The sequence below is a fragment of the Amblyomma mixtum genome, chromosome 8 (genome assembly GCF_055824585.1).
Source record: "Amblyomma mixtum isolate Tamu chromosome 8, ASM5582458v1, whole genome shotgun sequence".
Lineage (NCBI taxonomy): Eukaryota > Metazoa > Arthropoda > Arachnida > Ixodida > Ixodidae > Amblyomma > Amblyomma mixtum.
The window spans coordinates 77,856,665-77,928,753 of record NC_143019.1 but is presented as its reverse complement, the minus strand read 5'-3'; the positions used below and the strand labels follow the sequence as shown (position 1 = coordinate 77,928,753).

The following is a 72,089-nucleotide window of genomic DNA, read 5'->3' as shown; positions in this document are numbered from 1 at the left end:
GTAAGCACCGATAGATATGGATAGGACAATAACGTTGACTGCGAAGTAGCTGCGAGCCTCCATTTCAGCCTCATCTAGTTCTGTATTGAGTCATCACTTCGCTATCAATGTGTTCCTACCGTCCATATCTAGCGGTGCCTACGTATACGCTATGTTTTGTTTTTCCTTTTCCTTGAAGGCAAGAATAATTTTTGGATTAATATTTGCTAGCGCTTAGTTAACACACGGGACAAGAACACAAATACACAGGACAGACGCTAGTCTAACGTCTGTCCTGTGTATTCGTGTTCTTGTCCCGTGTGTTAACTAAGCGCTAGCAAATATGAATCCAAACGCTTTCCAACTAGCCCAAGTTTACGGCTCAATGCGAAGAATAAACCTGCAGTTGGTTGGCAAACAGACCTAAATGTGTTGCTCGTTCTTGTTCCTTCTTAACCTGGGTCTTCTCGTCACAATGCAGGCCCGTAAAGCCTTCCAATCATAAACAAATTTGCTCGAACACATGATACCGTTTTTTGAGACGCGCACGTTGCTTGCATGCACACCAGAGCTGCTGCCGGAGACAGTCTATGAATGCCAGCGACAAGATGCGTCTGCACGCCCGTACGCAGCACTCAGATGTGCACGTGACAGACATTGGCGTACGCTCCAGAAGTGGACAATAAGTAATATCTGCGAGGAAACAGGCAATAAGCGTAAAAAAGAAGTGCGAGGACATAGGACCATGCTAGTTGCGAGTTGGTTTCTTTGCCGCAGCGCCCAGTAGTGTTTTCCAGCTACATTCAGGAAATAGTCCTAAGCCTAGAGAAGGAGGAGGGACATCAGAGATTTGCCGGTCATGGCGCGGTGCTTTTTTTGTTAGGCAGCACATCACCTGTAGCAGTGCAGCGTCAGACTTGTGCAGCAGTTCACCTCAGTATTGCAGAGCTTTACTTCTTGGAGAAGTGCTAATTAATTTCTTTCCAGCTACCAGCCAGCACGAGCGCAAATGCCTCTCCAGACCTGAGAGTGGACCATGCATGGGAAAAGCCCTCATGTGGGCCTACAACGCCACACTCGGCGAATGCGAAATGTTTACGTACGGAGGCTGCGACGGCAGCGATAACAAGTACGAAACCAAGACCATGTGCGAAATAGTTTGCAAGAGTGAACTACCAGGTAAAGTACGGTCCTCATATTTCATTCGAAGATTCTTAATTCAATAAGATGCCATTGGCTGACGACACCGAGACTCGAGATAGGCTTACGGGCAGAGACAAGACACGGGATCAGCCCTAATGTCGTAGTATTAGGAATGCTGTAGTACCTCTACAACTGAAATAGGAAAGATACTGCAGATAAATAGTACAGAGGCTAAACTTTACGTACTGTCATGGCGTGTTGTCACAGAGAAAAAATATTTGGCCGAACTGTCATTTTTACAACGTGGTTGCCTAATTTTTCATTTTAGCGATATAAACCATTATAAACACGATGAAGGCGAAATTGCAGAGGCCCGTGTACTGTGCGATGCCAGTGCACGTTAAAGAACCCCAGGTGGTCGAAATTTCCGGAGCCCTTCACTACGGCGTCTCTCATAGCCTGAGCTGCTTGGGGACGTTAAACCCAAATAAACCAAACCAAACAAACACAAGCACGTGTAAATCCCGCTGGTACTGAGTAGTCTAACATTAAACCGACCACATAAAGAGGTTTTCAGACCGAACTTTCGCAGCAGCGGGTTAATTTTTTCCCAGAAAAAAAAAATTGCAGCGTTCTGCTTCTTTTCTTGCGCCACATGGTGGCGAAAGAAGTGCAGTAGAGGCTGTCCCTTATTGCCGGTAACGTGTACCTCTACAACACTTGTATAGGGGCGAGATGGAGCATAATTGTTTGTAACAAATAATAGCGAAGAATGCGCGGTCACGGAAACGCCGAGCTCGTGTTCCTTAGCTCGTGTTTTTTTGTCTTTCTCGGCGTTTTCGCCGGTGTGTCTTTCTGCGCTGTTATTTCGTTGAAAAGGATGTGCAACTCTACCGCCATTATAAATGCACACTGAAGAGACTGACAGCTTGCTTACTGTAGTGATGCTACGAGGGTGGACTGAAATTTCACACTTGTTTCGGAGTGCACCTACTTTCTTGAACGACCTCGTCCGATTAGGTTCATGAGAGGAAGGAGGAGGAGAAAACAGCTTACTTCCTAAAAAAAAAAAAAGAAAAGTGGAACCCAGGTATAATCTAGGCGATCAGAAAACGCTGCTTCTTGATAATGTCGTCCATGAAAATTTTCTTTTTCGCGCCAGCCATAACTTGAGCATTTTTTGACAGTAAACGTAAAGCGTTGGTGACACTGTGAGTTTACGATGCAGGCCATTCTTCAAACCGAGGCGACTTAATGTTTATTTTTACTAATGTGTCTTTTACTCGTACCAAACGCCAACGCGAACACTACATCGCACGCAATCTAGTTGGAGCCGGATTTGCTTCGCTGGTATGCTTGCGTTTCACACCTAGAACGGAACTGCCTGCAGTGTATTTCTGTTTTGGCCGTATTTTTCACACGTCACTTCCTTGAATGCCTTTCGCTGCGCGCATTACGCGGAAGCAACGGTCTTCTACAGGATCTAAATATCAGTTGCCCACCCTGCTGCTGGTTTAGATTACACGCATACCATTGGGTCACGGAAATGGCCAGCAAGCAGGCTCCGCCACATTGGACATGCTCAGAAACTTTTGTAGAATCTATCAATTGCAGTAGTTTGTTTTTGAGGAGTCAAAAATGCACACGGTGCGCTGTCCTTTCATTAAAATGAAGAATACCGAGATGTCCAACTTGCGCTCTGCTACACGGAATAAATCTATATTTAACTTGATTCCTCCAGGGGGGAGTGTGCGGCAGCTGCATATTGCTGCCGTGGTTTCCATGTGTTTGAAAACATGGCATCGACTTTTCCGCATGGTGTGCTACCTACACCTCTCGGATCATTGACTGTCGGATGGACAAAATGGTTTTGTAGCTTTTTTGGTCTTCTATAGGCTACCTGGGGGACCATTGAGAAAATTTTTGAAAACCGGTCACTCTCTTCTATGATATCAAAGTGTTTTTTTTTAGGATTTCCTTAATGTTCGGGGGGTTGCTTGTGAAGGTTAGTATGAGATACTAACCTTCTCAAACTAACCCGCCCGACATAGCGCTGTCAGCGGTCTAGTACATCAGAATGAGGCTACGACGTGCTACTTATCAAGCTGGTATAACTAATAATGCATAGTTAAATTTTTAACTATTACTGTTCGGCTTCTTAATTTCTAGCAAACGTGTAGCCCACTGTAATTAATACACACATCAGTTCTTAGAATTTTAGAATGCGGTCATGCTAGGCTCTGCGGCCCTACCAATTTTTACTGTTTCGACGAGTTACGTGCACTGGAGAGGTTGGTTTGCCTGCAAGCTTCTCGAAAACGCATGTATTTTGGCGCGAAGTAGCCAAAATATTTTTTGGCCAGAGCGCGGAGGGAAACGGCGTTTTCTTAAGTGTAAACACTGATGTGGATATTAATTACGGTGGGCTACATGCCTCTTAATAAATAAGGAGTCCAACAGTAATAGTTATCAAGTTAATTATTCGATATTAGTCAACTAGTGTGCTAGTTAGCACGTCTTACCTGTACTCTGGTGTACTGCACCGCTGACAATGCTATGCCGAAAAAATCGCTCTTATAAATCCATTTTTTATGTATAAAGTCTTAGGTGAAACATCCTGCATATTTAACGTCTGAGCAGCGGGAAGTAAGCGTCATTTTGCCCGTTTTTACGAAGCTCTCAGTAATGAACGTCCCAGGATTTCGCAAACAGCAGCGCTAGTGTGTATAAAGCGCCTAAGCATATAGCGCGTTTTTCTTTGTCGCATTGCTTGGTCGGTGCAAGAGCACATGCCTACAGTTCTCTTCAGGTTCCGCTGAAACGTGGCACCCTCTCAGCTGCCACACTTCATAAAAAGCTCTCCGTGTGACAGTTGCTTAAATTGATTACCTGCAATAATCTGTACTCACTATGTTCTTTTCAGAATACAGCTACAGAATAGTCTCAAAAGATTGCTATCGGCTTTTAGTCTATGCTCCCAATATGAATGCGATGTTGAATGCAAATGTATAATTGTATTTTTTTATTGTATTCCAAATGACATTTCTCTTTAATTTCTGCTGGCCTGAAAGATTTGCCGAGCCGCAGCCCCGTCCTTGACAGGAGAGATGGTATGTGCAACTGTTTTGGTAACTGTATCACTACGTATTAAAAATGTCGTATTAGGAGAAACAATGCCATCTTTCACATTCCATACCAATGGATTAATTTTGTCATGTGATTATAATCTGTTCAATCTTCTAGAGGGTGTCAGGATCGCAAAAATTCAAAATGAAGAAACCTGTGAACATTCAGCAGTAGGCAAAGAAGTGTTTCTAGGGAGCAGTTTTCTTCAAAAACTGACATAGGCTGTTATTTCCTACGTTACACCTTGTACTAATTTGGCAAGGACACGAAAATGCGTAGCACTAATCAGTGTGCAGTAGTAGGCGCCGAGATAAAAGGAGAAAGGGATAATCACTTTTTTGCTGCTTTATCATAAATTACGATTATGTCTTAGCATTCGACAGCTTGAATAGTTGGAAGCAGCTTGGTTCATAGCGTGTGCTGCTGCCACCGCTATCAAGGTACCATCATTCCACTGGAAACTGAATCTACAGAGAAAAAATTCGAGCCCGATTTATTTAATTTAACTTCGGCATGCGCTCCCCGTGCAGACTCAAACAAGGTCTCAAACACAGTTTATTTTTTAAGGAGACCGTTGTATTTGCATGCACTCTCATTCCCTCCAGTTGGAATATTTGTTTAGCGAACGTTTATTCACAGTTTCGACCTAGGCTTCTGACCACAACCGTGAAAATCACAACGCCAGGTGGAAAAATGCAGTGGCGCAGACGATGGCTGAAAAAAAAAATTTAACGAACGCTTGCGTATTTCACACCCGCAGCGCAGCCTGACCCCGTTTGCCTAAAGCCGAAGTACACCGGCCCCTGCCACGGATACTTCCCTCGTTACTACTATAACAACACCTTGAAGACTTGCGAGCAATTCATCTACGGTGGTTGTCAGTCCAACGGAAACAACTTCGTGACAGTCGAGGAGTGCAAGAATAAGTGCTGGGGTAAGAATGTGAATAACTGTGGTTGGGTTATAAAAGCATTGCCAGACTTGTCCCTCGTTATCGTAATTACCGACTCACGTCCTTAATCACTGTCAACTACGGCTCTGTCCATAACTGCAAAGGGTATTGAGAAAGTACAGCGTGTACTTTTCGCACACCAACAACATGCATGTTAGCCATGTATGAGCCATGCCTTTACATTTGGGCCAACTAATGGGCTTCCCAACCTGTGAGAAGTTTATGCGGGTGTGCCCGGATATAGATGCACTGCAGGAGTAGCCGTATATAGTAATGCGTTAGTGGCTAGTCTGAGGCACGGAACCATGCTCTCTTAGAACCGTTCCCTCCTATTCAGTTAATATCACAGATTGAAGACATGTTTACTGGACCCATTATTCATACAAAGGGACCACAGTCCGTCACAAAAACCAAGGCACAGAGTAGCAGATATGTCAGCTTCTCAACGTGCCCCAGCAGTCCGAGGCTTGACATAAGTTGTAGTAGTCGCCCTGCTCCTATACTAGACTACTTTAGAGTGCGGAGTACCTGTATTTCATTTCGATAAAATTATCGCTGCTGTATTGCATAGAGCTAGATGAAGTTGCAAATTAGTTTTTCTGCATAAGACTCTGCATAACTGACTACTTGTCTCACTTGCTGCGGGCTTTTCTTGAAATCAAATCTTAGGCCACCATTACGGGGACAAGTTCTGTCATCATTACAAAAGAAAACAAAGGCTTTCATTATTACATGTCATCCGGTCGTCTTGTCCTTGCTTCTATTTGACTTCCACTTCACACTGTCCGTGATAAAAAAGTGTTTTAATAGTATAACGGGCTATTGCAATGCACTGTCCGCAATGCGTATACCTCGGTCATATTCTCATAAAGGCATTCTTCGCGTTCATAGTTTTCATTCACGAACATCGCCTCTGCATAATGACTAATCCCGCGCATTAATGAATACTACTGGGCACTTATTGGAACCAGCCGCAAGAGAACGGCTGGGGGTAAACCATAAGGAGCGCCCAACACAACTGTTTACTCTGTCTTGCAGTATCCCTGGACCAAGAATCCGTAGAGGTCACTGACGCCTTTGACGTCCCACTCTGGCCTTGTAAGTACGCTTTTCTCGGCAACATTTTTCTCAGAATGATGTCTTTTAGACCGCCAAGGGGGAGTTGGACTGAGTGTTTAGAAGTCTTGTGCCTAGGGCCCGGGTGCAATATCGTGATAGATGCCTTCACTCCAAGGCGTATTAAGCGTTCCTAAATCACTTGTGAAACTTCGTTCGCATTCCATGGACAAGTTATTTGTCATGCATGACGCTTGTCGTGTATCCGGAGAGGCTGCAGCCAAGAAAGAAAGGCACCAAGTTCTTATGAAACAAATGTCGTTAAAGACACTGTCCCCAATATTGTACCCTACGTTCAGCCCTCCGAAACTTAGATGTATTAAGCAATTGTTCTCTACTGTTTGTTCCTTATCTGTGAACAGATACTCGCCTGCGGTTCGTTGTGTCGTTTTGTATTTAAATGAGACGTGCAACATTCTACACGGCGCTAAGTAGATAGCAGGCAGCTTTCGGGGAAAAATAACTTCCGTGTGCACTCCGACCAGACTGATGAAATTTTAGAAGGCTGCGCCACACCCGTCGTCTGGTACTCCTGCGCCATTTTCAGGATACTCGCTACCGATGTGTGTTGATCCTACGAAACGCCAATCGTAATGCGGCTCGTCGCTAGGCAGCGACACCTTCATTATATCTTTTATTCCGCACGCGACAGTGTGCTCCCCTCCCCCTTTCAGTGCAAGCTCCAAGTAAAACAGAAGGAGCCACTTCCATAGTTGTCAGAAATACTCCTCAGCTTGCAACAGCTAGAGTTAGTACATATGAGTCGAGTCGTCGGGTTCAAAAGCCTCTCCTTTTTGTTGTATTCGCAATTACCCTGAGAAAGATAGAATACGTCGAAATCATTTTCTGAAATCGAAGCAAAACAAACGCTAATGACCTAAACAAACCTAGTCAGCTTTTTGATAGCATCGTCTTGTAGACTTGGCATATTTATAATGACAAAAAGTGTAAAAGATGCGAACTTGACATTCGGAGTGTGCCTTTTCATTATCACAGGAGAGCAACGCGGAGGTTCTTTAGAAAGCAGCATTTTGAATAACACAGATCTAGAAAGCATTAAAAGTTGCTTTTCGAGTACCAGAAAGGTAGCGTTCAATATTCGCAGCCAATTAGCGACAACCATGCGTATACGACTTTTTCTACGCGCTGTCTCGAAGTAAAGCGCCTCCATTGCTTTCTTCTTTATACCGGATGAAGTAGCCCCAACCTCCCTCTCACCATCCAGCACCGCGCTTCTTCCTGACAAAGCTTTCCAGCCTTTGGTCTTAAACGGAAGCGCTGCCATTTTATATTCTCGGTGCGGGTCCGTCTGCGGCAGCGCTGCTCTGCTAAGGTTTTCGACTATCGCCTACCGAGCGCGAACCACGTCTGTTAAACAGCAAGACACCGAGAAGCAGCGCACCAGTGCAATAATGTAAAGTCTTCTCGAAGGTCGAAGTAAGCTGCGCCGAAGCGAGCCGAGGCGCGAATGCCAGCGGATACAAAATGGACAACTAGCGGCGGGAGGTGGAAACCGAAACCGGAAAAGCCATACTCGGATACGGAAAAGAAAATACCGGCGCTCGGCTAGTGACCTGGTGTTCCAGGGTTCTTACTCGGTTGTACTGTACTGTGCGAGGCGGGTGCATGTTAAAGATAGCTAGGCGGTCGAAATTATTCCGCAGTCCTCCAGTGTGGCACCTATTTCTTCGTTTCTTCTAGGACTCCCTCCTTTATCCCTTCCCTCACGGCGCAGTTCGGGTGTCCATCGATATGTGAGACAGATACTGCGCCATACGCTGTCCTTAATAACACTACTTTGTATTCAGAAAAAAGGCAGCGGAGCTTCTCAAAAATTGCCGGTAGTCAAAAAAGTGTCAGCGACTATAGAAGGGATTTACCGCTAACTAGCAAAGCTTATGAAATCCTGGATTCGATGGAATCCCGTCTGGCGAGGGTTAATGATAGAAGTATCACAAAAACATACACTTGCCAAAGGTTGTAGAAAAAAGAAACAAGATTTTTGCTCCTTTTCTTTTTTTTTTCAAGCTTCTTGGAGTGTACGTTTTTGTCATGTCGCCAGGAACATTTATGAAATGAATTAGTGAATACATGAATTCCTCCTTTTACAGTCTCGCCACCTGATGTGTGCTACTATCGGCTCGATTCGGGGCCATGCCTAGCTGACATAGTGCGTTTCTTCTACAACACCGCGACAAAGGCCTGCGAACAGTTCGTGTACAGTGGATGCGGAGGGAACGAAAACAACTTCCCCACCTACGCCGCCTGCGTGAAGAAATGCAAGAAGTTCATGGGCGTGATCCCTCGTGCCTGAAGCGAAAGCGCCTTGCTCACTTTGAGTGAAACCAAGAGACAATGATTGAGGATAGATTACTTGTAGCAACATAGCACTTGATTACTCTATAGCACCAAACTCGTACTTTAGCAACATCAATACGTCCTGCTACGAGGAGTTGCACTCGTCTTGAAGAAATTCAAAAACAATAAATTTAAACGTCCAAAATATGCCAAATATTTTTATGAATCACTGTCACTTCTGGCCTCACTATCTTGCAGCGCACTGCGATTTGGGTAAAACAATAAAATTGTCTGCTTTGAATTTGCGTCTCTTTTCTTTTATGATATCATGCGAGACGTACAGTGTTCTGAGAACTGTCTCCTTCTTACTAGCCCACACGCCTTAACGCGTTCATTAACATACTGGTGGATTTGTGTTTTCAGAATTGCGGAGTCCAAACTTGGGGGTCGACCTATAAGCGCTTCAGTGCCAGAACAAGGCGGAAATCAGGCTACAAACATGAGCCTGATGAGCCTGGAGAGAATGACGCCGATCATCACAGAGCGGAAAGTCTTGACCTCTGGCCGCATTTCAGCATTCATAGTGGATGCCATTTGCTGCCACCATAACAACGCAGAGGTTTTGTGAGCCACTTTATCTTCGAAACCGCGACACAAAGAGCTATGAGAAAAAGTCGATACGACTTTAAACAGGGCGACCTGCAAGGCCGTCCCCACGCCAACTGCAGCGTTACACCGTTTCACTACTTCCAGTGGCTTATATGCGCAATCTAACTTCTTCTTGAACAAAACTTGGGTAGGGCCTAGTTGGTACATGATGTTGTGAAGGTAAAGGATGCGCAATCAAAGGACGAACCACGAAGAAAGACACAGGGACACACACAAGCGCTTGTGTGTGTCCCTGTGTCTTTCTTCGTGGTTCGTCCTTTGATTGCGCATCCTTTACCTTCACAACATAACTTCTTCTTGGTTCTCAGCCGCACCTGAGCCATGTTCCTCAAACGGAGGAGATCGCTCTGTATTGAATTTCCGAACGCCATGACGGAGTTAAGACCCCGCCATTACGAATCGGCACAAACTCGCTCATACTTCTGACTGATTAGAGGTCACTGAGATGTCTTAACTATAGAGCCAACAAAAGAAAGAGCCGGATCATTGCGCTGCTCTTGGGTGAACTTGTACTGCGCTGGGTTGACACGTGTTGCTTCAAAGGGCGACATTCTCAGTGTATAGGCCAAGAAATAGGTGAGTAGTACTACGATATGGAAACAGAATGAGTCAAAAAGTCTGCATAAATTGTATTGGCGAGACAATAAATCTCCTGGAAACACCTCGAATAGGAGTCCATGGCGGTTAGCGGTCGTCTTTCAATCGATTAAAATGAAGACTGATTGAGAGCAAAGTACAGGCTGCTGCAATGAAGCACTGCAGTAATTTCTATAAACAATATTTTCAGTTGTAAAATGGCTGGACTAGCACGGGCACACAGCCGTTCCTCAATACCGGATCTCCTACTAAGTAACAAAATAGATTCGAAGGGAAGGATTGATAAGCGTATGAGGAGGTGGTAGTGCTCAGGAGAGGTGGGAGGGTCATGGGTTTCAGATGTTTACGGAGTTATGATGTTGGTCACAGCCTGAGAAACGCCGTTCTGAATTACAGATAAAAGCCAAATGCCTTTCAATGTGAACAAACAATGAGCTTCGTAGTGAACTCTCAAATACGCTTTGTGTATGTTTCAAGAAACGCAATATATTGGCATATCTAAGCAACTGCGCCGCTGGGAATAGCACAGTATTAATGAGCCCCGTCAGACACTGCCTTTGTCTCTCCATGAACGTTTGTACACTGTCCGCTTCATAAATAATATATTAAAATTGCCGCCCACGAACAAACCAAACTGTGAACTACAGATAGGCACCATTTCACTCTGCAGATGTAGGCCCAGCAATTCTCTTTGCTCTGGTCCTCACGACATGTACGCTGTGCTAAGGAGCCTGAAGCACCGCGAATAAAACATGAAAATTGTCTAATTTATTGCCTTCGGTCACAATCGGTTCGGAGCAATGGGTTCTTCATTCGCGTGCCAAAGTTACAAGGCTCTGTGCCGGAGGCGATGAATTAGGCGGAATGTATTAGTTTAGGCCACAAAAAAATAATTTAAAATAAAACTACACCCTGCCCGCATCTCTGCACATGAAGAATGCGCATGAAAACAAATAAAATGAATATTCGACAACATATTTTTTTCAGATTACTAGAAATTCATATGCTTAGTATTCCCGGCCGGCTTAGTGTCTAAATACAATTGGGCGCATAAATGCATTAGAGAAAAAGTTAACTGAAGAATCTAGGAAACACGTTTACTACTCTACACTATTTACCTGCTTTAGAAGAACCGCCGCTACTGGCGTTTCTATAAAGCAAAAGGCGTCTATGTTAAATCCGACCATTTTTGATAGTTTGCTACAAAAAAGCAACCTCAAAGCCTCGTCAATTGCTCAGTGACATACAAATCCTGTCTGTTTCGCTCTGGGCATGAACAGTGCTCTTGTAATCACTTGAATCTCGATACGTTTCGAAATAATGACCCAATCCTTTCTGGAACCATAACGGATGAAGGTCATTGACCTCGTCTTAATGCTTCACACTGCGCACATGCGCAGGTGACACGGGGTACACCTCGAAAAGCCTGAAACGTCTGTCGAAAGAGGGTTCAGAGGGTGAGCTGTGAGCACCTAGTACGGATCATCGGCATCTGTGCTTTCGAAAAAAGCATCCTCAGCTGTCAGGATACCTTGGAGGGCAAAAAGATAGCGAAACCACGAGCAGCAGCGCTTGTCAGTGGTTCTGAGAGCCCGAAAAGATAAGAAGCCGCCACTCAAGGCAGCCGTTCGCGGCTCCGAAGAGTTGTGTTTGATAGTGAGAACACCGCAACATTCTGCATCTGCTTCCAGCTTCTTCCTTGAATCTAGAAGAGTGCGGTGAGGGGCTAGTTGGTATGGCATTATGAGAACAAAAATTACTGCGCAAAAGGGCGGGACAAGAGAAAGAGAACCACACGGGACAAACGCAGACTGACAACTGATTTATTTCACCAACTCCTCTTTCCATCAGCAGCAAACCGCATGCGCACCAACCACAAAAACAAACACAAAAGCCACACTCATCTCGTGGAATCAAGGAACTCTAACTCCTTGCGGTACAGGTGTACTGAAGCATCGCTCACACACTTATCAGGCCCTACCCTCGCGATTTCCAAGGCCTCGATAATTTCGCGTTCTTTCTTATCCCTCGCGCGTCCGATAATCTTAGTCCTATCGAAAAGCGGCTTACAATCTTTGTCATCATGCTTGCAAGTGTGACAATGCTTAGGCAGATGCTGCCCCCTTGAATCATCTAAGGAATTTGCATGCTATAATAATCTAATGTTGACGCAGCGGCCAGTTTGCCCTATGTAGACCCTACCACAACTCAGGGGAATCTGATAAATTACATTGCATGTACACTGTACGAACTTATTCCTGTGGTTAATGCCACACACAACCTTCTTTTTCTTATATTTTCTCGCCAAATTGCACTTCTTCCTTGAACCTCCTTGTCAATTAGTGCTTGCAAGCGTGTGCACTAACCTTGTCGGAACTGGTTAACTGTGGAAATATAAGACTTAAGCCTGTGGATTGATATAAAAAGCTCTAAGTTTTTCAGTTCCAGCTGCAGTTGATGTCCCGTTTTATCGGAAAAAATTATTCGGAGAGCCTAATCGTACACTTCGTCCCCGACATAATCGGCTTGGACGTGGCCATGAGTCAATCATTCGCTGAAAATTTGACTTGTTTTTCCGCTGGAAGACGTAAACCACTGTTAGCCGAGCAATGCGTCTGTCGGCCTCTCTGAGCGAATCGCTGAAGTGAAAAAAGTGAAAACAGAGAATAAATGGTTTGGTTAATGGTTTGGTTTGGTTAATGGGGTTTAACGTCCCAAAGCGACTCAGGCTATGAGAGACGCCGTAGTGAAGGGCTCCGGAAATTTCGACCACCTGGGGTTCTTTAACGTGCACTGACATCGCACAGTACACGGACCTCTAGAATTTCTCCTCCAAAGAAATTCTGCCGCCGCGGCCGGGATCGAACCCGCGTCTTTTGGGTCAGCAGCCGAGCACCATAACCACTGAGCCACCGCGGCGGCCTTTAAAGCTGCGGGCTATGGGTTCAGAGAATAAATATTAAAGCGAGGAGCAAGGCGGGAACATCTAAGAGCGGCGGTAGCTAAATGACATAGAGGGTCCTTACTCACAAGTGGACACACTTAACAGCCGAAGATAATTTTGGCGTATGTTGTTTAGGCATACATGTGACGGAAGCATACAGTCACCGATATCACACCGGTATGTAGGGTTGAACGTCCCGAAACAACACGTCGGTTAAGTTAGATGCCTGGGAGAATGGTGGGGAGTGGGGGGATGTAAGGGAGAGATATAGAGATTAAGTCTGATTCCCTCGAGATGACATAGAAACTAACATCGCACAGCGCTCCGCCGACTCCGGGCTTCCTGTCTTGCGGGGCCAGGATTCGAGCGCACGACCTTTGGATCAGCAGACAGAAGCCACATCCGGTAAGCCAATGTGGTAGGTTTCTTTCACCACAGCCCCACCACTACGACACAAGCATGAAGCGCTTAAAATTATTTCTGCACCACAAAGAAAATATTAGGGATTTCCAAGCGCTAAGGAGAAATACTCTGGTGTGTAAGGTTGAAGGTCCGAAAGGTGCACACTGGTTATATGAGGCTCCATGCTAATTTTCAAAGCCTGAGATTCTTTAACATGCGCTCTCGAAATTCAGCGCAAAAGTTATCACTTTAGCTGCATCGAAATGCGGCCACCCCAGCCGCGATTCGATCCAATATTCTTGGTCTCAGCAGCTGAGCGCCATACCCAATAAGCCAATAAGTTCCAAATTAGAGGGATTTGAATGAGAAAGCACTAAGAAGGGTATTTTCTTAATAAGCATCATCGGTTGCAGTAAAACACAACAAGTTATTGCCGCGCAAACTTGCTTACTCATTAAAATTTTTCCGAGGGGAGCTGGTGCGGGCGTGAATAACTGACAATACAGGAGTGACCATACCTGCCATGTCACTGCAACATGGGCGCAAGCTCATTCTTTCCTAAAACTGGCAAGTACAGGAGCAGCTTTAACCCTTTCATTTACAAGTATAATTTATCCACTAATGTGTAGAAATGGAATTGAAAATGAACTTTTGTGATCTATTCAAAATTTGCTTTGCTACGTGTACATACTGTCCTCTATTTCAGTGTTTTTGTCGTTTTCACTTTCAAAATGTTAATAATGAATTTCGAATATCTCGAGCACTATTTCTTGTCGAATACCTATTTTACATCGTGATCATTACATTTGTATTTGTATCTTGTGTACTTTTGTGTTTGTCATCAATAGATGTCAACTCCTCCAAATGGGTAAATCCTTCTGTTATGTTTTTTTTGTGCGAGATTTTCCTGATGTTTACCTTGCAACTCTTGGCCGATCGTTCTATAGCGCATTGAGTACCTTGAGGGTAAAATTAAAGAAATGATATGAATGGCTGTTTATAACTTGAATGTGGAGCTATATAAACAGTGTGGTTTCCATATTGCTCAGAATTTTCAGCAGGTTTCAAAGGTGGTCTGTTTGTCCTTAATGGAGGCCATTTAGTTTCCTGGTACATTTCTCACCGGAGGAATGGTGTAGGATATTATGATTTTTACTTTATTTTTAACTGGGAATATAGTTAATTATTATTCGGAGTTTTCTCATTACTTGTAGGATGTGCAGCATTACTATAGTTGTATGACTAGTATAATCTGTTTGCAAACATCCCAGTGTAATTTATTTAGGGTGCGTAGGTTTACCTCTGTACAAATCTCCACAAGATGTAATGTAAACGTGAATTCTATCGGAAGATACAATTAACTTTGGATTCGGGGGCTGCAAATAACATTTTGCCCCAGCTGTTGCAGCCGTGAGAAAATGGCACCTGAGATTGCGGTTGTTCCAATAAAGGAATTAACTCTGCCTAAAACTGCAGCCAAGTTTCGCGCCATGAGGCAAAACGCGCTAACCTCACCGAAAGCAGTGGCCGTGCCTGTTTTGCCTGTTTTGCTGATCGTAATTTGAAGTTTTGTTTTTGCTACTAAGTTCTAACTTCCTTTGTTGTGTTTGCTGATTTGTGATGCATTGAATGGCATTCCTGAATACCTGAGTAATTTGCGATTCGCTGATGACATTGCCTTAGTAAGCCACTCACGACAAGAACTGCAAAGCATGATCAATCAGTTAGACAGGCAGAGCAGAACGGTGGGGCGAAGAATTAACATGCAGAAAACCAAAGTAATGTTCAACAGCCTAGCAAAGGAACAGCAGTTCGCAATTGGTAGCGAGGTGCTGGAAGTAGTAAGCGAATATGTCTACTTAGGGCAGGTAGTGACCGCAAATCCGGATCATGAGAGGGAATTAACTAGAAGAATAAGAATGGCGTGGAGCGCATATGGCAGGTTCTCTCAGATCATGAATGGTAGCTTACCAATATTCCTGAAGAGTAAAGTATACAACAGCTGTATCCTACCGGTACTCACCTATGGGGCAGAAACATGGAGGCTAACAAAGAGGGTTCAGATTAAGTTAAGAACAACGCAGCGAGCTGTGGAAAGGAAAATGATAGGTGTAACGCTAAGAGATCGGAAGAGGGCGGAGTGGGTGAGGGAACAAACGTGGGTTAATGACATCTTAGTTGAAATCAAGAGGAAGAAATGGGCCTGGGCAGGACATGTAATGCGAAGGCAAGATAACCGCTGGTCCTTAAGGGTAACGGAGTGGATTCCAAGAGAAAGCAAACGTAGCAGGGTACGGCAGAAAGTTAGGTGGGCGGATGAGATTAAGAAGTTTGCGGGATACACTAGCGGCAACTGACCAAGGACAGGGTTAATTGGAGAGACATGGGAGAGGCCTTTGCCCTGCAGTGGATGTAGTCAGGCTGATGATGATGATGATGATGAATGGCTTTTTACGTTTGTTAGGCGCCTTTCCATCGGTTTCGGTGGTAGATCCGTACGACAAAGCCTCAACCCGCTTTCGCTTGCGGTAATCACGGACTCTACCGGCGTTGATCTGGTTGCAACGCTCAGCATGACACCGGCATCAATCGGCTGCACGCTCGCACATCAGGCTCTTACGCGCTCTGACTTCGTTCCCACGAAGTCATGCGCCACCAAACGGCGTATGACTTTGAACATTGTAAAAAGTGTGTTCACATCATCTGTCACATAAGAAAGGAAGAGAATGACAGAGTGCCTCCGCCTGAAGCGCTCTAGGTGGCTAGGCTTAGCAGCACTGGCTCGGCTGTGTTTCGAATTCCTGGTAATGCGACTGTCTCGACCTTGAGCCAACTGTGGGCGAGACATTCCTCGCACGGTTCCGACTGCTTTTGCAGTGGCTTCTCTTCAACCACTACGCTTTCTACGAGTCCATTGAGTTTATCAGCGTCCCGCATGAATAAAGTGGACGTGGAGGCTGTCACCACGCTTAATACTGTGGGAATCCTGGCTTCCCGCCGCGCCGCGCGGCCGCCCAAAGCGGGGTCCAGCGAGAGAGAGATCCCCCCGAGACAGCGTAAGGTGCGTACGTTACTGTTTGTCCGTGCCGGCCTTTGCCGTTCGGACCAGTGCTTACTCGAGCTCGCCCGCACGTGTCCTCTGACCTGCAGCGGCTCGAGCCTGTCCAGCGGGGTCCAGCGACCTCTGACAGGCGTACCTTGCGTTGAATGCCCACTCTCTCTCGCAACCGGCCCAACGGTCGACACGATAGAGAGATCACAGCACTGCCGCGGGGACATTCTCCTGCAGCGGTGTGCTAGCGGTGCGCATTACTCGAGTCGCTTCGTGCGCGCAGCGGAGCCTTGCTCCTCGCGCGCCCCCGGGACGGGGTGACTATTGAGTGTGTGTGTATCAGCTGGAGGACGATGTGAATAAACGTCTCCTTTGTGAACTTGGAGGCCTATTTCTTTGCAGCGAATCGCTCTCCTCCCAGCGGAGGCTGAGTGCACTGCATCGGTGTCCCAGTGTGTGTGTGGTGACGGCTGATCGGGGCCCTTGGCTCGCGCGAAGCTCGAACCCGCGGTGGGTGGTGGCCTGTGTCCACTTAGAAACCCACAATATTTACCTCCCTAATACTGCATACTTAAAAATAATGTATAAGAATTCATTAAACGTTATAAGGCGATAGCGTTAAAGAGCTTATGTTCAAGAATAGCAGGCGTCGGCGCTTTCTACCGTGGGCAAAAAATGCACGAAACATAATCGACACCAGCCCACCTTATTGGGAGCAAACTGCCCACCGTGGCAGGTGGCAGTTCAATTGACTGGTCGCCAGAGGTTGCTTGTGAATAGCAACCTGGCTCAAACGAGGCCCATCGCTGGGAGCACCTGCAATAGCAGGCCAGTGGCGCATCGCTTAACCACTGCACCACTGCGCCAAAAAAGGGTACGAACCTCCCAGCGATCTATGATTGTAAAGTCGAGAGTTACCAATTCCGCATATATGGCATTAACCAGGTAACCCTATCGCGTAATACAATTAAGGCAGAGATTAAGTGCACCATCATCAGTGCACCATCAAATCAAGCAACACTACTCTTATGAACGACCTTTCGAGTAGCGGCGGCTGGTAGCCACGTTTGACCTTTAGAATGACCTCTGACATCATACCAGGGTGAGAGATCGGCTACCAAGTCGAGTCATCGCGCAGCGGCGGCCGGTAGCCACGCGTGACATTTAGAATGACCCCTGACGTCATACCATACCTAGTGAAGTCATAGAGTGATGTTATACCAGGAGCGAGAGACGGTCTACCAACTCGGCTCGTCGCGCAGCGGCGGCCGGTAGCCATGGCACGCCGCGCTCCTCCCGCTAGAGGCGCTAGTGACGTTATCGCGTGACGTCATACCAGGAGCGAGAGACGGGCTACCAACTCGGCTCGTCGGGTAACGGCGGCCGCTTGCCACGGCGCGCCGCGCTCTTCCCACTAGACGCGCTTCTTCTGCAATATAAAACACCTGCTTTCGCAACCTACCAGGCTTAACCAAAGCTAAGCCCCCTCCAATTTTTTTTTAAAATTCAAGTGCTATTGAATTATATGCTATACAAATTTTGAAGTCTAAATTTTCATCTTTAGGTACTATAGTGCTTTTAAAGGGATACTGAATTGAAAAATAAAGAGAGCATGTATCGCTAGGGTAGCGCGCTCTGATTTCAGAGGCCTCTCACTAAAAATGAACCTCTTATAAGCTAGGGAAACCAAAACGAATACAAATTGAAGCATAGCTACCAGGGGCCAATTTTTCAGACAAAATGCATGCGACATAGGAATTTTTTCGCGGATCTCAAAGGGCATGCTGCACCGACTTTCACATCAAAACGATCGACCGATTCTTTTCTGGAAGAACGTGGGGAGTTTTAATGGGCTAAGAGAAAATATAAAATCGAATAATATTTTCTCCATTATAAATGCGTTCTTTGCTACCGGAAATGCGGGAATTCAACCAAAACGTCCCAGAGAATAAGTTACAAATGAGAGAACAAAAATTGGGCGGAGTTTTCCACACTATGCCTATACGCTACCAATCCGCAACCGTTCTTCACTATTGCCTGCAGCAGTTACATTCATATTACCTCCCTTATGAATGAACTGTAGGACCTCGGGAATGGTTACTCTGCATGCGTCGAAATTCGAATTGATACTCATACATTGTAGGAAATTATGCTCAGTTATTTCTAAAGTTTACCAGATGCAGGAGTCGTGTAATCATACTTTCATCATCCTTCCTACACATCCTGGTCTCGCCCCAAGAAGCTAAGCGCCGCCTGAATTATCTTAACACGATTCCTTTATGATTTGCTTTTTGTATTTCCTCTAATGGTCCATAAAGCGCTGTTTTCCGTTGATATAATTAAGATTTTGATTCTATCTCTTACAACCTGAGTTCAAGGGTATTTAGTTCCAGTTTCTGGTTTCAAGCTACTCTTTCAGTAACAGGAGCGCACACTCCGTGGCCGCAATCGGTTTTATGCTTCGCTGTGTCGTCGCAGCGACTGGTCGGTCGTCCCTTGTACTGCGCACTAAGCAGGTGCTGACGCGACGCCCTCCCATGTGCGGTGTGCTAAGAAGCTGCGCTACAACGGCCACGTGTATATACGCAGGGCGGTGGCGCTCCACCGCGTTGATCTCTAAATTTGAGGCTTCGCAGTATAAACACCTGAGCGCTAGTGTCTAGTATGCCACAACCACGGAAGATATGTTTTAACTGCAAGAAAGCATGGGCGCCCCCGCAGAGCTGTGGCTGAAGGAAGGAAACGTTGGGTTAAGCCGAGGTCTAACCTAATCCTGCAAGCTACGTACAAAGGCTGCCGCATAACAGTTTTGAAAGTATAGCCGGAAAGGGATTACATAAAATGTGTTTCTAAGCTAGAACATTGTGAGCTGAACGGCGGTGAGCTTTACTGATACGTAGTGGCCATAATTTGCTCATTTTTCTATCTAGGACGAGATTAAAGGTAGCAATAACTGTGTTAAATGTACTTGGAAACAGATCGATAGTGTGTGTTACCCAATAAGGTTTGCATTGTGTTATCTTTCTTCTCTTTATTCGGGCAAAGATATTTATCCGATATTTTTTTAAGTTTGGTTAATTTAAACCGCACTATTAGCCAAGTGTCGGAAAGCACAGAAATTTGTTCCGAATGTCGACTTTCTCACTGTGAGCCGAGTGGTGGTGTTCAGTGTTTGTGGTCCTATGGCAGCAGACAATTACCTGATTTAAAGGCCGGCACTTAGGCGTTGTAAGCGCTATTGACGGGAAAAAATGTGGAAATAGCCGCAAAAATCTCGTAGGACGCATCGTTAGCGAAATATCACTGACGCATGGGTCAATATGTTTGCTATTTTATCGATAACTAAAAAGGGGTCTCACCGTCGTGGTCCATGAAACTTCGGGTCCTCTTTGCGTTGGCTCTAGGGAGTGACAATGAAAGAAGTACCGTGCAAATTCACCCTCCCCAAAAAGAGGGGCGTATACTCTAAAGTCTACAATGAGATAGGATCACATCCCGCGGTCAGGGCACATTATATAGAGCACCATCCTGGAACTCTAAATTTTCCAGCTGTATAGACTAATACAACGCTTAACGTGATGACGACCCCGCTAAAGCGTAGACTACCCCCACGAAAGCTCGTGCTGTAATAATCGGACCACCAGAGTCAATAGCATCCCCGCCAGCCTAACTTCCTCGACTATGGGACAGAGTCCTTTCCCACTCACATACAATTAACCAGGTCCCGATTCACTGGCACCGATCTGATGCTCGCAAACTCGCTAATCTCACCAAACCTACTAGCCCTCTCTCTGGCATGCCTACATTTGTCTTTTATTGAAGTGCGTTCCTTTACCATAAGGGAACGTCGGTAATTTGCTGTCAGCACAGCACACTGTCCCTACGCTAATATTCCTCTCCTTGGTTTAAGCTAAGGTATTGAGACACCCCATTTACTCTCTAACGCGCCCTTTTACCTTGCTGCCTCTTGACGTTAGCCAATAATCTCGCTCTCCATAGCTCCTTGCTTTGCTCTTAGCGTGATAAACTTTTCCTTTAGTGCCCCAAATTCTGGCCCAGAGGTTAGCACCTGCAAGATAAAGCTATATATTGTCCTTCTATGAGAAATAATGGGAATGTTCTTTTTGTCGCGTAAAAGAATAGGCCAAATTCACTAAACCCTGTTATTATCTTTCATATTCTTCGCTATTTCACTCTCATGATTCCGCTCTGCCGTGAACATTTTCCCAAGACCCATTTCCTTACAAAATTCAATACTTGGCCGCGTATCGTTAAGTCTAGGACTGTTTGGAGGGCTTAAATTTTCTGCCATACGCTGCTGTTCATCCCCTTAGTCACGTATCTAATCAATGTCATCCTCGAGTCGCAGATCGCTACTATGTTCTCTATTAATTTTTACGCCCAGTTGTTACTTTCGAGCGGCCCGCAACGTGATGAACTCCACTACAGAAATTGTCTCATTGCGCGACATTATCTAATTTGTAGTTAGCAGAAAACTAGTGCTACTGCAAAAAGAACAAGATTGCAAAAAGTGTTTCACGGGAAACGGTGAGAGAAGAAAGTTTTCTAAGATAGATCTTGGGCAAGCTACAGACGTGCTGAGATGGAACGCGCTCTGAAACCGTTTGCACTGTGCGAAAACTCGCAGCTGGTTTACAACGTCAAGTCACAGCGCAACCTCTGACAGCACGTGTCAGGCTTGTACAGCGTAGAAAGGCTTGTACAGCGTAGAAAGGCTTGTACAGCGCTTGTGGAGCGCGGTCGTGGTAAACATCACTCTTGTATGCCTCTGTAGGCAGCAACTGATAGCCGACTCTTCCGAGTGTGGCGCTTTACCGGCTAAGAAAGGCGGTCCACCAAGCTGTTTTTATCTTCGCTGCGGAACAGCGCCTCGGAAGGGTACCCTGTTCCTATAAGAAGTCGGTGAGTTCGGTGGGTCAGTGTCAGTCGAATTTGGACAACGTAGACGCAGCATGAATTCCCTCGTGCTGCTGGCGCTGTGCTGCAGCGCAGTGGGTGAGTGAGTTTGCTGAACCACTTTCCGGAGGCTCCACTTCTGTTAGATGTTTAAGAAGTGGACCTAACTCGCGTTGGTATTCTCTAACTCCGATGAGTTTAGAAAAGAACACGATGGATGCTTGACGAAACCTCTGACGCACTGCGCTCACCATAAAATTAAAGATATAGAGGGGCGGATGGAGCAAGCTATAAATTTCATAAACTGATAATAGGGTCGAGTAGAAAATGCGACTTAAAAGGCTTCTTTGTCATGATGGCCACAAAGTTAGCATTGGTGCATATTGAAGAAACATGAACCTAATCAACGAGTGGGAGCCACCGCATTTTAGGCAGAAATTTAGTATCGGAATTCTGCTGAATGCTTGATGAAAGCAGTGCCCCACCAAACCCAGGAAGTTAAAAAAAAACGTCAATGTTTCAGATCACTTGCAGGTGTGCGCACGTGTTCCTCGGCGGATATTTAAGTAGTGGTCATGTCGACGGGAAATTCTCATGGCTGAACGGTGTATGACACCCCTTCAGTAGTGTTGAAAAAAAAGTAAAAAAAGATGATTTCGAGACCCTAGCATGCGACACCTCCACCTGAGGGCCGCCCGATAGGCCTAAAGAATTCACTCTATGAAGATCTGCCCACTTAGTCCGTTGAGTTCGGAATATTTTGGTCGCACAAGAAGAGGTATCCCTAAAGACAGAAAAATGCACTTAGGCTGCTATGAAGACATCTTTGTTATGCGACAATTTCTTACTTGCTGGAGGCATTCTAGAGCAGACGTACGAGACGATATCGCATGTGCAGTGTGTTTAAGCCACGTATATAAAGCAGAAGGCTAAAGTAGTGTGCCAAATCTAAAGCTATAATATATCATTTATATTGTATACCAAAGATCACTTTGAAAGACAGCGTGTTCAAAGAACGAAATGATTTAAGTGTTTACGGAGAAAAGCCAATACAGAAGCAAATGAAAGCAAGTTTTTGCGGAAAACAGGGCTGATTTTTCCCGAAATATTTTTTTGAATAAACCAACGTGGTGTCTATTGGCTGAGCCCGCGCCTCGCATTCGTGATGCGCTGGTTTGATCCCCAGTGCCACAGAGTGCCGGCGGGTTTTCTAAGCGGGTACAAGATTTCCCCCGGCATGGTGCTCGTCTCTTCTTGGGTGAAATGCTTGGAAAAAAGACGTAGATTACCCTGCCCTCATTCGATGAAAAATCTATCCATGAGCTACCGAAATCAGCCGTACGAGGTAAAGATCATTGCGGCCTTTATTTCTTACACTGCCGGTAGCGTGACAGACCTATTTCCCAAGCACATCGCCCTAAATAGGTCGAGGACCAGGCCAGGGGAGAGCTCCTACAGATTGTATTCCCGGTGGGTACGCGGCGCCTCTGGGGATCGAACACATCACCACCTGCATTGGTGGCGGACGCTTTAACGATTCAGATTTTTTAAATAGTCCTATATGATTCTAAAATTCACCCTGGCTGCTTTTCTCTTGGTGTAGAATTCTGAATTTAATGATTATTTGGTATTCTCGAAAGGCAGTAGACCGGCCATAACTCTGCCGCCCTAGAAAAAGGTTATTTCGTCCTTTGGAGCGCGACCTTGTTTAATGCTTTTATTGCTGCTTCGATTGGGCAGTATAGTTTAGCATCCATACTGCTCCCACGGTCACAGAGCGACACCGAAATTTCCTTTGACTACGATTGGACATCGTCAAGCATGTAATAAAAATTTCTTTCTGAGCGCTGTTTCAGCACAAATTTACCGTGCCTACTGTTTATGATTCCTTCCTCGAGCTCGGGATGTTCATGATAGTTCGCAGAAAGAAATAATGAGATTGGCAGAAGGAAAAGGAAGACCAAAGGCGGGTAGTGCAGCAATACGCGAAAGGGCAAGGCGCGGTCCATTGGTATGCACCAGGCGACTTAGTGCGCCGGAGGCGAAGGCTAGGAATCACGACCGGACTACACGATAGCGCGGGACGCCGTTCCTTACATTCGGGCTGTGTCGTGATGTGAGGAATGGCTGTCCTCTCCACACCAACCAACAATGCAAAATGGCGCCGTGCATTGCGCAGTGTGCGCGCTGCTGCTGTTCTCGCTAAAATTCGCGCTACGTACGGTCATGGCATCTTTTATGTGTGGAATTCAGGTCACAATTCGCGGCAGTGCTGTGTTACCTGGACACAGGTGTTCCATCTTTGGTCTTATACCGACTTCTTGAGATTATGAAGCAGTCTTCTATTCCTATTGTCATAGGGTCTGCAGTATTATGTAAATAAATAAATAAAATAAATAAAAAATGAGCAATTCTTTGTGCAAGACCTCGTGCACTCTGGCAGTTAAGGTGCCACCAGGAACATGCATCTCGAGGGAACGTGACTGGCTGCTCATATATAGCTGCTATAAAGAATTCTTCTTCAGCATCAAAGTGATTGCATCAAGTCTACATCCGGAGCATGCTTTGTACTTAATGTAGGTCTGCTGATCTTTTATTCATTCGACCAAAAATAACAAGCCTTTTCTGTTGGTAAACAATAAACTTCATGCTTAGTGGTACGACATTCTGCGCAATTGGTATTTCCTTCCCGATATTCTTAGTTATCGATACTAACGGCTCTGGAAAGCCGCAAGAATAGGATGGCCCTCACAATTTACTCTTCCTTTAAAGGGATTTTCAGAAAACAGTTGCCATATGAGAAGCAGCGAATTAACACTTCTTTGATCCGTTCGCAAACAATGATAGCAGCTTATCTGTTTCTAGCAGTATCACAGAGGGCTTTAGTACTGTTCCAGGACACGGGTCGTTTCAGAAATTAAAAGTAAAGAGAAGTTGAAGCAGGCGAACATGGCCGAGCGCCAGTGCATGGCTTGATGACCCGACGACTACTATTCGGGCTTAGCTTAACGAGAGAGCGAAACTAACAGCTCGGTTGATATTTCACTTGGTCTGGAAAAATAGCTACCCTTTTCATGATACCTAGCTTGTAGTATTCCCTAAAGCGCTTTTTTTCAGGAGCGTCTATGAGCATAGTGCTGTACACAGCCCCCAGAAATTCTCAGATATGCTGGCTGTCACATTATGTCACGTATAGAAACAAGATACAATCCACAAAGTTACTTAATTGAAAGTAATATGCATGTGTACAAATGCAGAGAAAGTGGCCGAAAGGATGATTTTGCTGCCAGGAATAAGTGATAAATTTTTCTTCGCCAATGCAGCAGCGAGGTTCTAAGCTGTAGACGGCAGTAAGCTATATTTGGTGTTTGGATATCTATAGAAAAAAGAAATGTATTAGACTTTTGCTCAGGCAACGACTAAATATTATGTGTTGTCTTTTTCACAGCCATCTCCGGAGCCGAAAGTGCAGTCCGTGAATGGGTGACTAGACGCCCACAGGTACGTAGACTGTCTAGTCACTCCGTTGAATGACATTGCGCTTCACATCGGTGAAGCAAACCATTGAAAACTTTGTTGTCCTTTTTTGCGTTATGCTTAGTGTTGTAAGAGGTTACTATTCCCTGGATTGCAAGTATGAATATTTCCAATTCGAATTCCTGCACAGAGAAGGAATTGTTTTTTTTTTTCAGCGAACAGCAGTAATCAGCAGCTATAAAAACATGTTGACGAGGCGACTCCCCTCTTAGTTCAACAAAGCGTGTTGTATGGAATGACTTCCATCCTTCCAAGGAATGACGTCTAAAACCTGCACAGATTAATTAAATGCCACAGATAGTCGCAAAATGCATGGACGATACCATGTAAGTTTACACGTAATGAAACACTATCCAAGACGGAAATACCGATGAGAATGAAAACCGAGCAACAACTGAAGGGAAAAAGCCGGCGCGCGTGGAATCACATAAAAGAATATTCATAGGATCTGATATGTCTCTCGTTTGAAACCATATGCGCTACGTGAGAGTGATGCGTGTCACAAACATAAGTAATCAATTCCTGTGTGTGCTACATACGAGTTCTAATGTGTCACAAATGTATCTGCTTTGAATTTCAAGCGTATCATACAATTTCGTACGAGTCACAGATTTCCTCGTCAGAATTCCTACTTGCATTCGAGTGCCTACGTACCACATCGTGCCTGTTATACTGACTCGTTTTAGATCCGAGTTCATAGGTGTCAAAAATATATCTCGTTTAAAATCACCTGTGCCGGGTACGCTTTCAAACATGTCACAGTGTGTCCCATATGAGCTCACGTGTGACGCTCAACTACCAATAAGAGACACCCAAACACAATAAAATCCCTTGTGGCTCGTTTAAACTCGTTTTGCCTCGTATCAATGAACACATATTGGCTAATTTGTATTTCGTGTTAGTTGGAGCCTGTTCCCTGAAACCCAAAAAAGAGCGACTAACAAGCTTCAAACCAATGTGCGAGAAGAAAAAAAAGAGGCCCTTTTTCTCATATTATTGTCATTGTTTGTCTGCTTTCTACCACTTTATTGCCTTAAATATAAACTACGTTAGTTCGAAATGTGGCTGTCTCTATAAATCTTGATACCGCAGTACGTAAAAGAAGTGATGTCGTGGGGGAGGCAGTGCCAGTCAGTAGCTGTTCTGCAAAAAAGATGAGCCATTCAGTGAACAAGTTCTAGTTACCGGCAGGGAAGTATGAAAACGATACAAGAAAATGTTGCTCTCACGTTACAAGCGCCAATATTTAATTGTTAGCGCTGAAGAATTTATACTGTAACACTGCTAATGAATGACGAATCTGAACGAGAGCTCGATTCCCAGAGAGCTAGATTATTTAATGCTTCAAGCGTGTTAGCATGATGATTCTCTGCCGGTGTAACATTGCAGATCCATATTAGAGTCTGGACGTGCTGACAGATTTGTATGCTATAATGTTTACGTGCTGTGGGGCATGCCGCGGTAAATGATGATGACGTGATCTCAAAAATATGATTGCGCTAGGTAAAATGAGTGCTTGTGTTTAGACCCAATTATTTATAATATTGTAAAGATTTGCAGCTCATTTGGCCAAATACAGCCAAATACAGTTTAGCCAAATACAAGGGGTCACGGCAACGGTGAAGGGGCAAAAACTTTAATTTGTTGGAAAATCTTCCGGTCACTCTAGTCGGATATTTCGTTTTGCGAGCTGATATCTCGATAATTAAATTGCCTGAAATAAATAAAGCCAGTCTTCGGGCACGGAAATCAAAATCTACAGTAACGATTTTAAGCTCTCTAGGGACGTGAGGGCTATTTTATAGAGGCGTTCAGGATACGCCTAGAAAGACAGTTTTTGATGCGGCTAGCAAAACAACCGCAGAGTTTCCAGCATTAATTGGATGCATATATGAAAGTATCTTAGTTGATTCACGGCCATGGCAACACCCCATACACAATATATTGCTGGCTATACAAAAAGCGACTGCTGCCGACGGCATATATTGTGTTCATAAGCAGAGAGGAAGCAAGGTGACCATCAAATAAGCTCTGCCATTTAGAATTGGTCGTTAGATTGTTTTCGAAATAAATAAGTCCAGTATGTCGAGATTACTACAAATCGCCCACTTGTCTCGGGAATTTACCTTGGGGAGCACTTTAGAATACAGATATGAGTAAGATGACTGCTTTCGAGCGATTTTTCTGGTGACAGGCATTGACTGCACAATAATATAGCGCTGTTTTTCTCAGCGAAAGTGCGTTTCTTTTACAGTGCGTTTCGTAATTATGAAATTTTGTTATTACTAACGTCATCTGAAAAATTCTCAACGTGCAACATATGTGATGTCTGTGTGGTTTTTGATTGCGCTAGCCTGGGCCACCATTGTAAGATATCTGAGAAATAGTAGCTCTATGGGCCGCTATGCACAGAACATAGTACATAGCGAACGCGCTTTTTTTTTTGTAATAGTCTGTTGCTATTTGCGGAGATTCATTCTCCTATTTTAAAGCACTTAATATTATAATAGGCCATTATTTAGGCCACACTTGACTCAGTAACATGCCCACAACGATTGTAAAAGCAGTAACAAAAGAAGTAAAAACCAGTAACGAAATAATTTATTTTATTTATAACCAGCATCATCTGCAAGTTGTCAATGGTAATAGATACCATACCGTCCGTTCGGGCGTTTCTAAGAGAAGTTCCGGAATTTCTAAGTTAAAATTTCTAGCTACTTTGCCCTTTAAAATAAAATTTTGTACCTTTTTTTTTTAAAAGCAACCATTGGAGGGTTTCGTCGAAAATTTTCATCAATCAGCTTTCTTAAGCGCTGAGGATGCTATTTACCGTATGAATGTTTGCTTTTAATCAGAATTACCAGCACCGTCTGAAAATATTTATTTCTTCAACTTCTCATAAGCAATCACAGCCTGACAATGAACAAGCACGAATGAGCGTTAATTCTCCTTTATACCGAGAAATTAGTGTGATGAAGGCTAAATATTTTTTGCGATTTCTTGGTCTGTGGCAAAGGAACTCAGGAACACTGCCATCACCGTTGACAGAGTTTTGAAATTATAAAAAAATTCCCGCACTTACACTTACCTTCCTCTTCCCCATTTCCTTGAAGAATTGCAAGGATGCTGACAACTTGTGTAATATCTCCCATACAGTTTCGGGATGAGTCGTTCACTGCCTTCCCTGAAATGTGGGAGGGTTCCACTGAAACTCCTTTCTTCGAAGGTGAGTCGGGTTGATATGTCAAGTTTCGCAACCTCTAGTTGCAAAGCGGCCATCCCAACAATTCGTAAAAGATATAGCCACCTGGGCAATTTTGCCCCTTCGATTGTTGTTCCCCTACTTCCTGCAGTTAGCTCGTGGCGTCGTAGTGGTTTTCCGTATTCCTTTTCTTTTTTCGGGAGGGGGAATAATGCCACCAGGTGGCCCCAGGTGGCATCAGAAGACAAAGAGGTGAGAGTTGGCTCACGCGCCATGAGGGCTGATTCTGTTAGCGCTGCTGGCGAACGGCGTCTCCTGCCTTGGTTCCGTGACAATATGCAGAGATCAATATTGGTCGACGGAAACGAGAGAAAACATGATCAATATTTAACACGGTGAGCAAAGGCATCGGCTAGAAGCTGTGAGATTTACAGAGTGAGAAGGTGTGCATTTCTGTGGTAGGCACTCTGGGTGTCACAGAGCCGAGGTCGCCTTATAGAAACATTTAAATGTCCCTCGTGAATGGATATGTAATCAGACGTACTGACCGATAGGGAGTCAATTTTTGTATCATGGAAGTAAAACAATGAGCAAAAAAGTTTGGCAGAATTCTCCACCTGGGTTTTTAGGTAGATGGTTCCTTAGAGCGAGGTTTAGCATCTATCAAGAGGCAATGTGTTAGTACTTTTGATTTCCGCAATCTATCAGAAATCAGCCGGAACCAAGATCTTACAAATGCAGAATACAAGGCGAAGAAAATAATATTTACGTTTTTTGTAACAAATACTAATCAAATCATGTTTGACTGAATCTGATATCACGCATTGATGCCCCCTGTCACTAGCCAAACATCCCAATTTTCTAAAAAATGCCGGGGTCGATTAGATTTTAAATGATTAGATTTACAAAAGCAATACGCCGATAATTCAAGAGAGCATGTCTGCATGACCAAGCGACACCTAAATCTAGAAAATCGCAGTTATTTTACAGCCGTGTGCTTTGAAATCTGGCTTGAAAGTGTGATAGATTCGGTTAGGAATTACGCGTGGCCAAGGAAAAAGAAGTAGCTCAAAAACGAAACCAACACAACAGAAATAAGGCACAGAAAACTAAGCCAACTGCAAGTAATTATTTTTTTTTTGGTAAAAATGTCTCACAGAGGCTGAAAGGAAGGGTGGGTACCAATAATATCAGGAGTCCACACAACGGCTGCATTTGCGTTACACCAAGCGACGGTAGGCTAGGTACGACACACCTCGAGGCACTGTGTGTGGTGTTCATTTTATCTCAACATGTAATTTATCTCAAGTGTAAATTTTTGAAACATTTCTAACAGAATTATGCGCTTCTATAAAATAAGTTTCGTTTTCATAGCTAGCCAAAAAAAACGCGCGAAATGTACGACATTCAGGAGAGTGGCCGTGCGCATTACAGTGCTGGGAGAAGACAAATGTGAAAAAAGCTCTGGCGCTTGCGGTGCACCCAGTTTGCAATTGATTGGCCTTCTTGTCGCAGCCGTTCGGAGTCTCTAAAGGTCATTGCGCCTTGCATAGAGAAATCACGATTACTTGAAGCAAACTCGAGTCTGCGCTGGTCTTACTGTAGTTGCGGGCTCTCTATATTCCTAGTGAATTAGATTTTATTCCCTGATATATTCGTTTACATAAATCAGAGTATTGTTTATGATATGCTCTGTTGATTTTTGTCTTTCCTAATACAAGAGATGACATCTAACACCGCTAAAACACTGTTGTGCCTAATAAGGGAGTAATTAATCATTGGCATCCACCCGAGCGCAGCCATACGGCTACAAAGGAAAGCCCTATCAAGAACTTGCCGTCTCGGTTAGCTCAGTTGGTAGAGCGACTGCTCCGGTGAAGCGGTGGTCCCTGGTTCGAACCCCGGACCAGGACGAATTTTCTTTAACTACGAAGTTTCTGAGAAAGCTGTATAGCTTTCCTCTGTAGCCGTATAGCTGCGGTCGGGTGGACGCCAATGAGTAATTACTCCCTTATTATAAATCTACTCCACCTTGGGGGTTTCCCCTAAACATTTGACCAACACTGTTGTGCCTACCTGGGTCACCGACAGCACCGAAAATGCGCCTGTTCGGACGGTGCCTTCCGTGCAACCAAAGAATTTACACCACACTGTTTAGAACAGTTCAAATTTGCAAATTACAAGCGAATTGTATCCGTTTTCAGAAATCAATCAAAAGTAAGGAGAAATTCACACAAAACCATACGCTGCATACCGTGAAGAGGTGCAAGAAGTTTATACTAATTTGAGGGAACATATTAATAATTCGTTTAACCTTATTATACAAGCAAGGTTGACACTTTAATCTGATGATTTGTTAAATAATGTAGCAACATAGCAAAGTCTGCAGCTTTTTACTTGAAGTGTTTTCTTTGAAGGCACACAAGCGTTCTATTTTTCTGAAAATAAAGTTACTTTCAGGCTTCGCGGACATAACCAAAGATTTTATTAGTGGATTGTATGTTCCATGCAGTTACACAACTGGTAACAGGCCGTTTCTTTAAATAAGACTTTTGCCCCTTATCCACTATGAATGTACCGTACAGGAGAATTCGAACACATTTGCAAATTGTACGGTTAATTCGGTTTTCCAGGGTTTCTGAACACATCCAAAGAATGTGACGCCGAACTGTAACTCTCAATCACCAATCCTGGTATAGCATTTTTCGGTGACTGATAGGTTTGCAGCATTTGGTACAGGAAATGTCTGTAGCTACAACTCACACCAAGATACAAATAAAGTACACACGATCATTCCAGGACAAAATGGAACTCAGTTGAGTGCATAAATACTTGATATTAGCTCTGCACAAAGGTTTAGCACATGAGCAGTTATAACATGTCTGCGTTTGAAAAATGGCCTCCGTACACACCCATCTATTTAGGAGTTTTTTTTCGAGGGCACCAGCTTTGTTTTTAAGCTACTGAACCTTTCACCTTGGCTCTATAGAAGAATAGTGCCAAACAGAACGCTCTGATGACAAGTGCAGAGATGGCGATTGGAGCGATTTCTGCATATAACGGGAGACTAATTAATAACCACTTGCTGAAACGACCGTCGCAGCACGCATCGACGTCGCCTGTCTGGAGCCGAAGAAGCCTGGTCCTTGCTACGGCTACTTCCCCCGCTACTACTTCAACGTAACCACGAAGACCTGCCAGCAGTTCATCTATGGTGGTTGCCAGGGCAATGGCAACAACTTCGAAACGCTCCAAGAGTGCCAGAGGAGGTGCCGTTGTGAGTGCGACAATATCTCTAATTTGCTTTCAAAACCATTCCTTACGGCGTCCGTCAACGCCATTCTCCGATTGATCACAAGAATTCCTAAACGGTGGAAGTTTGAATGAACGCGAGCGCATATCAATTGCAGTTTATGCGGCTGGTGCCTCCTAAACTGTTCGGGCAACTAAATAGGGGGTACGAAAAAGTATGCGACAAGATAAAACCAGTCAAACTTAATGTGGTAAAGGAGATTCTTGTACACATATTGAAGCAGTAGACGTAACGAAATGAGTGCTGAGAGGAATAAGCGATAAAAAATATTTTTCTCTAATCCCATAAGCGCTTCAAGCTCTACACAAAGGTAAGGTTTCTGTGTTTTTTTTTATTGCATGGTTCTCAGTGTTCAAAGTATAATGTGGTCTTTACGCTCATCAGCAGAAAGAAAAAAGTCTCATCGTATTTTTTGCAGACGTTCCTGGTCTGCCTTCCGAAGACGAGAGGTTCGTCAAGGAGGTATGTTGACTGGCTATCCACGACGAAGAATAAAACCGCGCATAGTGTAATGGAAGTGAGCTGGAAAAAAATGCAGTCATCGTTTTGCTGATGCTTGCTTTTCTTGGATATATGAGTACCCGCAAGTAACAAAAAAAAATGGCTGAGGCTTAGCTAAGGTTAAGCCTAGTCAGATGCGAAGCATATTGATGGCTAGGCTTGGTAATACATGGCTTTCCTTGGTTGACGTTCATCCCGCTCTTCATCGGTCTCTGTGGCACGCTGAAGCTTTCGCTTCTCGTTCAAATCAGCCCTGCTTCTAGGCGGCATCCCAACACCTGGCCGCCTCGTAAGTGCCCGGAGAGCGAGGCAAGCTCAGCTTTATACCGCTGCTGTAGCGTCACGTGGTCAGCTGCAGCGCCTCTGATGTGGAGCCTCCACCGCCGCGGCCGACCGCGCGAGCCGGCAGCCCATCTCTCCTCTGCTGTGACGTCATGTTGTCACATGGTGTCACGTGGTCACGCTAAAGGTCAATGGTAGCTCCACCGCCGCGCTCGACGGGCTGTAGTGTAGCTCTAGTAATATGCTTCGCATAAAAGGAATTCTGCGCATTCTCTTAAGTGGTAAGTTTTTATTACGAAAGCATTTCCAGGCTATGTCGGCGGGGTCGTGTCACCAAAACGTGTCCACAGCGGTCTTGACGTTCTCGAAAGAGCTTTCATCAAACGAATGGTTGTGATCAATAGAGAACGGTGTCTCGATGCTTCAAAAATAAACAATACGTCGATAGGATGATTTGTTAATTAATTAAAGCAAAAAATTGTCGAAGACACGTCGAACTAGTTGGGACGTGAATATAGTAAGTGGGCGAGAAAACAGCCGTGGATGGCAAAATAGTGGAAAAATAGGCAGAGAGTGAAAATAAACTTTGAAATGTATTGAAATGTATTTGATGAGTGAAAATTAATTGAGAAAAAGTTTCATTGACATGAATGAATTAATTAATTATGAGCGAAAACCACTGGACGGATAAATAGGCTGGGCGGGGATATAGTAAGAGGTCGGGAAAGCAACCACGGCGCCAAGTTTTAAAAAGGAAAATGCTCGATTCAGACAAAAGAAAGTATAATCAGAGTAAATAAATCAATCTTTAATAAAAGCACGAGATAATTAGACTAACTGAATACTTAAGTTAGTTAACAAAACAAGAAAACAATAAAGAGAGGCAAAGGGAGGCGACGAGTGCCAAGGAGGTGTAAGCGCATTGGCACTCTCCCAATGCGGGCCGCCGCAGTGATCCGTAATTTTTGCTGGTAATGCTATTTTTAATCATCAACATCATCAGCCAGACTACGCCTACTGGGGCGCAAAGGACTCACTCATGTCACTCTAATTAAGCCTGTCCTTTCCCAGCTGCGGCCACAGCATCCCCGCAAACTTCTTAATCTCATCCGCCCAACTAACTTTCTGCCGCCCCCTTGCTACGTTTGCCTTCTCATGGAATCCACTCTGTTACCCTTAACGACAACCGGTTATCTTATCTTCGCATCACATGCCCTGCCCAAGCCCATTTCTCCTTCTTGATTTCGACTACGGTGTCATTAACCCGCGTTTGTTTCCTTACCCCCTCCGCCCGCTTCCGATCTCTTCACGTTACACCTATCATTTTTCTTTCCATAGCTCGTTGCGTTGTCCTTAACTTAAGCTGAACCCTCTTTGGTAGCCTCCATGTTTAAGCCCCATAGGTGAATACCGGTAAGATACAGCTGTTGTATACTTTTCTCTTCAGGGATACTGGTAAAATACCATTCATGGTCTGAGGAGACAGCCATATGCAATGCACCACCATCTTATTCTTCTAGTTATTTTCCCCTCACAGTCCGGATGAGCGGCCACTTTCCGCCTGCAGTAGACGTGCTCCTTTACCACTTTCAGCACCTCTCTACGAATTCTCGACTGCTCGTTCCTTGCGAGACTGTTGAATATTACTTCGGTTTTCGGCATGCTAGTTTTAATACCTACTGTTGTGCTCTGTATCTCTAACTCATCTCTCATGCTTTTCTGCTCATCCGCTGAGCGACTTAGAATGGCATTGTTTCTTGTACGGCTCTTTATCAGAGTCAACAGATTCTCGCCATAAAAATGCAATAGCTCTTAACGAATATACAGTCCATGCCGTGTGTTTCATTTCTATTTATACACAGTGACAATTCCGTGCTGTTCGTTTCTCGTCTCTTGTGTCCTCGTCTTTTGCTGCGCTACAGTATATTGAAAATATTGTGACAATTCCGTCTTGGATTGTTGCAGGCGCGGATTTAAGGGTGAATGAAATAACGCCTGAAAAGAAGTACATTAATCGGTGATTAGAGTAAAATAAAAAACACATGCCGAAGGTTAAGCAGGGACACTAGATGTGACTAATAAATTACACGAATACAGCAAAACTGTAGCAGAAATAATGAAAGTGAAGTTTGCTAAAAACGCTGTGCAATAAAATTAAGTGCAAAAACGAACAGCGCAAAAGATATCCAAACAATGCCGGAAGTGTGTGTGTTCCGGTAAACTTGACAGTTGAAGCCTGAATAACCGTAGTTAGCAAAATGTGCTAAATGAGCAAATTAGCAATAATTATTTGAAATGATGAAGGGTTAGTAACTGAATGAATAAATTCTTATAATATCAGTTGGCAACGGAAAACATGAGCATTAGAAGGAATTTAGGCTTGTTTTTCATACTTCATAAGAGAAAATGCTTATGTTTAGCAGTGTGTGGTTTAATGTGGAGATAAATTACTTGGTACATGAACTTAAGCCGCATGACTTTAGCACGAGCTTGCAGTGTTCCTATGTCTTCTCGTTTCGTTATTTCAGCTGTGGAGCCAGTCATTTCGTATTTTTTTTAAACACAAATCTGACCATGTCTTTGAAGTGCTTCAAATTATGGTAATCTTTTTTTTTTACTGCAAATGTACGAAACGTCGTTTATTCGAAAACAGATTTAAACAAATTGTTTCAAGCGAATAGTTTACTTTGTAGTGGGGCTAGTCATATGGTATTTAAATAAAAAGGAGTCGTTTTACAGCAGTTGAAGCAATCCGCCTAGTGCTATGTATGAGTTTCTTCTGACGACGTGGGTTATTACTAGGCCAAGAAGTTTTTATTGTGTGACTGCAGTGAAGGGTGTGCGATTTAAAGTACATGCGAAAATCTATTTATGCTTCCCTCTGTTATTTTCGTAGCAGCAGAAGCGGTAATGCTGACTTTCATGATCATAAAATTGGTTGATTTCCCGATAAATCACTGCATCGTCGGCGAAGAGGTGTATGCTAACTTTAAGATAACACGCTACAGCATTCAACACGCAACACGGGGTGAACCAGATGGGGCATGAGCTTTATGGGTATTTGGAGGATAATTTCTACAAACGGGTTCGCGATCTAGTTTTCTGTCCTAGTAATCTATAGGTCCATGGACTAGTGGTGTTCCCGGTGTTTTAGTTAGTTCGTGATGTGTAGCCAATTCACATGCCTTCAAAAAATCAACGAGTTATGAAGACTTTTGGTTAGTGATTACCAAAGTTTTTCTTTGGCCGCTTTCATATTTAAGTTTCTCTTATTCGTGTATCCATGTTTCTAAATCTAAAAGCAGAATTGAAGGATTTGGACTTTGTAATCACTAATAAAACATCAATTGGGCATTTTAGCCCTCCCAGAATCGTTGCGCAATATTTAAATCAAGCTTAGCCATTTATTGGAGGCAATTTACGCAGCTGAACAAAACAGCAACTGTTTATTATACATTATTTGGACGGCATAAATCCAGCTTAGACTGAGTCGCTGTGACTTTTTTTTTACTTGTTACCATCCTTACTGCTCTTCTACTAATGTTTGCGGAGATATGGCGGCCACAGCTGGCACCGGGGAGGTTAATTTGGGAGACATGTTGAAGGTTTTTACCCTCCAGTGGGCGTAGTCAGGCTGATGATGATGATGGCGGATTAGCATAATTTTAGCCAGGATTTAACTATGCACCCTGAAAGGTCGTTTCCTAAGCCTATAATGTCAGTATTTTATGTCCCAAGCATGTGAGAATCCATTAGTACCTAAAGTAAGTACTTTACATTAGGCACTCAATCTGCATCATTTGCTTTCTTTGGCGCTCCTTCCAGATTACTTTTATAGGCTTAGTGGATTAGCTAGTGCAATAAGAAATTTTTTGCAACGAATTTCAGAGATATTTGAAAAGGTTTGAACAATTGATACAGCTGCCTCCAGCCTCCCGCGGCTAAGAAAAAAAGAGGCACGAAATTCTAGTTGCCTATTCCCTCTTTACAGTGGTGCAACGCATTCGAAATCTGACGGCTACGCGGATAACGACAAAAAAGCAGCATATAATTTCTAGTTAAATCTTTTTTTCGCATGAAGTTAAGGTCTGTAACAGGTAAAAGAAGGCTGTGGCGTAAAAGGTGCTTTCAGGTCAACTGAGGCTTACAAAAACAGCCCTGTTTTCACTGCTTTCTTCCTTTTAGCTCACATCAACCCTTATGCAAACCATCTAAAGAAATGAAGAGACGAAAAACGAAGAAGCAGCGATTATGTCGCAGTTTTTGCGTGCCTCAAGCGACCGCATATCGAATGTGACGTCAAAGCCGAAACGAAATGAGAACAGAAAAGAAAAGATTTTCAAGTTAATCGCCTATCTTAGATGACGTTCACGATGTGACTCATATATAAAAATGTACAGTGCATCACTATAAACAGAAACACGCAAATTTGGTGTCGTTACTAGGTTAATGAACTGCTTTGACCTTCACATTCACAAGGTAACCGCAAAAAATATGCAGGAGCCAGAGGAGTCAGCTTCGCTCTTCAGAGAAGAGGATTTGCCTCTGCCCCACGAATGGGATGTCTCTGGTGAGTCTATTTTGCTGTCTCAAATGATGGACATCTTGGAATACAGGGAATTCCGTATTTATCTCTCCGTATTTTTTTAAACTCCTGCCGGCAAAGTACTAACCTAATAAAGAGAAAACATGGCTCTCAAGAAAGCGTATTATGGTTAACGTTCTTTGTGATGTAATTAATCGTCGCTATATTCCTGTACTTCGCAGAATTATGAGAAAATTCTGTCGGCAGCGAGTGCAGTTTTTGCAGACGCAAGCCGAGGAGTTTATCTAACAGGCTGCTCCACCTGCCGGACGAAGAAGCAACCGAACACCTGGCTTGGGTGCTCTGCGAGCTACGCGATTGTTTTGATTGTTTTGTTGTTTTGAGCGATGGCTGCTCCCTCTGAGTTTAGTTTTAACGAGCAGATGGAACGGCGTCTTCAAGGAGCCGCATAACTTGCCCACAAGCAATCGGTTGCTTCTATAACCGGTAGGGAGCGCAGCCTCTTGTTTAGGCTCCTCAGCCAACCTTTGCCAAAACTATACCCATGGGTGGCAGCAGTATTTAAGTAATTATAAAAATTCAGGCAAGTACGGATGTTTAATTGCATCTCAAAGTACACAGACGACAATATGCTACATTGTGAGGGATGTTTCCTCTTCATTATTTTTGTATTAAGGCGAAGAGGAAATCTCAAAAATTCGGAAAAATAAATATGCAAATGGGCTTATGTTTCAAAAAGCCCTCATCACAGTATGTTCTACGAGAAATGTAATGAAAAAAGTTTTGCAGGTAGAAACGACGCCGACCCTGAGTGGTTTGGAATATGACGACTGGTGGCTTCTAATAAAATGGATTTAGCAGCGATCTCATCAAACTTTATTGGCTGGCCACACTAAATTGCGCGAATGAACACTTCTGCGATGTCTAGGTGGTGTTGTCAAGTCAGCATGCATAGCACGTTCATTCTAATTCCTCGTTTACAGCGCCCATAACTCCATACTTAGTCCTACCCCGCCGCCTTCAGTCGTTTCGTTTTAGCCCAGTAGTGCTACTACCCGCATTGTCACAAAATCCTGATGTCTAAGGCCGCGTGATAGCTCGGGAAGAGCAACCGTGGTCGTACAAGCTTCTGCGATGGCATCACCTGTGGTCGCAGGGCAGTGCCGCATCGCTTAACCGCTGTACCACTGTGGTATGAGGACTTCCAAGGGTTTATAAATGTTACGCACAAAATGAACAATTCTGTACATATAGGCATTAACCCACTATCTCTTTGTGAACAACGTCCATCTGCGAAAAATCAATCCAAACACCAGAACCGAAATAAAAACCGATCTGCTTTAGCACCTAATTCGCGTCTGACCTAACTACGGAAATCAGCTATTATTTTTTTCCTCTTGTTATTCATTACCGACCGCAATAACTTGCTGAAAAATGCAATTAACTCTTTCTAAAAATGCGTTTTCAGGTTCAGGGAAGGGTTTCCTTATTAGTGACAGCAAATTAATACAGTCTTGAATTAATAAAACTATCAATCGCAGGCTGTTAAGTTGCCTTTGAGAGGTGCCTTTATCAACGCTTCCGAATGGGAAATAAAACATCTTGAAGTAGAAATGAAGTGGAGCCCGAAAGAGAGCTCCATGACTAATGGAAGTGAACTGCGCGATCTAACGATAGCTCCCATTAGCGCTCTGAATAATTGTTTTCACGGCATCGCAAACCATCAGCTCAATTTATAAAATACCGCACATAGTGGAAAGAAAAGCTGCCCATCGAGATCCCCATGGCCCTTTCTGAATGGGATGGAGGGGATCTTCTTTCAGGACCCCCCTCTTGTCAGGTTGCGCTTTGCGCATACAAGGACGGGTCATAGATGCTAGCAGCCGCGCAGTTTGAATAAGACTTCGGCGAGCTCATTATGTTTTTACTGATTTCAAATTATACGGCTCAGACGCGCGAGAAGATTTATATAGGTTACGCTACTGCAAGAGAAGTATCGTATATATATATATATATATATATGAGTGGGCAATATTTGTCGATGTTTTTACTTAGTGACAGTTGCAGAGGAAAATATTGTTACTAAGAAGCCTATTTCCGTCTTTCTGTCTGAATAAAGAGCGACAACAGTTGCCTAGTAATACGGTCATACCCCGTAAAAGGAGAGCACTCAAATGGCATGTGCAGTGCAGTATGTCATAAATGAGAAGAATGTGCTGTTCGAGAGAAGGTTTATGATCAACGCGTGTACAATGAACTTCGCAGCCCGCATTGACGTCGCCTGTCTGGAGCCCAAGTACCCTGGTCCTTGCAAGGGCTACTTCCCCCGCTACTACTTCAACACAACCACGAAGACCTGTGAGCAGTTCATCTACGGAGGTTGCCAGGCCAACGGCAACAACTTCGAAACGCTCCAAGAGTGCCAGAGGAGGTGTCGCTGTGAGTGGGATAATTACACTTTTCAGTTGTGCTACCATTTCGTGCTCCATGCGTGCGTCTCCTTGTCGCCGACTCACGTGCTAAACTAACGCTAGGCTGAGGCTGTCCAGATGATCGTGAATACATTTCGTGAGTTGAAAGGTTGAAGCTAGCACCATGGGAGTCTAAAACGTGAACATCAATTTTTGACCATTCGAAAGCCATCAATTTAACATAAACTAGTGATAAGCGGTGCTCAAAATTCCTTAACTGGAAGGAACATATCTCTGTAAAACGCTGAGGAAGTAGACGTAACAAAGATTTTGCTCTAAGGAATTAGTGGTCAGTGTATTTTCGTTGACGCCCTAGAAAGATCTTCAGGTGTAGGATGTTGGAAGTCTTTCCTTGTTCATTGATTTAATGCTTCAGCAAAAAACTGTATTGAATCTATGCTGATAAATAAACAAAACAAAAAATTCATTTCCGCATTTTTGACAGACGTTGCTGGGCCGACCACCACACTCCAACGCGAAAGCCATCACAAACATCCCCTGGAAAAGGTATGTTGACTGGCTACACACGACAATGAATAAAACAGCGTATGATCGGGGTGAAAGGAACCCTCAAATACATTGGTCTCGTTGTAGACATAATGCATGATGTTCTAAGAGGTCGGTAGCTGCACCGATTAAAAATATAAATTCTCCCCACACAAAAGCTGGTGCAGATAGCAAATTAGGAAGGAACCGCTGCAAAAATCTGCTGCAAGCACAGCTTGACGAAGTGACTGCCCCTCTTTGTTCGGGATGGACTCTTGTTGTATAAAAACAATGACTATCATATTTTGAAAGAGTCATGTGTAAAACGTGTATAGTTAAACGAATCGTGCTTACGGGCAGTCCAAAATACGCGGGCATGGTCAGATATGCACTTCTACACTTAAAAACTAATGAAAGTTAGGACATTGTTCAGAAAAAAATGTCAGAAATTGTGCGTGAAATAAAAAAGAACGTAGACACACAGAAAGCACTACCTTTATTCCAAACTTATTAAAACTGATGTCCATCTTGCATGAAATCAAATGTGATACTGGGGAATAGTATGTGTGAAAAGCATGCCTCTGACGAATTCATACGTGTTTCACAGAAGTTCTATGTGCCACATTGTGTCCTGGATAGGATTTTATAAGGCTGCATACGAGTTGGTAGCTGTTACAAATGGTTACGATAAAAATCATATGTGGTACAAGCGGATTAAAGCAGGGCACAGTGTGACCCACGTGACACCATCGGTGATGCACACATGAGAGATAAGAGAAACGTGAGCGGACACCAGTTCAGAGATGCCTTGAAACAACTCGCATTTGCCTCAAAAGACTAATTACATTACTTTACCATCTCACCTGCTAATAATGTCAGCACAGGGTGAAGTACAAATGAGCATTGAACCTCCCGTCGATTTTGCGACATATCTGCGATCAAGCTGTATGAGTACTGCGCCTTTACAGGGTTTTACTGCGGTGAAATGAAAGAATACTTGCATCACTCTTCACAGAGCTTTGAAGCGCTTAAAAAGTATACGGCATGTATCAACAGCTTTCCCTCCCCTCTGATTTCAAGAACTGCAATGATGCTGACAGCTCGCATAACAACTCTAATTACATATGCAGCGTCCGAAATCGGTGACTGCCTTCCCTCGCCTGCGCGTGTGGCCGACTGCGCGTCCTGATGTCGAAGGTGAGTCGACTTTGATATGTTGAATTACGTGACCTCCAGAGGTAGCTTTCATAAAGCGCTCATCAGAACTCGTAAAAAATGTAAAACGAACAATATTATGGCGATCTTAAAGAGCCCAAGCTCCAGTGATTTTAATAGGATGACTCACGGCTGGAATTAGTATCGCTTCGCTTCAGAGCGTTCCTGTTGTAGTGATGAGGGGAGTCTACTTCAATTAGACTCAACTATACTTTGTCATTGTGGTAGCCGCAGAATGCGTCTAGGATTCGACCAGTAAATTTCAGAAACGATTCTCTCTCCTAGAGATTGAACCTTTATTAGATTTTGCTGAAATATTAGCTCAGCATTGATTTAGCATCAACGAGTTTGAAATTTAGTTAAAAGACCTCAGAAAAATTCGGAAAAGAAGTTTGCACAGTCAAAATAAAAAATATGTGCGAAAATTTACAACCAGATGGCGACATAGATATCGGCCAGCCCTGGAGTTCCGTTGACACCAGTATTAGTGTTATTCAAGAGATACTGTTTCTATATTGTCTATTTCAACGCACTTGTAAAATAAGACACACAACACCTTCCTTACAGATGCAGAATAGATCCCGGAAAGAGAGATTTTTAGAATCAATTAAGTACTTTATAACAATGTTGTGTAAATTGATTGTCATATCTTGCTCCGGGGTCGCATTTCTTGAGATAACACACAGATGACGCCCATGCAAAAGATCAAGGTATTTTATTGTGAAGAATATGTATTGGGCAATAATTCTTATAGTGAGAAAATTGCAATAACTCAGCATAAAAAGGCTCACAAACATGCCTTGCAAAACTGACGGTCAGGTATAGTGGATAGAAAACATAAAAGGACACTTGATAGAAGGCGCACCGGAGAACGCTTAACTTAATTTATTGCTTTATTTCGGTCAAAATTCTTTGTATTGGTGGAAGGAAAGGACAGATACTATAAACTCAAGAACCACATGAGCACTACATTGGTGTTACATCAAGGGACTGGGTTAGACATGATGTACCTGAAAGTATTGTGTCACCCCTTGTCATTTGATCTCAAGCCGTCCTTTTCTCTTAATAGCCTATCCTGAAGCATTACTCTCGGCTTCTGTGAAATAGCCCGTATGAGTAATAACTCTGCATTGATCGCTAGGATCCAAAGAGAGCAAGGTTTGCCAGATACACGAGAGCGCTAGGTCTGTGCATTTATGAGCTGGGAAAATACTCATATGAGAACTCCAGCGCTTGACGTGCACCCCGCTTTTGAACACTGAGCCTTCACTCCTGAGCCGTTCGGACTTTCGCACCGTCATCGAGCCTGGCAGTCAGCGAAGCGTCTGCAGGTAGTCGTGAAGTACAATCGCAGTACTATCTGGGAGATGCAACGTTCATAATTTGCACATTCGCTCAAAAGAGAATCACTGCCGGATTGAACACTCTGCGGTCACATGCTGTACAACAGGTCGCTTTCTAAAATGAATCGAACGTGCAAATCAATCCTTTGTAATCATCACTTGCTCATTTGGCTGTCGCAGCACGCATTGACGTCGCCTGTCTGGATCCCAAGTACCCTGGTCCTTGCGCCGGCTACTTCCCTCGCTACTACTTCAACGTAACCACGAAGACCTGTGAGCAGTTCATCTACGGAGGTTGCCATGCCAACGGAAACAACTTCGAAACGCTCCAAGAGTGCCAGAGGAGGTGTGCCTGTGAGTGTGAAAACTACTATCTTTTGGAACTGAAACTATTCTTTACTATGTTCCTGAATGTCCTCAATCACGGATATGGAAATATGTACGATCTGGCCCACTTTTAGTTTTTAAAAATAACAAACAGAACGAAGAAATCCGGCTTGAAAGGAACATACTTCCGAACAAAAATTGAGGCGGTATTAGTAACGAAAGCTGTGCTCAGAGGATTGAACAATACATTATTGTTCGCTATGGCCTGATGAAATCATTAAGAGCACATAAGAATAAGATCCCTACAATCCAATGGAGTTCAATTTCCATTGTTAGAAAGATTTTTTACCTCTCTACGAATTGACACAAAATAAAATGTTTTAATGTGTTTCTCGCAGACATTCGTGCTGAGCTCTACAAAGAAGAGTCTTTCCGCACGGAGGTAGGTTGGCCGGCAAGACACGACCCAAAACAAAACCGCGCTTGGTATGATGTGAGTAAGCTGGAAACATCAGTGTGGTCATTGTTTTACATCTTGTTCCTTTTGCTGGCTGTCAGCATCAACAAGATGCATCAACGTTATCAACAAGATGCAAATGAACCTCACAAGTCTTGCAAGTTAATGGCGGTAAAAACGCAGTTTCCCTTTCCTGAACCTTCATAGCTCTTGAACTATGACTAATGAGCCACATACAAAACATATTACTGGCTTTGCGATGAGCTGTGTAAGCTATCGGCTGTTAAAATTCGCAATTGGCAGCAGAAAATGGCAAAGGCGCCCACAAAAACAGCGTTGATGTTACGAATTCGTGTTGCGACATTTGACACCTTTCATAGCAGAGCACGCGAACCATATTTCAAAACAACCAACGTCTTTCACTTAGTTATCAAGTGCATTAGCTGAGGGGATTAATGTGTCTTTAATGATTGCTACGATGGTTTAATGGTTTCGGCAATAAATGGAATGAACATTTTTTATGATACTAGTTTTCTCAGTGGACATGTGTTTCATTTAACTGCTTGTTTCAGTTAGATAGCTAGGTTCTCCTTACAATTAGCAAGCTTCTGAACTCAAAAAATTACCATGTTCTTTCAGTTTCGCACTGCGAAAACTTCATTAAAGCTTGCCAGCAGTATAATACAAAGAATATTTACTGTTCCTATTGCTTGTGGTTTCATCTCCGTTTCCTGCAATAGGTATTCCTCAGGGGTGTGTTCTTGATTCACTTTTAAGCTTTTCACTACCTTAAGACTTTCTCCGACAGGTGATTTAAATTAATATTTACGCCTCTGATTACTCTCTTTACCAACAAATAAACTCTATCATGTCTGCGCAACTGTAAGCAATACATTTCACGGCATGGCAATTTGGTGTCAGAAATGACAAATGGAACTAATTATAAGAGAAATTCCTTTTATTCATAACCTGGCTCCCAATCTTAAATAACTTTTCTTATTGATTAGAAAAAATTTAAGATGGTGAAAAAAATAAAAACACGTAATGATATCAAATCGTTCAAGATCGCTCTTTTTCCTTAGAAGCCTTCAGGAACCGCCAAAGGAGAAGACGCACTTACCCAACCACTCATTCAAACTGTTATTGATAGACTATGGCAAAGAGATTTCCTTTCATTTCGCAAAAAACGCATTTAGAAACTTGAAGAAGTGATGAGAAAAGTAAATGCGTTAATTTTAACAAATACATGGCAATGTAATCGGCATGTAAAAAATCTCAACACGCGCAATTTCCTTCTTTCAGAACACCTCGCCAATCTGACGCCACTAAAATTTGTGTACAGATCAGTACACAGTGTTTGTATGTTGCCCTTCTGGATCCATCAAATAGATCTGCACTGCACGTGATAACAGTGAGAAAACGAGAGACATCGGGCAGGAAATTTCATACGCAGAGGAAAGAAGAATGTAAAGAACAAAATTCTACCTCAAAGCTCTCCCATAACACGTTATAACTCAATTCGCGTAACGGACGAGGCATACACGTGTAAGGTTCTCTGAATTCACACACACCAAGGTAGCCTAGCCTCTTAGGTATTCGGGAGCACCCGATCGATGACTGTCTATTACGTCCAATACAGCGCTTCAGATCCCGAGCAGTCAACAGTGATTGATCACACCACCACGTTGTCGCTTGCCCACTAAAGAAGGGCCATCGCGGGTATTGCATCATTCTTTTGTGCCCTCATCACCACGGTCGAAACTGCCACGTCTTTTCGGCTAGGCCGTGCACTGGAGAAAAACCCCCGTTTCATATTCCTCTTCGTCAAACTTTGTTCTTGTTGACGTCACGCACATGTATTCTTCTTCAGTAAGCGTGTTTTAGCTTTTCTGTTGTCTTTTCGGACTTCACACAGTGAAAATAGTTCGTTCAACATCTCTTTTCACGCCATAAGGATGCTGTAACTATGAACGAATGTCCATTCAGCACTGAGTTGTTCATCTGTTAACTTTTCCCATTCGTTATAAAAGAATGAAGGCATTACAATCCTTTAATGACTTATAATTCACTGGAAGTTTTGTGACCCAAATAGATAAGTATTATGGAGCAGTTCTTTAAAGCTTAGCTCGAGAAAGAGTCTTTATACCACGCTTTATATGAGCGCATTCTATGCTTCACTTTTAGTGAAATTAAATTCGAAAAGTGCGAAAGTTTGCATTTACTTATTGCTACCTATATTTTCCTTAACTAGTGTGGAAAGTTAAATAGTTTTATACCGCGCACCATGAAATTTCCTTTGCTAACGCAGTCTTTGTCCGCACTTCATTTGCCACTACAGTCGATATTCATGACAATAACAGAAATAAATATAGACTATTAAAGCACACAAACACTAAAAAGTGGTCATTCTCTTCAACATTGTTATTTTCTGTGCTCATCCTTAATTATCTTCTGTGCGGTTACTGACAATAGTTGGCATGCAATAAGAGAGTGTGATGGAATGGACATAGCTCTGAAGTGCTTTGTAAAGGATAAATTTCCGCAATTACCTCCAGAAACAAGCGCCTAATGACCTGCAAAGGCATTAACATTCGTGAATTAATTGCAAAAACACATGCAGGTACCACCTGTGGCGGCTTTTTTCGATGACGAAGAAGAATACGATGTGTCCGGTGAGTCAATATTGCTACTTCAACTTGCGCCGCCTCTTGCGGTACGTTAAATAAAAGAGGCCATCGCTTAAAGTGGTTTGAAGGGAAGTAAAATCAAGTGCAATAAATGTTTCCAGTGCAAAAGAGATTGCAGCTAAATGCTTTGGAGTGCGACGATGCTTGGATGTGACTAACAAGGTTGTAAGAGAGAGAAAGAAATTTTAGTGAGAGGAAAAGAAGGGGAGGTTGGCGGGTGGCATAAAAAAAAGGTTGTTTTAGGCAGTGCGGCAGGTGCAACCGCTTGGCAGCCTCAGTGAGTTCACCGACGGACATTACCACTTATTTTGGTTCCTACTGGTCGTATGTGCAAGAAAATGTACAGATGAATGATCAAACTATATTTGAAAAACCATGCAACACCGTATCTCCGAAAATTTCCATTGAAAAGCAGCGCCAATATTTCCAAAAATATAATTTGTAAGTGAGGGCATGTGTTATCCAGCGATGCACATTCAAAAAATAGCGTACAAAGAAGTGACACGAAAAAAGTTCACAATCAAATACAGCCGTGCTGACATGAGGTGATTGTTTTATTTAGTCAGAAATAAATGTAGAATAGAAAAAGAGGCGGTTATGAATAAGCCACATGATTGCTCATCTCAATTTACACCGGTTGACTATGCAAGATAAAGTATTCATCATTGCATCGTGTTTGGCCATAGTATTTTACGTTATAACTCTTTTTTATCTGAGATTACCTGTATCGAAAGCTTTCGGAGAAAGAAAAAGCACTACTTGCTAGTTTATAATGGAAAAGAAATGTATGCTATGCCTCCGAGAACGCTCAATGGATGCATTTCGGCACCGAGAGGATTCCATCTACCTAGATAGTGACTCCAATGGCCTTCGTAATTGTGAATTTGCACTTTCCCACGTCTCATCTGCAAACTTTGATATTTTGAAAGCCAACAGTGTCATTCGCATTAATTTAGTGTCCCGGTCTGCGTCCCTCGCTACTACCTAAACATTACCGCGAAGATGTGGGATAATTTGCCGGAAAATTATCCTCCGTTTGATTGGGACATAAATCGAGTATTAAAAAGCTGAGTGACACTTGCTAGGCGCAATTCTTGGTTCCTAGCGTCGGTATCTATAATGGAATATATCGACAGATCAGGAAAACATTCTGAAAAAAGATCAAGCTCCAACCGTGACCAGAATAACTGTAATTATCTGTGTAAAACATGTCTATAAACACGATTTACGAGTAGCAGGCCTTCTGTTAGTGGAGAATTCCTGTCAGTAACAAAAAATAGTCCCAAAAAGGCAAGCATGGTAAAGAAGGGTCGATGAAGCTCGCTAGGTTCAGGTAAATATCTTTACCGATATAATTGGATTAAGAAGAAGAAAGAAGGTGCGCGTACGAACACGTCGCAGGCTCGACACGACCGCCACATTTGCTTTACACCAAAGCTCGACGCAATATATAACATGCATCGAGGAATCGTGAATGGCGTTGTCATTTAATCTCCACTTCCTGCTATCAAACTCACCCATTTCGAAACTTAACTAAGCGACTCGGTTAAAGAGTAGATTTATGCAAAGGTTTCTTGCTAAATAGAAAAGGGAGATAGAATAAATAGAAAAGGGAGATAGAATGAAGTCGATGCAAGGACGCTGCATCTGCGAGCAACAGCGCAGAAAGAGAAATATGAAGAACAGCACCGTTGCTTCTTCTGCATGTCGCTTGCAAATGCGGGGCCTTCATTGCTGTGCAGTTGCACTTTTGATCAAACACCATATATGGCATACTACAGCCCGCGAATGGCTTGTGACAGGGCAGGTTGCATGGAAGTTTCCAGAACTCTGTGCTCTTATATATTGCATTTTATTCTTGGCACTCAAGTTACCGTCAATCAGAATATTGCTGTGGACGCGTGTTGTCCCTAATTTGCAACATGCTTCTCTAGTAAATTACTGATGATGCGTAATGCTCTACTGGCGAATACGGCACAATAAACTATGACTGCATTGCCGGTACCTTAGAGTAAACGCTTCCTGAATTGACAATCGCAGCTCGCGTCGACGTCGCCTGCCGCGAGCCCAAGTACCCCGGTCCTTGCCAAGGCTACTTCCCTCGTTACTACTACAACAACGTCACCAAGACTTGCGAGCAGTTCATCTACGGAGGCTGCGAGCACAATGGAAACAACTTTGAGACGCTCGAGGTGTGCAAGAGCAGGTGTTTGGGTGAGTGCGGGGAACTACGATCATCCACATGCGGAACCGTGGCTTGCTGCGAGTCGGTCCGTATATTCGACGCAAGCGCTTAATAGCCACAAGATTCTGCTGTTTAGATAGCCACTAAGGCTCAATGAGGCCGGACTGGTTGTACCGAGCCTGTTGAGTTCGTGAATGCCATTTAAATGATTGCGAGCTAATGCCTAAGCAAGCTTACCGAATGCAAATATTTTCACGAATGAGGAATAACGAGAATTTCTACAGGTAGTTATTACATTGATACCAGTCATATTATCTGGTGAATCTTTGGTGTCAAGGCTATGTTCCACGCCATGCGATCAAAATGTCCGATACAACGCTTGATGCTGCATGCCTTGGTCGTTTTATTTTCTTGTGGGTGTACTACTTCAGCGCGCTTGTACTGGTGCGAATGTTGTCTCGGTGCTCGTACTTCCGTCCTAACTTTCTTCACATCATTTATGTTACCAGTATGGCTTTTGTAAGTGTTCGCCATGCTTGCTTTTATTGCTGATGCAAGCTTGTTCTTTCTTCCCTTTCCTCTGGAAAGTTCTCATGCCAAATATTTCTAATAGTGTCGATGCTTTTATCAGATGCTGCAGATCTCTTGCATGCTAAGACCTTGCCTATTGTGCCGGCTTATGCACTCTTTAAACGTTAAAAAGCTTGCTGACTGCAAGAAGCCTTTCAGTAACTTAAGCAATCAATGGCTATTATTGAGCGTTGTCGTTGTCTCATTATAAAGCGAAGCGTTCATTGTCATTAGGTGTTTCCTGTGCCTAGATAAGGCATGAGAAACCAGTGGGCAGGTAACTGCGATATGCGCAAAACATAGAAATACGCCCTTGCTTTCAAGGGCGCCGTCTATTGCTTTCATACTGTCCTCTCTTTTTTACGACCTTTGTTACCACATTATGCAGCTCAAGGCTAAGATGGCTCAGAATTGATGGTGTTTCCTTTCTATTTTCCTCATGAGTCCGGTGGCTTAGTCACCGCATTGCATCACTACTTTGTTTGACTCAATGCACAGCTGCATTGTTTAAATCCACCATGCTGTCCTGATTTCAATCAGCAATAGCGTATAAAACGCTACCTTCGAGTCTGTTCTTCCTAGCTGAAAAATTTCCAACATGACCGAAATTCTTGACAAAAATGGCAACACTATACACATCTGATAGTGCAAAAGAAAACGCCTATTTACCAGCCTTCAAGAAACTACACATCCACTCCATTTTCTTTCCATGTCTAAAGCGCCAACTCCGGCGCTCACGTCCTGCCTCATCTTACCTGAACGCGACGAGATTTTATTAACGCAAACGGTCTAGGTTTATGCAGGTGTCGTTGGAAAGGGCCACTTGATTAAGGCGCCGACACAGCAAGTCTAATCTATAAAGGCACTTTTGAGAAACCTTCAATGCGAATAGTGGTTGCGCTATCTAAAAAAACGGTTCTCTCAGCTTCCCACCTCAGCCTCTGCCGGCCACGGCTTCACCATACCACTAGTGACCATTCCCTATTCACCATGGACAGTCGGAGAGCCCATCATAGCTGTGTTTTAATATGTCAATATTATCATGACTGCTCTTCAGAAACCCAAACATTCCTTCGCCTGTATCCTGCTTGCTAATGGAGAGGTTATTGTTTAACCTTTTTCACTTAAGGTTCGCGGAGTAGAATGCCTGCGGGGACGTTTTTGTAGGCTAGTTGGTGCATTACTAGAAGCAGACTTAAGCGCAGATAAACAGCACAGTCAGGGAGATGATATGACACCGCCCTCTCGCAACTTGACAGGACAGGAGCCGATTCTTTGAACCTGAATTGGTTTTAAGCGTAAAATACCAGCACAGAAAGAAACGAAGTTCGCACGACCCAGCGCTCTGTACTGCACACTTCCCACCTTTCTGTGCTGTCATTTTGCGCTTAAAGCCAAGTCAGGTTGAAAGGATAATTGTTGTTGCCAGCTAATTCATATTTGCTTGAACAGAAATGAAAGAAGCGGAAAACTTCCTTCAGAAATATGAGCTCTCTGTTGCTGCTCATCGTCTGTCCACCCTGCGCTCTCATTTCCCCATCGCGTGCTCAATAGCGGGTACTAAGTATTTTAGTTCAAGAGTCTTGTATATCAGCCTCACATGAATGAAACTTCTACGATAATGCTGTAAACTCTTCGAAAGTGTAAACGGAAGGTAACGTTACTATTTAATGACATTCTTCCCGTTGGTTATTTTCCCCAAAGAATTTAATGTATTAAAAACGAGCCGCAGCGCAGGATAATGCTGAAGGCACTTTATACACAACTGTGTACCTTTCAAAATTTCAGCTTATCCCCAGATTGGGCTAGCACTGACTTCGCTATATCAGGTCAATTTATCGTTGTTCACCTTGCAAACAAGGTCTTGTTTTATGCCAGCCGGCGAACACAGCAAGGAGTATTTCAGAAAACAGGGAGCTTGAAAGCACCTCTTCTCCCATTTTCTTCCAAAGAGATTTTTCGATCTGTAAAAATCAAAACATTTTATTGAAATTCCTTTCCTCATGTGCTTTTTCAAAATTCAATGTGTATTCCCAACAACTAGGGTTACAATTTCACTATTCTTACTGCTCTATTTTTAGTACCGAGAAGCCTATAAACTTCGCATGAAACTTTGAGCAAGCTGTGAAGACGAAGACGACCGTTCTGCTTAGCGGCGGCGCTGCCATCGCTGCGCGTGCTATGTTCTCGCCTTCGCCGACCACGGACTGTTGCCGCCCTGCTCCTGAGGTCCCAGTGCCTTTAACAAACCCCCATCCTACATTTCAGTCGGTGGGCCTGCTTGCACGGCTTGGTGTTGGGTGTCTACAGGCATCGCAGGTGTCGGAAGAGTGCGGCTACGGAGCTCCAAAGCCGATATCGTTACTCGGCGACTCCGCCAAATGTAGGATGGGGGTTTGTTTAAGGCACTGGGACCTCGGGAGCAGGGCGGCAAAAGTCCGTGGTCGGCGAAGGCGAGAACACAGCACGCGCAGCGATGGCAGCGCCGCCGCTAAGCAGAACGGTCGTCTTCGTCTTCACAATTCTTATAAAAAATTATCGCTCATTCGTGTTTTTTCAATCGAGAACTAAGAAATTTTCTTTTCCTGGGGCTAGTTTTGGTATTCAGGACGAAGTACATTTGATTTGAATCAGAATGAAATACGGTGCCTCCAAATATAGCGCAGGCTCGAAGAAGGCGGCGGGGGAAAAATAGGAAATAACTGCTGAGCAGCATGGTTGATTTTCTTATGCAGCATCCGTGAGCCAAGCGCACTGGAACGTCGACGGCAGGCGTGATGAGCTCCCCTGGCCGGGTAAGTATGTTTTTGTTAAAGGTGTTTCTTTCAGTGGTTTTTGGGGTTGTTGAACGACGCAGTGCAAGAATAGAGACAACGTAGTGATTTGAAGGATTGCTAAGCTGCATAGTTACGATTGCTCTTGAATGTCTGCTTTCCACGTGGGCTTGGCCTCGGGAACTTGTAGCCTTAGGCGGCAATATTTTTAAAAAGAAGACTGTAGCAGGTTTGGTTCAGCCGGATTGCGCTACATTCTACAATGACGCCTAAAATGTAAAACGTGAAACCCTAACTCCTTATTGGAATAATTTCTTTAGCGCAATTACTGAAATCGAATCAAATTGAATTCAGTTCAGTTGCCGCTTCCAATTTCAATTGCAGTTTTCAGCTGCCGATCTAGTTGGCAACTGACAACCCAACCGTTCCATATGGCGGTCACCTGCCACGGTGGGCAGGTGAAAGAGAGGGTAGAGGAAAAATCGACTCTGCACTTTTCGGGAGAGGGTTGGAGGCAACGGGTTGGATTGTGGCGTGGGAGGCTCTGGCGAGGGCCAAGGAATATGCAACCGGTAGTTGCCAGGCGAAGGAACGAGAGGGTGCCTACCGGGGAAGTTTATGACGTGGGTGGAGGAATGCGCAGCCTGAGGGTGGTTGCGCGGCAGCATGCAGTCCTGTATAACTAAATGTGGACAAAGAGAAATAGCGCTCTTCACGTTTGGGAAGAAGAGGGTGAGACAGAGTGCGAGAGGATGAAGGAAAGGGACGGATTAAGGCGATAACGCTCTATCTGCGAACAACGCAGCTGAAAGATGATTATGACGACAGCACCGCTGCTTCTTCTTCATATCAATCGCAAATGCGGGGCCTTCATGCATGTGCAGTTGCACTTTTGGTCAGAAACCACACATGGCATACAGAAACCGCGAATGCCTTGCGACATAGCCAGTTACATGAAGGCCCTACTGAAGTTTCCTGTGCTCTGTGCTGTAATTTATAGCATTTTACTCTCCCCACTCGCGGGCATGTGTATCAGAGTATTGTTCTGTCCAGCAAAACACTCTGATTGTTGTTCATAATTTGCATCTTGACTCGCCAGGTATACATTGATAATGCATAATGCTCTACAGTAGAATGCAGTACAGCTAAAAATGACTGCTTTGCTCTGATTCAACACTTCCTGAATTGACAGTCTCAGCCCGCGTCGACCCCGCCTGCCGCGAGCCCAAGTACCCCGGTCCTTGCAGAGGCTACTTCCCTCGTTACTACTACAACAACGTCACCAAGACTTGCGAGCAGTTCATCTACGGAGGCTGCGAGGCCAATGGAAACAACTTTGACACACTGGAGGAGTGCAAGAGCACGTGCTTGGGTGAGTGCGGGGAACTACTATCTTCCACTTGCGGAACAGTTGCTTGCTGCGAGTCGGTCGGTATAGTCGACTCAAGTGCTTAATAGCCACCAGATTCTGCTGCTTAGATAGCCAGTCAGGCTCAATGAGACCGGACGGGTTGTACCGATCCTGTTATGTCCGTGAATGCCATTTAAATAATCGAGAGACAATGCCTAAGGGAGATTACTGAAGGCAAAAATTTTCACAAATAAGCAGCAACGAGAATTTCATGAGGTCGTAATTACGTAGATTCCAGTCGTATTATCTGGTGAATCATTGTCGTCAAGGCTATGTTTCATGCCTTGCGCTCTATGTGCCCCATACGACACTTGATGCTCCAGGCCTTGGTCGTTTTATTTTCTTGTGGGTGTCCGACTTCATCGCGTTTGTTCTGGTGCGAATGTTGTCTCGGTGCTCTTACTTCCGTCCTAACTTTCCTCACACCATTTGTGTTCCCAGCATGGCTTTTGTAGGTGTTTTATCGCTTGTTGCGGATGTTTTGCATGCTATGAACATGCCCATTGTGCCGGCTTGGGCATTCATTAAAGACTTAAAAGTTTCTGACTGCGCGAAACCTTTCAGGAACCGGAGCAATCAATGCCTATTCTTGAGAGTTGTCGTTGTTTCATTATAAAGCGAAGCGTTCATTGTCATACGGTATTTCCTGTGCATAGGTCCGCCATGATGAGAAACCGCTGAGCTTGTCTCGTAAATTCGAAATGCGGAAAACATAGAAATACGCCCTTGTTTTCAAGGTTCCGTCTGTTGTTTTCATACCGCCATCTCTTTTGCCGACCCTTTGTATCTAAATTATGCGGCTCAAGGCTAAGATGACTCTGAAATTGACGGTGTTTTTTCCTATTTTCCTCGTTAGTCCAGTGGCGTAGTCTCCGCATTGCATGACTACTTTGTTTGGCTCAATTCTCCGTTATGTTGTTTAAACCCTCTATGCTGCCCTTCTGATTTAAATCAGCAATAGAGTATAAAATACTACTTTCGAGTCTGTTCATCCTATTTGAAAAATTGCCAATATGACCAAATTTCTTAAGAAAAATGGCGACGCTACACTTCCGTTAGTAGAAAAGAAAATTTTCCTTCTCAGCAGCTTTCAAGAAACCACACATCCGCGCCATGTTCTTTCCATGTCTTAAGCGATAACTGCCTTATGTTATCAGAACGCGCCGAGTATATACAGGGTGTTTCACCTAAGACTTTCTGCAATTTTTAAAAATAAGCTTTTTGAATTAGATGCGCGCTTTTTCTGGCATAGCATTGTCAGTGGTGTAGTACATCATAATGCAGCTAAGACGTGCTAACTAGCACGCTTGTTAACCAATATTTAAAAGCTAACTTTTAAACTATTACCGTTGGGCTCCTTAATTATTGAGAGGCATGTAGCCCACCGTAAGTAATGTCGATATCCGTTTTTAGAATTTCGGGAACGCCATTATCCTCGGCGCTGTGGCCCAACAAATTTTGGCTATTTCGGCGAGTTAGGTTCACTGGAGAGGTTGCTTTGCCTGCAACCTTCTCAAACCGCATGTATTTTGGCGCGATGTAGGCGAAATTTGTTGGGCCACAGCGCCAAGGGTAACCGCGTTTTCGAAATTCTAAAAACTCATATGGGTATTACTTACGGTGGACTACATGCCTCTCAATAATTAAGCAGCCCAACGGTAATAGTTTAAAAGTTAACTATTAAATATTGGTTAACCAGCCTGCTAGTTAGCACGTCTTAGCTGCATTATGATGTACTACACCACTGACAATGCTATGCCAGAAAAAGCGTGCATCTAATTCAAATAGCTTATTTTTAAAAATTGCAGAAAGTCTTAGATGAAACACCCTGTATAAGCGCAAACCGTTCATGTTTATGCACGTGCCACTGAGAACGTGCACTTCGTTTTGACGTCATCCCAGCAAGTCTAATTTATGAAGGCGCTTTTGAGAAATTTTCTATGCGAATGGCGGTAGCTCTATCTAAAATCTTGTTCTCTAAGCTTCCCACCTGAGCCTTTGCCGAACAAGGCTTCACATTACTGCCAGGGACAACTCTTTTCTTACCATGAGCAGCCGGAGAGCACATCATAGCTATGTTTATTATGCCAGTGTTATCGCTACTGCACTTCAGAATCCCAAATTTTCGTTTGCTTGTATCCTGCTTGCTACTAAAGAAGTTATTATTTACCTTTTTCACTTTTGCTTCATGGGGTCAAATGCCTGCGAAGACGTTTTTGTAGGCTAGTTGGTGCATTACTGGAAGTTGATTAAGCGCAGATGAACAGCGCAGGAAGGAAGGCGATGAGAGGACAGATCCCTCTCGCAATTTGACAGGACAGGAGCCAGGACAAAGAGGTGTGGACCGAGCGTTCTATCCTTCCAACGTCGCTCGTTTCTGGGCTGTTATTTTGCGCTTAAAACTAATTCTGGTACAAAGTATAATTGTCTGCCATCTAGTTCACATTAGCTTCAAGTGAAGAAAAACAGCGGATAACATCAGTTGTCAAAAATATCATCCTTCTGTTGCTGCTCATCGTGTGTCCGCCCATCCCTGTTATTTTCCCATCGCTGGCTTAGTAGCGTGCGCTATGTATTTTTCTTCCAGAGCCCTAAATATGAACCTCACATGAATGAACCTTCAGAGGTAATGCTGTACACTCTCTGCAAGTGTACACCGAAGTTCATGTTACTGAATTGACATTTTTTATGTTGGTTATTTTCCCCAAAGAATTAAACAAATCAAAAATGAGCTGCAGGGCGCAATAATACTCCTTTAAGGTGCTTTATACACAACTGTCTACTTTGCCAAGTTCCAGCTTTTCCCAAGACTGGGGTAGTACTGACTCTTTTATATCAGGCGAATTTAGCACACCTCGCCTTGCAAAAATGATCTTGTTTTCTGCCAGCCCAAGAACACAGCAAGGAGTATTAAAGAAAACAGTGACCTTGATACGACCTCTTCTCCCATTTTCTTCCTAAGAGATTTTGCGACCTGTAAAAATTGAAACATTTTATCGAAATTAATTTCGTCATATGCTTTCTCGAAATTCAAAATGAATTCCCAATCTGTAGGGGTTACAATTTCACTATTCTGATTGTTTTATTTTTTAGCATCCAAAAGCCTTTAAACACTGCGAGAAATTTGCACAAGCTTGTAAATAATTATTGTTGATTCGTGTTTTTTTCATTCGAGGACAAAGAAATTTGCTTTTTCTGAAGGCTAGTTGTGGCATTCAGGAGGAAGAATATTTGATTCCAGTCAAAATAAAATACTACGCCTATACAGATAGCGCACGCTTGACGAAGGCGGCGGGAGAAAGATAGGAAATAAGCGCTGATCAGTACTGTTCACTTTCTCATGCAGTATTCGTGAGCCAAGCGCACTGGGAAATGAACGGCGCGTTTGATCTCCCGCTGTGGCCGTGTAAGTATGCTTTTGTTAAAGATGTTTCTCACTGCGTTTTTTGGTTGTTGAATGTCAAAGTTCAAGAGAAGAGACAACGTAGTGATTTGATGTATTGCTAAGCTGCATCGTTGCGATTGTATTCTGCAACTCTGCTCTTGAATGTCTCTTTTCCACGGCTGCATCACATGTGGGGCTTGTCGCCTTAGGAGGGATGTTTTTATAAGGAAAACTGTAGCAGGTTTGGTCCAGCCACATAGTCCGGTATTCTAGCATGGCAACTAAAATGTCAGTCGTAAGATCCCAATGCATTATTGGAATATTTTATTTAGAGTAATTATTGAAATAGAGTCCAATTAAGTACAGTTTAGTTGCCTCTTCCAAATTGAATTGAATTTATCAGCTGCCAATCTAGTTGGCAACTGCCAACCCAACCGTTGCGTATGGCGAATATCTGCCACTGTGGACAGGTGTAAGAGTGGAGACGGAAAAGCCGGCTCTCCACTTTTTGGTGACAGCAAGGAATGAGAGAGGGTGAGAAAGAGATGGGGAGGATTGTGGCGTGTGAGGTTCCGACAAGAGCCGAGGAATGTGCAACCGGACAGTCATTGCCACGCTAAGAAACGAGAGAGTGGCTACCGTGGAAGGAGAAGGTTATGACGTGGGTGGAGGAATGCGTTACGTCAGGGTGGTTGAGCTGCAGGATGCAAGGCTACATGGCTAGATGTGGACCGAGAGAAATCCCCCTATCCGCATTTAGGGAAGAGAAGACAGAGATAAAGTGCGAGAGGAAGAGAAGGGTTAACCTAAATATGTTAAACAAAGCTAACGCAGCTTTTTCTGTATCACGCACTAAGCCATGAAGCATAGTTGTATTTTTTTTTTGTTTGGTTCACGTAGAGCATGCTCGGCGTCTATAGCTTTGGAGTAAGGAAACTTTGAAATAAGGAATACCATTCGTAATTTACTTTTCTTTTGCAATTGTGTGGTGCATTTGTTCGAGGAAACACATTTTTCTTGACAAAAGCATGCAAATAAGATTTTTTTTTGTCATCTAGCTTTCACAACCGCTCTTAAGTACGCTATTTACTCGATGATAACGCGCAGCCATTTTTTTCCAAAAGATTGCTTAAAATTGACGGGTGTGAGAGAATAGAGTACGAAAATGAAACTGAAACTACGCCAGCAAAAACCTGTGGTCATTGACATCACAAAATGACGGCTTGGTCATTCTTAAGCGTCATGTTGAGCATAAATATTATTATACACCCTACCTAGCTTTCCGCAGTCGAGGATACCGAGACGCCTCGCGAGCAATTGAAGTGTTCGGTTTGCAAGCCGCCAACGCGGACTTGAGCAAACATGGAAATGTCAGTTCTGAAGACGCGCCGGGCTCACTAGAATGCCGGGTTGAAGAAAATTAGCTGCGCTTAAACTACTCCTCAACCTGGTTTGAGAGCGAGAGATATGGCGTATCGGGCAACTATAAGAGGCTTGGCGTCTGTAACGTTGAGTGCGTTCCGGACACTGGATAGACAGCCCCACCACCCTACTACTCTGGCAGATGGCAGTTAATGGTTGGTTTGGTTTGGTTTATGCGGTTTAACGTCCCAAAGCGACTCAGGCTATGAGGGACGCCATAGTGAAGGGCTCCTGAAATTTCGACCACCTGGGTTTCTTCAACGTGCACTGACATCACACAGTACACGGGCCTCTAGAATTTTGCCTCCATCGAAATTCGACCACCGCGGCCGGGATCGCATCTTTCGTGTCAGCAGCCGAGCACTATAACCACTGAGCCACCGCGGCGGCCAGTTAATGGCTGATCGCGAGAGTTTTCTCTCCCAATGAACGCTGCGGCCTAATGCAGCAGTGCCGCGTGTCTGCCACAACGTTGTCAGCGCTAACGTTTGCCGCCCACATCTATCTCTCTCACCACCCCACTTACCTCAAAGCGCAATTCAAGCCTCCACTGACCTAGGGAGACGGTTATGCGCACTTCGTTTCATTAAAATGATCGCTTTTGTAAAACATTGTCAACGCCAACACCATTTTTTTTTCTACAGATTCAAGTGGTAATCGGATAACCTCACGTTGTTTTCGTTCTCCTCAAAACATCATGTGGTTGATTAGCGGATGCAGCCGACAAAGCCAATAGGTGTAACGAGGATGGAGTACAAGGCAGGCGGTTGCTTGATTAAAAATTGTGAAAACAGATTAGATTTTGATTTCGAATACGAACAGGCGTTTTCCAGGAAGGCAGATGAAGCTAGTCACTATGGGACGTCAAGCCCGAAAAAACCATAACTCATAGCTTGGTCTGCTTCATCCTAACGTCGGAGTGATTGCAATAAAGATCTGCTAATTCAAAAAAGAAAAGATTCATTTTCACTTTAAGTGAAAATATTAACAGGCGCGCTCCAATCAATGGTTTGCTAGAACCGAATAAATACAGCGATGTGCAATCTTCAGATCACGTAGTACGTCAAGTATGCTAAGTTGCCTCCCGGAGTCGACCAAGCGTTTCCTCAGTCGTATGAATCCAGATATTGAGCCGCAGCAGTGGCCCAATGGTTATGGTGCTCGGCTGCTGGCCCGTAAGAAGCGGGTTCGATTCCGGCCGTGGAGGGCGCATTTATATGGAGGCGAAATGCAGAAGCCCGTGTACTGTGTGATAATGTCAGTGCACGTTAAAGAACCTCCGGTAGTCTAAATTTCCGGAGCTCTACACTACGGTGTCTTTCATAGCATGAGTTGCTTTGGGACGTTAAATTCCTTGAACCAAATCTGAACCCATATATACTGACAACTAGACCATATTGATTGAACCGTTCTTGCGCAAGCAGAAATCTGAAAGAAGTGGGTAGAGGGAGGTGTCATGTGATATCCCAAAGTGGTCTTTAAGGTAATACAACTAAACAAGCCACTAATTTCTGCAATTGTCACAGTTTTGGCTTAGGAAATAAAAAGATCCCTTCCGTAGTAAATACGTTCCCCTTCTCTATCCTGTGCTTGGTGGTCAAAATTTTCGCAGCCCTTCACTACGGCGTGTCTCATAGCCTGAGTTGCTTTGCAAAGTTAAACCCCATAAACCAACCAACCAACCTATCCTGTGCGTACCTTCTCTTTCCATTGTTGAACATTCGTCTGACTCCGACGCTGTGCACTGGAGCTCACAGCACCCTTCCGATGCACTATGCGCGCCGTACATTCATTGCGATTGAATAATTGTGCTAGCGTTTGGTAATATGCTATCACCGCAGCATTGCCTAGAATTGACTTTTAAGCTATCCTCATTTCGGTAAGACATGTCTCATCAGAATTGTGATTATAAGTTTGTAGGCATGCATTCAGAGCAAAGTGTTCACAGCCGGAGTGTAATCACTTCGGTTTAGAAATGTTTTGCGCTCTCTTTTTAAGCTGGAGAATTTATATGACTAATCACTGGGTGCGTCCATTTTCTTCTTCCACAGTCAAGCCGCCTCAGGTGTGCACCTATCCGAGGGATTCGGGGCCATGCAAGGCTTACATGCCGCGCTGGTTCTTCAACACCCTCACCAAATCTTGCGAAGAGTTTGTCTACGGAGGATGCGGAGGCAACGAGAACAACTTCCGCACGTTCGCCGATTGCGACAACAAGTGCAAGAAGTTCCTGGGCGTCATCCCTCGCGCCTGATGGGAGCCCCGTCTTTCTGCGGACAATGAATGCACAAAACACTGGGAGATCAGATTAAATGCAAAGGACAGAAAAAACAGGAAGCTTGGAATGAACTACCTGCAATGTTAAGGAGTGCCGGCTATCAAATATCTCGTTTCATCTCGTAGCATCTGAGAGTTTCCGCAACTGAAAGTCCAGAAAACAAAAGCACGCTCGTTTTTATTTAATGCTTTTATAGGTCAATGTTACGGTTCACTAGATACGTCAAGGAATTCAGCTAAAAACGAATAAACAGTTTCTCTTGCATTTCACGCCAGGTTAGGAAGAAAATATTATGAGCAGAAAGAAATACCGGAAGTTTATATTCTGTGCGATGACTTCGCATCTGCGTTACAGACTGTGGCGTTCCTTTGACGAAAATAAAGCAATAAAGTTGTCTCCTACTAAACCTGTGTACATTTTCCTGCGTGACCTGAGTGATGTAACAAGTGTGTTGATAATTTCGACCTTCGCACCGAGGCACACTCCTGTCACATGTTCACACGCCAGGTCCTCTTTACTAGACGCGAATATTGTTATGGAGTGTTGCAACGGAGGAGCAGTGTTTCAGATAGAGAGAGGGAAATTTTTAAGCACTTTCTGCAGCGGCGATAATGTTCACACTATAGATTTCTTACCAATTCTTTTATGAAGAAGGGTGCAGGTCTCGAAACTTCTTGCACACTGCTTAAACGTTTTGCACCGTAATGGATGCAAAAAGGTTTTCTCATGATTTTCACTCACGACTGCACCCTCTAAGCATGAATTTTATGTCGAGTGCCTCTTCTTCATATGCAAAATTAAAGCTGCAGTAGCCTTGATTTCACTTGGGCTGCAGAGAGGGTGCGAAAATGGACGCGGATAAATGGATAAATGATGAGGTAATTCATTGCAAGATTTTTTGATGTACGCATCTAAGAAATCAGAGAGCACGGGCCACCAAGCCGAACACCATCAATAAATGGAGACATGCTAAAATGGCTGCTGCTCTAATTAGGCGGAATTTTGGGCTAGTTTATTCGCCATAATATTAAGAAAACGCTCAAAAAAATTCAAACACTACGACCGCAGAAAGCGCTTGCTTCAAGCTAAATTTTATTCATTAGCGAATCATAATAATTACTAAAAGAACAACCACACAAACAACTAGAGAGAATGACCTGATATGAACCCGAGACAACCTTAATCACTCCTCTCCAGGTAACCAAGGCCTCCACGGAAACGAGGCAGTCGACGCCGCCGCCCGCGCGCTCTCACTTTGGGCATTTTCTGCTGGACCCGAAGCCGAGCAGAACACTGATTTCCATCCGGTTTACACATTTAAGGAAATATGCGATTATTACAAATCCCAGCGCAAAACTCTCCCACCCCGTGCAAAGGGCTGGGGAAGGCCAACGAGCGGGTACTCCTGCGCCTGCTCACTAACAAAATTCTGTGCCCTGCAACTGTGTAGCATCTCGCTCCTCAGTTCGACGGAATTGAGCAGGACCCATCCCTAACCCCTATTCCTAACCCCACCCGAGACAACTGCGAGGCGACCCTGTCCGGCTGCTGCACCCTCTAGGCCCAAAGGGCCTTAACGCAGCGCGCCCGGGCTGCGGCAACCGCCAATGGCGTGCCTGACTAGGCATCCCACCTAGGGGTTGTAAGGGCGTGACCCTTCACGTCACAACCCACAGCACTTCTCCCTATGATTACATAAATGTTTTCGCCACCGCCACCTCTTCTTTCCATAACTGAAAATTATACCTCTATTTTTGATGTTGTAATTGATTGCATGCTAAAGCATGAACCACCTACACGTGCCGGTGAGTTTGCTTCGATTATTTATCTTATCATTCTGCAACAGCTTCTAGGCAGGGTTTCACAGCAAGTAAAGTCATTTCTACAAGCTTGCTGGTGATCTCAACGCCGGCAATGCATTCCTAAACACCCTCATGCAGTAAAGTTACGGTTGTAAATATGCTCACACATCCTTTTGTTTAGATATTTGCCGCCGTGATCGATGCGCAATTTGCTCCAAGGTAGTGTTATGTTATAAACAACACTATGATTCCAGAGAACAAACGGTTCCATTCGGGACGTTTCTGAACCAGTTGCGGGCTTTTTGACCACCTTCTTAGCATTACGCACTTTCATTACTTTTAAATTAGTAGAAAAACCCATTTACGTTACCCTTCTGACCGATGCCACAGGTGCTCTGAAATACCCTGTGATTATACAGTATGGACACTTTCCCCTTGTCTATTTGTGTCTTCAGTATTTGAGTAATTTTCCCATTGTTCGACTGACATTCTCTTTCCTTTCTGAGGATGCTTCCTGTAGTCTACACCAACAAATTAATAGGGTACTCAGCATAACTATGTAGAACGGTCTCTTTCTTTCAACATTCTACAAGGAGTGTGTAATCTGTTGAGAAGAAAAGCTTCGGAATCCCACTTCAGGGCATCCCTCTGAGAAATTTGATAAAAAGTGATTCGCCATCCATAAGCACCACACAATAAATACATACATATATACTGTCACCACTTCGCGCACTGTAGGCGTGCGTTCCCAGGCACCCTTAGAGCGTATGGGGGTAGCAGTCTCGGACAAAAAAGAGATGCCCTCGACTAAGCGTGACAAGCTCAGCGCAGACAAGCTACCAAGTGACAAGAGGTTTTTGGTCGCTTGGTGCCCAGCTTTCGCGGTCACAAGCCAGAGAATGGGTCGGAGACAAAGGTTCACTAACAAAACAAAGTTTTATGCAGCAGTGAGACGATACAGAGGATTTAACAATCACTAGTAAAAGCAGATATAAAGTGATTAACAAAACGCAACTCGTGCAAAGTTATATTCGAGAGTGATTGTAATACAAAAGAATTATTGCACTTAAAGTGCACTAACACAAGAGAGAGGCAAACACGGAGAACACAGTTTGTTTACCGGGCACAGCGACAGTCCGACGACCAGAAGTTCACGACGATGATGCAGTCCCGCAAACTGGCGCGAGCTGCCTCGTTGAACCGCGGCTGGGCGAGTAGTGTTGTCCCGGGAGTCGAGCGGGCATGCTTCATTGAAGCTTAATCGGCGGCTTGGACTACTTGAAAGCAGTCAACGCCCTTCTTATGAAGGCTTCCTTTATGTCTGGCTGTTCTTCGCACCAAGGCCGGCACGCACATACACACAGTATCGACTGTGCAGTCTCCTTCTCCTTCTGGCGCCAGGCGCGCGTCCCCATTGGTTAAAGGCCGGGAGTAGCTTCGAGGAGCTTCTAGATCTTTCTGTCGTGGCGCCGCCGCCGACGCGCGAGTGAAGAGGTGGAGGGCATCTCTTAGCGCACGCAAGGCTACGCCCTCTCCGTCAACATCGCGTAGGAACCACTCCGACAGTCTAGAGCACAGTGGAAGAAACAGACTAGGTGTCTTAACGCGGCTGCCGCGCCGGCGACTTTTTTGATCGTAGTTTACGCCTCTCTCGGCAGATGGCGTGGATCGTTGGGGGGTCAACCGTAGCACCAGACGCGGCGCGCGGATCTTCACAAACATTCGCACGGTCGTAAAAATGACAAGTTAATTGCCCGATATAAGTCTGTACACTAGAATAAACGGCCGGCAAGCCTTTGGAAGCAAGCTTAGGTATATACTCATGATTATTTCAGCTTAGAAATGCTATTCATACCTAAGCGCGCTTTGATACTCGTAAACGTCGAATATATCGGCCACAGTGGAATCGCCCGCGTGTTTACTAGTCCTCAGCTTGTACAAACGCAAAGCAATTTGGCTTGTGCGGAATGCAAAAGTCTTAGAAAGAAATTTCCAAATACGCGCTATTAAGATGTCAAGAAATCCTAGTCACGCATGTCAAATACGCTAGCTCCTGATAACGGAAGGTGATCGCTGGTTCCCGCTTGGTTTTGTGTCGGGAATTATTGCTCACGTAGGTGCTCGCTTTCCAATTCCATATCTGCGCGAAAATAGTGGCCCCACGCAAACTACGGGCTGCCGCGTGTTCCCGAAATGCACTGTCTCCACCTCTGTTTTGCCGGCACAAGCGTACAGGCACGCAAAAAGTAAAGTTTGAAGTCCGTGCTCTCGAAATGTCTCATAAAACAACCGGCTACACAACAAGACGGATTTTATTTTTCACATTCATGCAGACGTCGCCAACACAATATCACATCGGAGGCCGAATTTCGATGAAAGCGAAATTCGAGAGGCCCGTGTGCTGAGTGATGTCAGTGCACGTTAAAGAACCCCAGGTGGTCCAAATTTCCGGAGCCTTCACTACGGCGTCCCTAATAGCCTAAGTTGCTTTGGGACGTTAAACCCCAATAAACCAAACCAAACCTAAATTCAGGACTGCAGTGCTTTTCAAGGTGTTTGGCATGCTAGACAAGCTTTTAAAGCTTCCTAAGATGTTGCATTTTCGCTTTCGAGTCAAATTTTTGTCTGTTTGCAGGCCTGCGTCATTCGCATAGCAATGTAATAGTGCAACAAATTTGCCATCATATCTTCTTTATGCCCCTCACATGGGAACGAGAATGTATGCTTTGCTTGCATAGCTTCAATTGTTACCTCATACGCATTCATGTGTGTGGCATTTTGCTGAAATTCTTTTTCATCGATCTGCAGCCAAGAAAAAATTCTGATATTTGGGTGCAGGAGCCCACCTCTTGTCTTACATTGCACAAGTGTGCTTTCAGGCTGAGCATGGACCTCAGTTTCTTCAACAAGGCTCTGTCGGCATGCGGGGCAGGTTGAGCCCTTCAACATTTTTCTGCACATAAACCCAGCCAGGTAATAAGTAATGCACATAAACCCAGAGGCAGTCAGCAGCCTCTGGCTCTGCACATACCTCACCAAACGCTTCATCACACTCAACCTGAGCGGCAACCAATCCATCCAGTTTGCATTTTAGCTGCTGAAGACGAGTCTCTTGTTTTCCGTCCATTTGGAACGCAAGCTTTAGATCAGCCAACTTAAGCATATGTGTTTCGCGAGCTTGCTCTACCTCGCAGTTCCCAAGCTTGGGTGGTTTGATCAGGATATACACTGAAAGCATGTTATATAGCTGAAGAAATGTGGCTAAGGAGGGATGGTCATTCTGACCGCCTGCTTGGCGGATTGTCCCAAAAAAACGCTCTAATACATCCTGATTAAATTTTCCAGTCAGTACTTACTTGAAGCCCCACTGTTTGAGCAAATATCTTGTCAGCTCTAAAGCTGACAAAACTGTGACACGCGTAAGCCTGCTACAGTATGCTCTGTCAGAAAATGATCGCGAGATATCCTTCCGGCCACCACTTCCCCCTCGCACTTGTTAAGCCAGTACAAGAAGGAGGCGAGAACTCCGAGATCTTTGCTGCTTTCACTGATGCCTTCTTTGGGATGGTGGCGATTGAGTGCGTCAAACATATCGTTAAATTTCAAGGTGAATTCTACCGTGCCTTTAACATTCTCCACTCCCACTGTTTTCCTTTGCGAGTAAAACTCCAGCCCGCTGGCCACACTTCGACTGAACAGCTGGGTAGCGAGTTTTACGCTCATCTTCTCCGTGTTCGGCGGATTAATATGGGCATATGTGAGCTTGTGGCAAACACGCAAATGTCCAGGCTGCTTTTGGTCTTGAACAAAAAGCTTATCATAGTGTGCCCATTGGACACGGCCACCAGGAAAGTTAAGAACCTTTTTGGAATGCAGACGGTTGCGCACACACTTCATAAGATGCGGAGCATCCGAAAAGACAATTATGCTACGCTTGTCATCAACAGGGATGAATGAAACAGCTTTTACCCTTCACACAATACACATGAATGTATGACGGAAAATATAATGGGCAAAAAAAAGACACATGACACAAAAACAAGCACAGCGATCACTACCTCTCCTCCAAATACATTCGCCGGCACACACACCGCCTACACGCCCGCTGACCCCCTAATCTGCTAGCGCCATCTCACGGCGCTCCCAGAAAACACGAGCCGACGGTCGTCAACTTCGCTTGCTGGAAAGGCGCTATCGTTCAGACACCTAGTATATTCTTCCACCGTGGTCTAGATCATTCGACGGCAATCCCCCCCCCCCCCCCCCCCGCGCCACGTCGCGAGCGGTGGTGGAGGGGGCAGCCACACACGCAAGGCTAGTCGTTCTCCATGGGTTCCTTCTTCCCCGCTTTATGACGCGCACCGCCGAGAGCCGTCCGCGTGGCGCTGTTTTGTTCCTTTTTTTCAAAATTGCGCCGAATTTGGTGACATACACATATATACAAGAATACATTTTTTATCGCACATTAAAATGCATATTTTTTACGTTAATGGAGGCATCTGGATACTTAGACAATAGCTTATAATGGATTCATTATCGAAGTGCAGCATATTTAGACAGTTTAACATTCCTGCCACATATGAATATTTCACTAGTAGGGTGAAGCGCACTATTCTGATAATATGTGTTCTTTTAGGGCAACTACTATGTTGGTAAAGTTTTCGATGCTGGATGGAACGACGTTCAATACTTCAGCGCTGAGAAATTATACCGTTAGATGTCGGTACACATTGTTTGTTATAGGTAATTGAGGTTATTATTATCGGCGTAGCTGGTGTTACTTGAAGGTAGTACCATGATAGAAGATTTGTAAGGTTTATTTGTGTTTAATATGCTCTTCACTTGAAGTGTAGTCATGCAGTCGCGAATTAAATGGACAGGCATGATGTGAAGGTTTCTGTATAATGGTTCTGATGATGAATGGCATGGTACCAACGCTATTCTTCTTAACGCTCTTTTCAAGACAGCAATGAGTGCAGTGATTTCCATAAGTGCAGCCCCATGAGTTAAAATGAAATACAGTGCAGGAAATCATGCACAATGTATCAAAGCTAAAATACTTTCTTTCTTTAATTATTGTGGCCCAAGTAATGGTTGATTGCTTGAAGAGCATTTCTATGTGGGGAGTCCAATTTATTGATTCCTCTAAGGTTATTCCTGAATATTTGAAAGTCTGTACTAAATCAAGCGGTATTCCTCCGACCTGCAGTGCACATCTTATAGGCCGCTGTTTTCTGCTAGAGGTGAAATGGGGGGCCCCCGAGGGTACAACATGGGCAAGTGGGACTGGCGCAACCTTTGGAGTACCTACGTCGGCCCCCTGTGGGGAATAAGTGGACAAGCCCAAATTTGGTCAGCCACTATTGATTCTACTCGAGCCCCATATCGCTGCTGCTAGGGCTACCTCAAGCGGCATTCCTACATCTAGCCCACATCAGTCCCTAATCGGGTACCTGAAGGCAGGCGGCACATCAATGAGGCCCCTATGCTCGACAAATCATTGCGGGCGTGCCCACAACCTGGCGACGTAAGTCTCTTGTCCGGGTTTTCTTGCCATATGCAACACAAATGCGGGCGCTATAAGAAAAAAAAAACGCAGAAAGCTCAAATGGGGCCGCCGATGTGATGCCGCATGAGGTTCTACTCTATCGGCTACGGGAGGTTTAATCCACCGGTGTGGCTACAACGTATTATACATGAAATTTTTCAGTTCACTGGTTTCTAATATACGCAGTCGCAACTTAGTCTGACTGATAACTTGTAATGTAATTGACGGCACCATTACTCGATTATTTCAAATAAAATGCGTTCGGCTCTATCACTCAACTAAATTGTGGAAAATAATTACGCCACGCGAAGAATGACTGTGCCTACTTACCAGGACGCACTGAACTACCCGAGACTCTCCGCGACGTCACAAACTACCCCTATCGCCGCCCCTACGTTGCGGTCCCCTCCGACAACGCAGCGGAAGAGAGAGAATAGTACTGTGGGGGCATTTGCGGCAGGCTCTGCACGTAAAGCATCTAGATCGGCCTCACTTGGGGACCATGTGGGCAGCAGCCAAATTGGACTTGCCCATTTACAAGCAGAATCGGTCCCGTTCTAATTTTCGAGGGTCTAACTGAAATGAAATTCAAACTCTCGTCCTCAAGTACTATCCACACCTGACCAAAAAAGGGCCGATGAGGGAGCTTTGTGGGCAACCCCGTATCACGCAGTGCAGACTGAATGTTCGCAGCCCCACGCAGGCTACCTGCATCGGTCTTATCCTGGTGAGCTGCAGATAGACCCTGAGGACGAGAGTTACCTTGGTTTTCATTTCAATTGAACCCTCGAAAATCAGATCTTCTCATCCGCTGTGGCGGCAAGCACGTCATCTTCATCTCTTCTCTGTTCATCCTTCCTGCAACTCCGATCGTCACTTCCTGCGTTAACGTTCACTGCCGTTCTTCTAGTTTGCGAGGTCACGACGTTCGCACGGTGTCCCCGGGTCGTCTCGCGGTCTAGAAGACGATGAAGTGGGCAATGGCGCGGGTGGAAACGCTCGTGCGAGGCCGTCTGTTATTAAATCATGCCGTAGCCATCTGTTATGTCGTTCTGTATTCATCTACTTGCCGTCACGTAACAATATTAAACCAAAATGACAAGATTCGCTTTCTGGTGTTCATTTTTTGGAACTATTTTTTAAAGTCTATATCCACCTTTGTGTTAGCTTTACTGTTTTGTCTTGGGTATTGGGATTATGAATAAAATAAGCTCACAGTGCAGTTTTCATTTGCCGTATTTGAAGATAACAAGCGTTCGGCACAATGTGAACAATTGTCGCCATCATGGAATAGAATAATGTTTTTTGGCTGGAAACGTGTTTATTTTTGTGTACCCATAATTAAGCGGTGCTACAGGAATCTAAAGCACAGTTTAACTTCACAAGAACAGCATTTTTAGCAACATAACTTGTGAAAAATCACGCTGACCACATTCACACCGAAGACGAGCGATCTGTTCTCTTAATGCCAAAGGAGGTAACACCCTCTTGAAGGGCAGTACCGCATACTATCACTCGGCTTGTTCCGATGATCTGTGCAAGAGGAGGACCAGTATCAACGCAAAAAGGCTGACAAGACGCGCAGTTGCGATATGAACGCAACCCTTCCACTGTTATGCTAGCTTTGCTTATGCGGCAGTTTCTCGGAAAGGTTAATTAGTGGTAATAAAAAAATACAACTACAATTTACCTTACATTGTCAGCGGCAGGCAGGGCAACGCGATCATGCAAAGGGACCAGCGGGCACAGGCCGTCGAAAGCATGCCGAAGGCAACATATTGTTTGCAAAGCGGAGTGCAAAGCAGAGTGAACCACTGGAGGTGGCTACAGAAGATGGTGAGAATATTTTCCAGCGACCACGCATACCAAGCCGCGAACTAATGTTGTTAACTCAAATTTTTACGATGTAAAATATTTTAGCCTCCATGGCAATTATCTGTGTCGTAAACATTTAGGGTGGAACTTGGGCGTGGTGAAGAAAACCGCGGAAGGGAACGAACCGAGCTCGGCCGCCGTAACGGCGCACCTTTTCGCGGTCGCAGCTCTTCATCGCTTAGAAGGGTCATCAGAGACATTCTTGGTATATTTGCAGTCCCAATGAGAAGGTCATCATGAACAGGAAGGAGCGGATGGTTAAATTCCTGTAACAGCGTTCATCAGTGTGTGTGAGCTAGGCTGAGCTTCTTTTTTTCCTCAGTGATGCGTCCCACCACGGCAAGCCGAGGCTGCTTGCTTCTCGCTATCGGTTACGACTACATAGACGCACCACCAAAACAAGCATTATACGAAGTAAAACCCCACAGAACCGGAACGCAAAACTTTAAGTCAGCGCTAGAAATGTAAAACATGAATGAATGGGAAATAATTTATTGTGTCGACTCGCACTGCATAAAAGAGTACCAAGTAGAAACCACGAATTATAATAAAAAAGGCGATTTTAGAGTAGGATAGAAGTTTATTACTGAACAGAAACAAGTGGTTGCCTTAGACACCTGTTAATCACGACTCGCATAGAATGGGCCTCAAAGTAAGATAATTGTTGAGTAAAGAACTGTCGTGTCCGGTCGCTGTGTTGAATGCAGCGAAAGACGCACACGGTACTTTTAGACTTCGTTTATTTAAAGCCGATGAGGGTGCGACCAGCGTCGACCGAGGCAGGAGCCGAACTGGCCGCCCGAAGAAAGGAGGGAGTGGAGAAGCGTCCACGGCAGGGAGTGGCTTCCCAGAACAGGAGGAGGGTGCGGGGGCGCACCGTGGGGGGGCATCCGGCGACAGCGTGCGACGAGGGGCAAGCGGTCGTTAGGAGGAGGATGCGAGTGGTCGTTAGGAGGAGGATTGAGTGGTCGTTAGGAGGAGGATGCGAACTGTCGTTAGGAGGAGGACGCGGGGGCGCACACACACAAAAGCAATAAGGGGACACAACACTTCCTTCCCCCTTAGAAAGTTGCCTGGTATCGTGCAGGGGGTCGGCGCTCACGCGTGGAGGCGCGCTGGCTTTGTGCGCTCGGGGGAGAAACACTTGTAGGCTGGCTGTTGTTCGCTGTGTCTCCTGGGTCTGTCCTGGGCGAAGTCTCTTCTTCCGGGAAGAGGTGCCAGGCTATGTGGGAAAATGGTGCACGTGTTCTCTCCGCTGGCGGACAGCTCTCAGACGGCGTCGTAAATCTACGCAGCTGGTTGAGATGTCGGTGTGCTACTGTGCCATGTATGTTGACGAGCCAAGAGCGCAGGCCTATGCGTCTGACAATTGTAGCTTCCTCCCAGCGTGGCTTTTTCAGAAACTGTCGGGCGAGGACGCGCTGCCCCTCATTAAGCGTGCCGCAGCGCGGAATTGCTTTTTCTTCCCGGAACGTCTCTGCCTTTGGCTCGGGGAGGATGGCTGTGAGCTGGGTTCGCATTTCACGCTCGAACATCATTTTCGAGGGGGTCTCGCCTGTTGTGCTCTGAACCGTCGTGTGCTGCTTGAAGAGAAAGCGCGCAAGGCGGCGCTGCAGCGAGCCTGTCTGATCTCTTTCAAGGGCGCGTTTTAGCTCGGCTACGTAGCGCTCGGCTTGTCCGTTTGTCGCTGGGTGGTAGGGGGCCGATGTAACTGATGAGATCCCGTTGTCGCGATAAAACTTGAGGATCTCCGCAGACACAAACGGTGTTCCGTTGTCCGACACTACCTTGCGCGGCAGGCCGAACGTTGCAAATAGTGATCGGAGGTTGTCAATGACTGCTGCCGAAGTCGTCTGTCCCATTTGCCTTATCTCAAGCCACTTTGTGTAGGCATCTACGACCACAAGGAAAGTGCAGCCCTCAATTGGTCCTGCAAAATCAATGTGCAGTGTGTGCCATGGTGTGTCTGGCTTTTCCCATTCTGGGACAGGAGCTTTCGGCGGGGCGCTCCGGCTGCTCTGGCAAGGCTTGCATTCTCGCACCACTGTTTCGATGTCGTTGTCAATGCCAGGCCACCACATGTAGCTTCTGGCACACTTTTTCATTGCAACGATGCCCCGATGTCCGGCGTGGATGAGAGACATAGCTTGTGCGCGTAGTTCTCTCGGCATCACAACTCGGGACCCAAATATGATGCAGCCGCGATGGGTGCTCAACTCTGTAGCTCGCCTGCGGTAAGCGTCGAAGTTGTCCCCTTTGAGTTTATGCACGTTGCCTTGTTGAACAGCTGTGTAAACTAGCCGGAGAGCTGCGCACTTCTGCGTAGATGCTGCAACTGTGCCTGCTGTAAGCGGAGGTTCTGGCAGTGCTTCGAACATCAGAACGTCTCCTGGTGGAAATGGTTCGTCAACAGTTGCGTCTAGTGGCAGACGGCTTAGCGCATCGGCGTTTTGATGTTTACTCCATTTCATCACGCCTATTGGAGAAAACCAATTTCTCCCTAGAAGGCTTGATCCTGTGCCCTTCACAACAAGCAGAGGTAGCGTATGGGTCTGGCCGTTGTAGTTAACCTGCACGTTGGCAGAGCCCAATAGTGGCAGATTCTGTCCTGACCACGTTCGCAGGTGCGTGTCGTCTTGTTGCAGGGCGGGTGCGTCAGATGGCCATGAAGTTCGGAACGTGTCCTCACTGATCAGAGTACAGGCTGCGCCGGAGTCCACCTCGAACTTAATCAGCTGGTGATGTACGCTTACTTCTGTAAAAATCTTCGGTCGCGTGCCGAGATTCATGGTGTTCAGGTCGTACAACACAGATGGTGTTGCTGATGTTGCTCCATGGAGATCAGATAGCGGCGTATTCTCTGAGGCGTTGACGCTGTGATTAGGCTGGGAAGGTGACTTTATCTTGGCAAGTCTCCGTTTCGTAATGCATGCTCTTTCGATATGCCCTCGCTTGTGGCAAAAATTACACGTGGCTGACTGGAATCGACATCCCTGGGGGTTGTGTTGGTCGTCACACCGCCAGCAGCGTTGTGCCTTTTTGACCGATTTTACAACAGAAGGCTTGCGCACCTGGTTGCTTGTCTGGTGTACCGGCTCGGTGTTCCGGCGAATCCCTCTCTGCTGGTGACGGCGCTCTCCGCTCGAACGGCGATGTCGTAAGCTTTGCTGAATGTGAGGTCCTTCTCAGCGAACAGGCGCTGCTGCAGTGACTCGTCACTCAGTCCGCACACAAATCTGTCGCGTAACATCACGTCCAAGGGAAGCATGGTGGTGTT

The 72,089-nt window shown here is 44.6% G+C and overlaps 1 pseudogene; it reads left to right on the top strand.

The window, feature by feature from the left end:
• Positions 1–21,251: 21,251 nt before the first annotated feature.
• Positions 21,252–59,800, top strand: LOC149333105 (papilin-like; annotated as a pseudogene).
• Positions 59,801–72,089: the final 12,289 nt, after the last annotated feature.